Genomic DNA, 71,356 nt, shown 5'->3' with positions numbered 1-71,356 from the left:
CTTTGAGTTTTTCTTTTGACCCACTTCTGCAATTGGGGTTCCCACACCATGTTCACCCTTCGACAGGGATTTTCCTTTTCTACCCAAAAAGGCTTCAGATTTCTTTCCTTTGACTTCATTAATGCCACTGGGGTGCTCATCGTGCATCTTCGTCAAGCTGGAGTCTGCTGATTGCGGCTTCTGTACGTCAAGTTTTGTTTCTGAATCCTGTGGAACATTCATAGCGTGCACTTTGTCAGAAGCCTCAGCATCTGCTCCAGGTGACCGTGCTTTGACTTTTCTGTTCAAGTGATTCTGAGAATTACCTGGTGCTGCACGTAGGGAATTACCTTGTTCCTCAATGGGTTGTTCCGTAGTAAACTGATTGCTTTTCAGGTTATTATCCTTTAAGTACTTATCATTTACAAAACACTCCTTTCCTCCTACCGCTTCCCTTTTAAAAGGTCCTCCTGCAGTCTTCAAATCCTGAGTGACTTCGGTATCACTTAAACGATTATCGCTATCTGTGCCTTTTGACTCGCGCTGGTTTTTGTCCGTGCCACGGTCAGATACTCCATCCTGACCTGTACCTTTTTGTACAGGACCTAATGAATTACAATAATGAGTCTCTTTGTGCTCTGCAGTACCTCTCTTCGCTTTCACATGACTTTCCTGAGTTAATGATGGTGTATGTTCCTCTCTGCCTTCCACAGGTTTATCGTTCTGCGCTCTGGAGCTGTCACCTTCTGCACGAAGGCCATTCAGCATGTTTGTCACTTGCTCTGTTACCGAATCGGCTACACTGTAGCCGACCTCTCCCACAGCGCTGGTCAGATCATCCACAGCACTGCTGAGCGTGTCCACCAGAGAAGACACAGAGGGGAGGCTCAGATTTTGGTGGAGGTGCCTGAAAAACGCCATCTGTCCAACCTGTTCAGCAGCAACTTCGGATCCCGAAAGGTTCTCCGCTTCACAAACGGATCAGCTCCGTTTCTCCAACTTCAGAGCTACGTGCTGCTCCCATCTCAAACTCCACACATTTACCAGAGGAAGCTGCAGCTTTGCTGTTTCCACTCAATATCCATTGAAAATAATAAGAAAGCAGCTAAGTGTCTTGAAATGAACCAGCAAAACCATAATCGCTCATCGACTGCAGCACCAACTAGCCATTACAGAATTCATTACTTTCATAAATAAGACAACTGTGTGAGGTGGAAATATGGGGGTTTAATTCTAACCTGCAAGGAAGAAGTTGTGAGACATTTATATTATGTCCTTTCATCAGTGTCACACTAAAACAAGCTTTTCACATGATAGCTGCCCTAAAACACGCATTATGGAAACTTCTTCACCCCCAAATACCCGTTGTCTTTGGTTAAGGATACATAAGGTAAGATCTTTTGGAACATGAAGACTTCATTTTTTGGGGGGGGGGGGGGGGGGAGGGGAGGGGAACTTCACCTCCAAAAAACCTGAAAATATATAACTGCTCCTTTTAAAGAGGTAAAGGGGAAGAAAACCTCTCCAGTTTTCCAGGAGAGTAAATGCAAGGCCTTCTCCAATAGGTTGCTGAAGGCTTTGAACAGGCTGAGTGAAAAACAAATAATCCCATTCACAAATGTACTCGAGAAGATTTAATTGTACCCCATTAGGGAATGCTTAAAATCCATTCAAGAGCCTTCTCATAGTGCAAGAGAAGTAGCTTCCCATACCTAAATGCCAACTCTTTGGTTATAGAGCCATCGAATTTCTGTGGTTTCTGCCTTTCCCACATACTGCAGTCACAGGAAAAGTCAACATTCCGTGTATTCATCACTTGAGTCAAGTGATTGTGTGTTTCTACACATCCTTGTAATAATGGGTTCTCAGAATTAAGGTTAGTACACTGCATTTCAGATACTTACAAAGTTTCTCTTGTGAATTCTTTCTTGTAGTGTATCCCGAATCAAGATCTGGGAAACCACTGACATTTTCAAAACACATCTTCTTATTGATATATAGAAAAAGCAGCAACATGAGAACAATGAACACCCCGATGGCAGACAGGAATCCGATTGCCTCAGGAGATACTAAAAGAAACAGAAGGAAACACATTTTCAGAAGTCTTGTAAAAGTTACGTTATCAGAATTGATCATTAATAAATACTACTGAGGTTCCAAATATATGTGCAAGACACAACTAAAAACCCCACAGCCCTTAAATTTGAGTTAATGTTTAATCCTCTTTCCAAAGAACAGAAATGTAACTGGTCCTAACCTAAGGGAGGATCCGTAACAAGGCAGGGTCTCTGCAGACGATGGAGGTATTATCACCAGATGCCAAGGCTGGGTTTTGATAGAGCACGCTGGAAAGACGCCAAGAGCATCCTTCTTGGAAGGGGTTGGAGGTTTGGCTACCTCTGGCAACCCAGAAAGGCTTGATGTGAGGTGTTGGAAGGCGACAGAGTTGCAAGTTTGTGTGAGAGGTTAAACTGAAGTGCTATAGATCTATACTTCAACAACACTTGGGTGCAGTTTGTAAGAAAAAGGGACAGAACTCAATATATGGTTGCAATTAACAATAGTGTAAGGCATTACGGAACTGTGATTCATAGTGGTATATTTATTAGGTAATCAATCTGTTATTTGGTTTATTAATAGCGTGCTGATCAATTCATAAACAGTATAGCCTGCTACATCAGACATGTCTCAAACCTGCATTCCAAAGAGGGAGAAGAGGACCTTGAAGTAACAAGACACCTTAATATTAAAGTGGTTTCGGGGGGCCTCAACACACAGACATGCATCTTCCAGGACTGAAAGTGGCTGTATTCCTCTGGATGAAAGCCAGGATTTCACACATCCCTCCTTCCTGCCGTTTTTGCTAGTCTCTACTCGCTATCATAAATCCCATTGTGGGGGTTGAACTTTTTCTATTTACAAAAGATTTATGAAGATTTATCAGATTTATGCATTCCATTTGCCAAGATCTTGGCACTTCACTTTAGGAGCACAATGCTGCGCGACAACATCTTTCACCACGTAAAAAGGAGTGGGATTGAAGAACATTTGGCACAGCTTCTGCATTCTCAGAGCTGCAATACAGATACGAAAGGACGAGAGGCACCAGGCCAAAGTAGCAACAAGGAAAATTCCAGTTGGAGATGAGGGGAAAAATATCCTAGACTAGGAGGGGCTTATCACTGAAACAGATTGCCTAGATCAGTTCTAGAATCCAACTGTAATGTTAGTCCTGCTTTGAACAGAGGGCTGAACTGTGAATTACTGCCCCACGAGCCTTCCCAATGAAATCAGTCTACAGATGCCCTCTGTAAACCTGGACTCGTGCATCTGTGTCGAAGCGCTGGCTGAGACACACAGGCAGCTCCACAACCTCCTCAGTTTGTGCTGTGGGAGGCCAGGAACATTTGCGCTTGTGGTGCTGCCCATAAATAAGCATACAGGTGGGTTTTAAGAACTGGAAAAGAAACCTTCCCCAATCCTTCTACGGAATGGGCCAGATCCACACTTCTATTTCGAGCTGGACGCCCAGACCTACCTGAAACTGAGGATTTGCTTCACTTTTTACCTCTGAGCAGAAGCGATCGCATAACATTGTGCCTAGAAGCCTGACCATTTTCACACAGAAAGGAGCCTTCCGGTATCTCTGAACTACCCATCCTGACAAACCGACTGAGGAAACGCCAGAATAGCAACCGAAGATGTCCCAAAAGGACAAAACTGAGCCTCTACTTAGGCAAAATCAAGCTTTGAGTAAAAGCCTTCCTTCTTTTGTTAGATCCTATCAGGAAACTGGAAAAAGCATAAGCAATTCTCAACAGGGTTAGGCTGGGAACACCGTCTTCTGCAGAACTGGAGGCAAAGCCAGAAATAACTGGAAACCTTCCAAATGTGACCTTTACCTTCCAACCCACTAAAGTCCAAGACAGAACATGAACCATAACACAGTATAACTGCTGAAGAGGGCCAGAACAAACAGTACAGCAGGGAGGAGCACGCCTCCAATACCTTCAATCTCAGACAGTAGAGAAGAAACACAGAACTCCATAGAGAGCTCCTCACCAGTCCTTTAGGATGGAGCTGTCCTGCTGCACCAAGCAGAGCAACACGGGGAGGAAAGTGCAATTCTATTCTGCACCAGAACGGAAAGGAAGCCAAAACTTCTTTACTATTATGAATAAATAGGGGTAGGAAAAATCCCTTTGTTCACAGAAGACGTTGGCTGCACATCCTACTAAGATTACCTGATATTCCCTCCAGGAATCTGCTTGGAGTTGCCCGCAATTTCATTGAAATCACTTGTTACAGCTGAACTTTATGGCAACTGCCTTACCCTTTTTGTTAGGTGCTCTGTTTCAACACAAAATAAGCCATGACCAAGCACGAACTGAAGGAAGAAACCTCACCGCTCTATCGGTGTTCTGTACTTTAGTTCTTCAAAAGCACTAGTGCTCCATGATGAAGAGGGGAACATCTGGCATGTGTCAGGTGCTCATTCATGGAGCCTTCCTAAATACAGGAAAACTCTGTGATGGGCCAAAAGCCTCTGTTTGCATATACTCATTTGTGACCCCAAGGTTTAACAGATGAACTAGATGGAAAAGATGAACTAGGATGGAACTAGATGATATTAAGGTCCTTTCCAACCCTAACGATTCTATGATTCTATGAGGCTATGAAGTCTCCCAAGGTTCTGCTGCCAGTAGGCAGGCTCCTTCCCCTCCCAAGGCTGCATATGGACAACAGGGAATGTCTGGAGCTAGTGGAACAACATCCAGTGTTCTTTGAATTATTGATTCTAACCCAAATGAGCCTAGAGACTGGGCTAAGAGCAGAAAAATCTTCATTCTTCTGCAACGCCTATCAAAGACAGCGGCAGCAGCAGAAAAGGCAGGAGGAAGGAACTGTGAAGACACATGAGGAAGAGCAGGCAGATAAAATGGGATGACAGAAACTGATCTATGAGGACAACTGCTTTATTCTTGGAGCACTGGGCCTGAACTCACTGCTTTGTGAGGAGACTGAACTGAATTCCAGTTGTTCCTTGATGCACAATAAAGGACAGTGAATGCTTTCTTTTAACAGGATACACTAACTGGGCAACAACTTCAACGAAAGGCACACTTTGTGGTATTCAGAGCACCACAGAATCCCAGGCTGGGTTGGGTTGGAAAGGACTGCAAGATCATCCAGTTCCAACCCCCTGCCTCACACGAGACCATGTCACCCAAAGCTCTGTTGAGGCGTGAACACTGCCAGGGATGGAGCATTTATCACTTGTTTTCACGTTTGATCGTTCAAAGCTGTAGGTTTAAGGGGGTTTTATGCTTACACTGTCCAGCAATCAAGGCCGCTTTGACCCATCCCAATGTGGGCTCAAGGAGCTGAACCACAACCTCAAAGTAACTTGAAAACACAATGTTTTGGGGGTTTCTCCGGAGTGCTTCCTGGGTCCTCATTAGTTAAAAAATACACTGTGTGCAAACTGCATAATTCCTTATGGAAACACAGTATCTGATGACATCTTTCTGGAGTGTAAAAAAAAAAAAAGCATTCGCTGGTACCTTACAAAAAGAATGAAACTCTAGCTGCAGCGAGCCTACTTCATTATTTACGCCATTCAGCGTGAACACAGGACTTGAAAATTACATTTCCATATCAATTTGCATCCACGTAAAGACTTCTAGAATGCCTGTTCACAGATTAAGGATATTATTAAGCTAAAATCCTTTAATGTGTTACCATTATAAAGCCAGAAGGAAGAAAAAAAAAATCAAAATAAAACAAATTGGACTTGCATTTTCCACATGTGAATGCGTACGGATTCCCAGCTATGAATAAAGATTTTACGCATCACATTAGGCCTTCCATTAGTTTCTCACAGTTGAAGCACCGAGCAGTTCTGCTTCGCAGGCAGGGAAAAAGGAAGTTCTTTTCTGCATGTAAAATACAACTGTGCCACAGGGAGCACCAGAATTATTTTGATGCAAAACACAGTGTCATAAATTCTGATCAGTTTGAGCACTGATTGCACCATGAAAAGCATTCTGAAAACTCACTCTCAGAGGTTCCCAGTGGTTTCTCCTACAATCATAAACCAGCAGAAAGGCAACAGTTCCTCGAAGTCATATTTCAAATTCAACTGTTCAACTGATAAACTTGATCATTACCCTCAGTTCTTAAGAAAAACGGCAACGAACGTTTGAAATTCGCAATAACATAACCCAGTTTTAGGCATACTAAAAGACCAAATGTCTTCCTGCAAAGTTATTAAGGCTAATTGAATTGCTGGCTATGGAAAAGTTACAGTCATCACAGAGGTATTACATTAACATCACTCTAATTCCCTTCTATCAGCATCGTCGCTAGGATTAGAATTATTAGAACACAGAAACTTACCATCGCCTCATCTCAAGCACCAAATTAGCATCTTCTTTTGGATAATAACTCCCCTGTTATTAAAGAGTTTCTCTTTTCCAAAAGATGTTTCAAACTCGTCAGAAAGTAACGGCATCGTTAAACACGAATCACCAAAATAACACCCCCAGGCACATTAAAAGCATTGGATGTTTCAAACATTAAATATTAATATTAAATTAAAAAGCATTTAATGTTTTTAATATGGATCTAGCCCCCCAATTATACTGACTATCCAGTCAGTTATTTCGGGAGCTCTCACCCTCCACATCACACTGCTGAATTAGGCAGCGATGTCCAAAGCCACACGGTTATCTTAGGGAGGGAGACTTTAATTATTCATTTACAAATGCAACACTATCTCCTCTGTGCACAAATTAAGCGACCAGGGCTATGACCAAAAGAACCTGTTACTTTTAAGAGCTGAGCACAAACCCACTTGAAATGAAAAATGTGACCATGTTTTTATTCATAACCCTTTTGGGGGTTTTTCTTACAACTTGATTTAAGGTATTTTAGACTTTTAAGATCCTTTAAATTGTTTTGGATTTAGCCCTGATGAAGAGTTATTGATTGTTCTTAGTTTTTACCCCATCACATCTTCACACTACGTGACCACAACCCGTGCTGTCCGACTCAGAAACGGTTTCATCCAGACGCCCTTCACTGCTGCTTGTCACTTTGCAAGCTTCCCGGCTTGCCCAAGAGAAGAAGGTGGTTTCAAGACGCTGAACAGGTTAGTGAGCCAAAAAATGAGCTTCACGCCTGGGCTGCCTTTTCTCCATGCTCCAGCTATTTATCTCCTCACAGTACATATTTATTCCTCACAGACAACTCCTGTCACAATGGAAACGAACAAATCAACCCCTCTGATACCTCAGAGTCAGCTCAGAAGTGAAACACTCGGGTCTGACTGATTGCTCATGAGGAATAAGCGCTGTATTTCGCATGCAGCAGTTCAAGTGTAGGACTACTTACAGAGGGTGGTCTCTTCTCTAAGAGCAATTTAAAGGCTACCTAAGATTCAGTGCTCTTTCTAAACAGCTTTTCTGTGACAAGGTAAACTCAATACACCAACTTTCACCATAATTTAGCAGAGAGTTATCTGCCTGTTTGCTGTTGCAGTTGATGTGAACAGAACTTAGTTTACCTGGACAAAGGTACCTACAAGGGGAAATACTTTATCCAGTGTTGTGCCAGAAGACTTAAACTCTTGACCGACTGCACTGTGTTACAAGCAAGATAAACCCTACGTGGCAGCTGACATTACTATTGAGATTCTTTCCCATAGAGAAATTGTCTACCTGATGTTTCTGCAAAAAAAATCAACGACAGTGAACCGAGAAATTCCCTCTAAACATTTTATTAAGCATGGCAAAAGGCAAATTCACAAACGTATTTCCTATCCTTACTGTTTTATTTCGCATTCATCCTTCTTTCTCTCATATACAACAGGCATGCTGCGTAATACCTTCTCACAAATGTACCTGCTGCTTCTCTATTGTGCCAAAAGAAGCCTCAGGCAAAGTGGCTTAGCTCAACTCAAAACGTGTGATTAAATCTCATCTATGAATGTTGTGTATTTTTTAGCTACATTTAGGTAACATCAAAACTGAAACTTTTCTGTCTGAAGATGCTACCCCCTTCAATTCAAACTGCATTCTGCCTTTCTTCTGCAGCACTGACTTCTTAACTTAGCCCACTGCTAATGGCTATATTTGTCAGTGTATTGTGTTAAATATACATTATAGTGCTAGTCTTCTGAAGCTCCTTTCTATGGGTTCCTCCTGCATCTTGCACTGCTACGCAGCAAGATTATGCACTCTCCGGTACAAGCACATGCTCCATGAGCTACCTGGATTTCAGCACTTCCGATATCCACTACGCTGCTCTGAGTGATATACAATTTTCAGTGAACATAAAGTGAAACAGCCACTGAATTCCAAAACAGAACTGAAAAGAGCACTGCGTTTCCTATGTAAGAAAATTAGGAGCCATTTTTAGCAACAGGGACCTTTCACAAGTTGGGAAAGACTGACAGAGTGAAATCAGGCTGGAAGTGTTCGTTTCACTTCCTATTTGGAATAAAGATGCCCTTTCAAAATCCTATTTATAAACCTTTCAAAGGAATACTGGGTAAAACAGAAAACTCACATTCTCTGCAGTGATAAATGATGCCATTTAAAGATGAATTTATTAAAAAAAAGTCATATACCTAACATTAAGTAAAAAAAAAAAAATAAAAAAATGTGTTTTTCCCATGGAAAACCTGACTGGAATTACTGTATCATGACAACTACACTGGTCCAGCTACCATGGCACCTTTGTTCCAGTGGAAAGTCATCAGGAATAAAAGCCATCTGGCCTATGTCCCTTCACACTGGCTGAAGGATAATCTGCCGTGCTACAGAGATAAAGGAAAGCTGCTTTTTCCCCTCATTTTCTTCATATCTAATAACAAGGACTAATAAAAAACCAAAGTGTTTTAACATCTGGATTCCAGGACTTCCTTCACCCAGGAAGAAAGCCTAAATGTATTTTAACTGTAAAAATCCGATTTATTTCATTTTACTAGGAGCAATTCAATTACTTGGCTAAATATTTACATCAAATAGAGTTCAGTATGCTTCATATATTATAGTTTGCATTAAAAAGGGCTGGGTTCAGCAAGTTAACTCGTCACACCCATAACAGCACAAACCCCCTTGCTGCAACGCTAGCACTGCCTCTGCAGATTGCCATTTACAGGATTCCTTTCCATTTCTGGTCAGATACCATGCTGAACCTGTCTTTTGGAGATGGATTTAATTGTAGAGAAAGAGGAGCCCTGAGCTCCAAAACACCCACAGGTCTAAGACAGACTTTAGGAATAACAGGCGCAATAGTCCGAGATGGAGATTGAAATTTGGACAGCAATCTTTTAATTCCCAAATCCTTCTGGGCTGAGGAAGTTGTCAGCCTGCCACCCCTGCTGAGTTACAGTCCCTCAATGCCTTTTCTCTCCAACACAGAATTCATCTCCTACTAAGCAGTATCCCACAACAAAAAACTCTCTGGAAAGAACCAGCGAATGAAGCATCGCGCTGCTACTTGCAATAGACACAGATCACGGAATCATCTTGATTACCTGCAAATCCCAATAATCTGGGGCAACTACACAGCATGTTACACGGCTGTTCTCCACGCAGCGGGTAAGAAAACAGCAGTGATACTAGATTTTTAAAGGCACTCTCAAATAATCCTCCCAGTGCAAAAGTACTGCAGGCCTGCAGGGGTCTAGAGACTTGTGGTTTAAAAGTTGACAGCTATTGCAAAGCAGCTCTCCGTGGAAAACAAAGATCCACGTAATAAAAATCATTTTTCCTATCAACCACGACAATCAACAGCACAGTGTGAGGCAATCCAAGATCCAGAATCCTGAGCAACCAGGTTTCGGTGAGCAGCGGACGGATTGCAGTGAGCACCTCGGATGCACAGCAAAGTACTGAGTAGTGAAAAGTGGTTAGTGAACATCCCAAGGGAAGAAATGCCAGCCTCTGGATGTAGCAAAATTCTTACACGTAAGACTTGCTATGGAAGCGACTACAATAGTTGGAGTTACTGAGCCCAGGAGCTTTCCAGAAGACTCCAGGACACACAGAAATGTAACTTTCCTTCCTGTATGGGCATCAATAATGTCAAAGAAATCCATTTACTTCATACTAAGTTTTTCTCTAGTCTGAAATGTATACACACAGATCAGCTTTCCAACAGAGGGAAATAATTAGTATATATATATTTAGTATATATAAATATATAGTCCCACACTGCCCTTTTAGTCCTCATCGTACTTGTAGGAAGTGCGGGTAAGCCCTTCCCAAATCTTCACCTGCGAAGCCAAGCCAACAATCAATCGATCAATATATAGTATATATATTTAGCATGTATACTTTCAATTTTAACATGTAGCCATGCTTCTATTGTATCTCCCAAATCTGTTCAGTTTGGTGTTCACGGGATAAAGAACACCGTTTCTTCTAGCCTGGGAAGCAAACCACGTATTTGCCTACTTCGAATTAACTAGTGCACACTTCTGAACAAATTCCTGTTTCCTGCCTGTATTACAGAAGTAGCTTTAATTGTGTGTGCTTCTAAATGAAGGTTTTATTCCTCTCTCTGAAAAAGTGTGGTTTCACTTCTTACTGTTCAGCTCTGAACCTATAAATGAGCAGAAACAACATCTATTTATCAAGTTTTACATTACTGTGAGGTTACCTAGTTAAAAGATCCTTGCTACCGTCTGTGGTATTACCTTTCTCCTGATGAACTTCTGCCCACTGAATGACAGGAGAAAGGGGGAAATCTGGTTTGTTTCTTTTTCAGAAGCATTTCCTTAGTGTAGACTAGCATGAAACCAGTAATAGAACTTGCATGTGAGACAGCTGACTTTCAATAAAACAATGTTTCTGCTTATAAAAACTCATGAATAAAGATGACTTTCTTTCCATTAGAACTAAATTCAGTTGGCAACTTCACATTCCAATACATGCAAATGGATGAGGACAGCTGACCAGAACATTAAAGAGGACATAGTCCTACTCAAAATACACCTCTACCAAGACAAAAATTCACACCTTCTTATCTTTTCACAGCTATTATTACTAGCGACATCTTCTGCTGTCAGCCAAAGACATTGTCTTTTTGCACCTTCTTTCTTTTGCATATTGAAGAGCACTTCTGTTCCAGTATTAGGCACACAGGCAGTGTGCTGAATAATTTCCTATGAGAGGCTGTCACGAGAATAGAAAGAGCATCTTGCGAAAGAAAAAAAGGGCTTAATAAATCATTCCTAAAAATCTGGGCAACTCAGACCTTACTCAGCTGCATCTCCATGAATTAAATACCAAACACACTGCTGAGTTGGAAGCATCACATTGCATTGTTTCCAAAACACACAACTATGAAAGGTGAGAGAACCCTAAAAATAATATGGCTATGCATTTTCTGCTTCAGTGCCACTTCCATGCCATACACTGAATACTACAGGGATGAGAATATGCCACAAAAGGGTTTTCTTCAGTTATACCTCAATATTGTAAATGCCCGTCACAAGTCTCTCTTCTCTCTATAAACAGAACCTGAGAACAGCCTGAATTAAAGTACTGGTGCACCTACCAAAAGCCAGCTCCATGGCAGACTGGCACCTAGATACAGAGCACTACACAGACAAAAAGGATGCATCCTCCTGAAGCCTGATCCCAAGTTCACCAAATTCTTTCAAAGTCCATAGCAAATAACCAGAGGAACACCTTAATGGAACTCTCCCGACTCTCTCTAAACCACCTCTGTATTAGGAAAATCGCCAAAAGAGAAGCAAACCTTTAACTGAGTAATCTCAGGAACCCAAAAGGCTTGGCTTTCACAGCACAGCCAAGAGATGGCAAAGAGGCAGATCTCCACACCACAAAACCTTTCAACTTCACCCTGCAGTAAGTTTGAAGTGAGTACCCAGGGGCATTAAGGACAGAGCTGCAACACCTGATCCGACCAGCTCCAGACTGCTGGCAGCCAGGAATTCTCAGCTTGGAAAGGGCTCCCTATTCCGAGAAGTACAATATGGATCTTGCACTTCCATCCTGGCAAACAAGCAGGCAGAGACGACTGGCAAATAAAGTAATCCTCGGGAGCCCAGCCACTGATCAGACAATAAAAACATCTTGAAATGCCTAGCAGGTGACGTAAGGTCTTAGACAGAAGAACCAGAACACTACATGACTGGAAGATTCATAGTACAATGGCAAGCACCTTCTGCTTTATACATATACGTCAAGTAAGGAGAGGGATACACAAACGCACCCGCTCCCACACTACAGGGGGAAATTTGCCAGTAAGATGACTGGACATAGGTTAGAATACACATGGAAACTCGCATGAAGGAAAAAAGGAAACCAACGTATTGCGGGTACAAATGGGGCTAGGGGGATATTCCTCTTTTACTCACTTATCCCTGTGTTAATTTATAACCACCAACGTAAAACACGGGCTTCATGCAACTGTTGTTCAAACAAAACATTCATAATATCGCATCAATGACAAATGGAGCTTAGAATCTGATGTTCAAACATAACACAGAACCTTAAAAAAAAACCCTGTAGAGCTTTCACTGTAGCTTCCCAGCAACAACACTAAAACCCATAGAGCACTGCCACCCAGAACACAGAAAAATGGGTTTTCTTAAGATCACCGAAATGAATAGGAATTAGCAAAATTAACAGATGCTGAGGTTAGGAGACATTAAGCAAATGTTTCCAAAAAGTTACTTTACTAAAACCGAAGTGAATGCAATGGAAACTGAGCTCTATTCAGAGGTCAAACAAAACAACTTCCCACCACGTAGGATGTGGTTTGACAACACTATTGAGCCAGTCTAACAGTTATTGTCAAGAGTTTTGTCTTCCTCCTCTCCAACCACACCTTTTGCAAGCACTGTCACTGACAGTGAGTCAGTTCAAGGAACCAGCCCTCAAAGAACCTTTTCTGGGTTTTGGTTAAGATTAGCTTTCAGAACACAGAGATTCAACAGCAATCATGCAGAAAGGGGGATAGGGCTGGCAAAAGGGACAGAAAACAGAACTGTGTCTAATCACTGTATCAGCAGAGCTGTTCTGCCAAGTCCCAGTTTCAGTCACTGCAGCTCAGCTTCAAACCTGTGAAAGTCCTCTCTTGAGCACAGCTCTGTTTCATGCTCCTGGTTTCATTACTGCTACAGTTGTTTTCAACGAATTTTCAGTCATCAGGATCTCAACTGGAAGCACAGGCAGAGCGTGCCAGTCCATCACAGCAGTCATTTAAACATATATCGACACAACTACTACTTCTAAAATTAAGAATCCTACAGCTATCTGGACAAGGCAAAGATCAAATCGCTGTGGTTTCCTATCGCAGCTGAACAACATTGGAAACTTCCATCCAACTCAATGAATATTTGAAGAGCACGTTTTTCCTGCTTGAGATAAAGCAAATTTTGGAATTTCACATTTCATTTCCTTCTTTTTCTTTGTTTCCTTGACAGTGTCGGGATCAAAAGATTTCGCGACGCCAAGATGCAGAACTAAGATCAAGAAACGTTACGCAGCAGGTTTCTCACCAGTACTACTCACAAGGCCAAGAAGCTTCCTTTCCCAAATCACCGCTTACCTTTCCGGATGCAGATCAGCTCATGTACACCACAAGTTCGTTCTCCACCTGTGTGGAAAGAAATCATGAGAAAATAGTATCAGACTGGCTTCTCAGTAAGTCAGTATTTGGCTTCTTGATAAGGTTTATAAAGAGTAGAAAAGCAAAAGCTGTAAACCCATGCCATTCATTGAAAGGAAGAAGACCGGTTCAACACATTTTCTATTTACACATTCTATCCTTTGGAGAAAACAATAAATGTACCTTTGGCTTAATATTGCTAATGATGGTGCAGGGAGAAGAGTTTTACAGATGAAATCACAAGACAAACAAGTTAATGGAAGCCACACTAGTATTTCCCAAGTATAGAGCAATTTCCTGTTCTATAGCCATCTACAGAAGACGTCTCAAAACAGCACCTATACTGGTACCCAAACAGAATGCCAAAATAATGAGCCTCTTCCACGGTAAAATACTGTTAACATGGTAAAGGCTGGGTCCACCTGCAATTTCTTCTTAAGGGTTTTTTTGGTAATTAAGAAAACAGCTATACACAATTTGAGACATTCATGCGAGAACAATAAAATCGACGCTAGAAAAAGGAAGCTTTACATTTTAATAAAACCCATTTTAATGCTAGCATTACAGCTATCAAACAAACACCAACACATACTGCACCTAGTGAGGACAACGAATGGGTCCACACAGGAAAGAGCCAACCGTGTGGAAAAAGGAAGGTGTGATACAGAAGGGGACATGAAACAAGCTATTGCTAAGCACTGCAGAAGAAAGGAACAGGCACTCAAAGAACTGCTGAGGAGATTCTTTTAATGACACCTAGAAATTATTGGAAGAGTTGCTTTCTTAATTAAGATGACTTTACATTGAATGCATTTAGAGTATTCATGATCCTCTTTTAATGATACATCCCGCGGTCGTACGTTAAAATTCCGTATGTAAGAATCACCAGTAGGCTCCAAACACTTCACAACACCCTAAAACAAGCCTTAGATAACAAAATTCCTTCCACCTCAAAACCATGGAAGTGCATTATATACCTCTTATTCCTCTCCTTCGTTCTGTAATAAGGCAATTGTGCCATATGATAAGGGCTATTATGATATAATATAAACTAGTCCTGAAAACTCATCATCAATAACACTAACAGATAGTGTTGTGGAAGTGTATTTGCAGCCAGATTTATGTTTTAAAGAAGTAAGTGTAGGAAATGAACGTATTAAAGGGAAAAAAAAAAAAGGGCAAAAGGTGTCAGATAAATGGGAGTAAAGCATACTTACTCCAAATGAAATTAAATGTCTGTGAGGTATGAAGTTGAAATACTCCTCATTTTATGACAGCATACCCTTTTTCATATTCAGTCATGTAACATACGAGCCTCAAAGATACTCCTGAATGGGAAACCAAGTCTTAGTGAGACTGAGCATCCTGCGAGGTGTGTATAGTCATCGCCGGTACAACACCCATGTAATAATCCCCTCTTTTCAGTGTGTTCTAGAAGCTGGACAATATCATTTCCATTCAGGAAACATTTTGGAATGAAAACATAACAGAAACTAAGTAAAAATAATAAACCCCCCTGTTTTTACAATGAAGCGTTTTAAATAAACCCCAACCTTTGGGAGGGGATTCCAATCTTCTTTAAAGTCACTGCAATGACCTGCATGTTACAGAAGAGAAACTACAAGTGACTGGAACTTCTCTCCCTATATTTTCTTCCCCCAACAGCCTTAAAATCAGCAGTGAATAAAGAATGAAAATGACTGAAATAGAGGATTTTTTCATTACACAGATGCGAGACAGGCAGTTAAAAATAAAGAATCACCTCGAAATGACCAAGAACAGCAGCAGCATTAGATTTTACTCCACCACCTTGAAATCTCATCTTACATAACTCATTTTAGGGTTAGATTTTACATTGCTCCCTACTGTTCTAAAGAAAGGTATCTTTTTCCAATAGTTTAGATGCTAAAATATTGCGGTGTTCCACTAAATAAAGGCTTTCAATTCATGGTCACGTTACTTTCTGTTGACCACAAGGCTATGCAATATATTTCTGTATACAATTTAACATTCATTCACTCAGGATTTCCATTATGTTTTGTTAGAAAATGCTGAATGAGATCTCTTATTTCATAGGCAATTCATCTCCTACTCTTTTCCCAAATTACTTTGGGATGGAAATCAATGGTTAAATAAAAATCCATCAAGTGACCTATGCGTTTTGAACAGAAAGTTGAATGTCTTTTCTCTTTTAAATCAACCCATTCATGGAACACATGAAATATTATCCTCAAGTGACCTGGGCAGATTCTTCTCTTCCCTAGTGCTTTTCAAAACACACTACTGACACCCTGCTTTTACTCACAGATTAACAAACAAGCCCAAGGTTTTCCATCTTCCCAATTGCCAACAAGTCTCTCAGCTTTGAATAACGTGATCACTGGAAGAAGCTGAACTGAAAACATGAAAGCATTGTGCATGACAGCCAGAGGTCAACTGCTACTTTAACATTTCAGCCTGAAAAGCCTGGTTTTGTGCCATTTAGCCCACAAATCGCAATGGTTCAGTGACACGACCGCCTTGCCTTCTGCAGTCTTGAAATGTTACTTGAAAGTGATTCGACTACAGTGGTAGTTCGCTCTAGAGTTACTTAAAATTTAAGTTTGATTTAGATACGAATTGGAGTTAATTCTACTGCACCTTGACTATGAACATGATCTCCTCTTTAACAGTTTACAGTTCCAGGTGAGTTTGCATATAAAACTACGTAATACTTGTCCAAAATGTAATCGGAGAACACAAAAACCCAGCTGAGGCATTCAGCTCTTCATCATTTCAGACAACAGAAGTAACACGGGATGGAATCATTTCAGAACAGCACACCCAACAAAACTTAGGGGGTTTCCTGAGCAAGAACCACCACCTCGTCACTCTAAAATCAAACTCATTCAAAGGCCTGGCACAATCAGAACAGCCAGCTGTTTTACAGAGGCAGCTGAAACACCCCGAGTTTCACCTTCTCCATTTGAGACAGAGATTGCGCATCCCAAGTCTGTGTTTGCCCAGACGATTGCCACACCAAGAAGGGTAGAAGTTGTACATCAAACAAGGTAAAGTACCACCTGAATCGATTCCATTGTCAAGTTCTGTCTTTCTAAAACTACTACAATTCAAAGTTCTACGTCTTCACTTTAGCTAAGCCTCCACCTCTAGCTGCCAAAAATAACTGGCTAGGAAATCTAACACAGGCATTATCATAGAGTGACTTAGACTGGGAATGAGCTCTGGTGCTCTGAGAGACTTCAGAGCAGGACCACCTTTACAGGAGGTTCCTCTAGGCCTCAACCAAGCAAGTTCTGCAAGGACCAAGACCCCATCACCTCTTGGGGCACCACCAGTTCCTATGGGAAAGCAGGGAAGGTGTCACCCTTCTCACTGAGAGCACTTCTTTACTGCCACTCAGGACTTCCCTTGGTGTACCTGTGCTGGGTTAACACCAGGTGCCCACCAAAGCTGCTCTGTCACTGCCCTCTTCAGCCACACAGGGGAGAGCAAATACACCAGAAGGCTCGTGGGTCAAGACAAGGACAGGGAGAGACACTCACCAGTTACCAGCACAGGCAGAACAGACCCCACTGGGGGACATTGAGTTGTTACCAATCAAACCACAGCAGGGTGATGAGAAATGAACCAAATCTTACAACACCTTCTCCCCACCCCTCCCTTCTTCCCAGGCTCAACTTCACTCCCTGTTTCTCCACCTCCTCTTCCCCAGTAGCACAGGGGATGGGGCTGGTACATCCCACCTTGTCTCTGCTGCTCCTTCATCTTCAGAGGAAGACTCCTCACACTCCTCCCCTGCTCCAGCGTGGGAAACCTCCCACAGGAAACAAGTCCTGCTTGAACTTCTCCCAAATGAATCCTCCAACAGTCACACCCTCCTTTGGGCATGCCCCTGCTCCAGCATGGGGTCTTTCATGGGCTGTAGGTGGAAACCCACCCCCCCATTAACCTCCATGGGCTGCAGGTGGAAATCTGCTCCCCCATTAACTTCCATGGGCTGCAGGTGGAAATCTGCTCCCCCATTAACCTCCACGGGCTGTGGGGCACAGCTGCATCCCCATAGGCTGCACCATGGGCTGCAGGGAAATCTCTGCTGCAGAACCTTCTCCCCTCCTTCTGCACTGACCCTGGTGTCTGCAGAGCTGTTTCTCTGCCATGTTCTCACTCCTCCCTGGCTGCAGCTGTGCAAGGTGTTTTCTCCACCTCCCAGCTACGTTATCCCAAAGGCCCTACCACCATTGCCAGCTGGCTCAGCCTTGCCCAGTGCCCAGTCCATCTTGGAGCCGGCTGCATTGGCTCTGTGGGACACAGGGGAATCTCTTGCAGCTACCAAAACCTCACCACACAAACCAGATACAGTAGCTGACGCCCATTCCGTCACGTGCACCTGAAGAACCCACCTTCGCCTCTTAGACACCCTTACAGAGTGAAAGGCTGCAGCCAGAGTCCCCTTCAGGTCTCCCCAGGCCACACAAAGCCATTTTCCAAGCCTGTCCTCATGTGCCGTGTATTCCAGCCCCCCCCCAAGCAGCGCAGGCAGTGCTCTGCTGGAGTCTCTCCAGTTTGTCAGTCTCTCTCATACTGGGTTAAGACACCTGGATACAGGGCAGAGGCACAGGGCTGGTCCATTTCATCTCCCTGATCACCAGGACCCTCGAGTTCCTTTGTGCAGAGTTCACAGCATCCCAGCACATCAGTGCTGGAAGGGCCCTCTGGAGCTCATCCAGCCCAACCCCTGCCAAAGCAGGGCCACCCAGAGCAGGGCACACAGGAACGTGTCCAGGCAGGTTTGGGATGGCTCCAGAGAGGGAGACTCCACAACCTCGCTGGGCACCACTGAAAAGTCTGTGCCCATTCTCTTGGCACCACCTTTGAGATGCTGACCTGCATTGATGGGATCCCCTCTCAGGCTGCTCTTCTCTGCACTAACCAGGCCCAGCTCCTGCAATCCCTGCTCACAGCAGAGATGCTCCAGACCCCTGAGCATCCTTGTGGCCTCTGCTGGACCCTCTCTGGTAGCTCCTTATCTGTCTTGCACTGAGGAGCCCAGAACAAGAAAGACAGGTTGCTCCTGGCCAGTGTGTCTGCAGCCTGTAGTGCTGCACAGGCTTGGAGTTTTCAGTTGTCCTTCAAGTTCCTGCTGTTCCCTTCCGCCCATTCTTTGAGCCTGCTGAGCACCTACCAGAGATCACCCCTGCCTTCCATCTAATTAATCACCCACAAGCTCAGCAAGGGCCATTCCATCCCATTAACAACCATGTCACACAGCCTTGGCTCCAGTATCGATACTGGGGTGCGAGTTAGGCTACTGTGTGAAAACCACCTTATTCTTCGCTTCAGCAACAAACCCATCTTAGTAGCTGCAGCGGAAAATTACACCGCAGTGATAGAAGTCTTTGTCACCGGGTGTAAGTTTTGGGACATACTTTTTATATGATAAACCTCTTTCCTACTGAGAGCTGTGTTTTAATCAGCATTTGCAGGAGCCTGAACTAATTCAATGAACACTTACTTCGCATTTTATTCAACATTAGACAATTATTGTTTTCCCTTGACAAATCCATGAAATTCCAGTGAATGACAACACCGTGCAGGCTGAGAAGCATGAACAAGGTGAGGGGCACGGTGCTCATTACAGCCCCAGAGAGCCCATCCTGTCAAAGGAGAGGAGTAGCTGCTGCTCACACACACACAGACATGGCCATGGATTCAGCAGAGCTGCTTCACTCCTGCTCCGTGACCCTCCATCAGGCAGTCAGCTTCCAGATCACGGGTCAGGCTGGCCACTGTCTCAAGCATGCAGGATTAGAAGGCCATGTAGTGACAGGACAAGGGGTGATGGTTTCAGACTGAAACAGGGCAAGTTCAGGTTAGATCTAAGGCAGAAGCTCTTCCCTGTGAGGGTGCTGAGGGGCTGGCACAGGGTGCCCAGAGAAGCTGTGGCTGCCCCATCCCTGGCAGTGTTCAAGGCCAGGTTGGACGCAGGGGCTTGGAGCAAGCTGCTCTAGTGTGAGGTGTCCCTGCCCGTGGCAGGGGTTGGAGCTGGATGAGCTTTAAGGTCCCTTCCAACCCAAACCAGGCTGGGGTTCTATGGCTGTTAAACGAGAAGAAAACAGTGCTGTGCAGCAAATGCATAAAATAGAGGTGTTATGGTGCAGAAACATAACAGGGGATGCAAGTGATAAAGCCTAACACACTTAAGGTTAACATGTCTGGAGCATGTGAAACCACTAACGCTTTCGCTGTGAATATAAGCTGCTTAGGAAACCCATTCTTATGCTAGGCTGTTTCAGACAACGTATCACAAATCTGTTCTAAAAGACAACCATAATGAAAGCGTTCTGGCTTACTTATAGCAACAAATATAGTCCTTGAAATACAGCCTCATACCATGAGGTGACTTTGAAGAAGAATCCGGGTTTCAATGAGCAGACAGCTAACTGGAAAGGAAAATAAGCAACAGCTGGAAAGGCTTCCACAGAACAGCATACCCGACATACTCATCAGGCCATCCCCACCCAGGGTGTTAAAACACCTCTGCATGCCTTTAGTACCCTCTTTACAATTCATTCTGCAAGTAATACTGCATACATACAAAATGACATGGCTGAAGTTGAACGCTCAGAAGTAGTCAAAAAAGCAAATTAAAAAGCAAACCGTGTTGGAATTCCCTAGGAAAGAACAAGTTAAAAAAATCAAATTTGCCATTTTACGTATTCATTATGTGCCCACATCTTGTCTGTTTTGTGCAGTTCTGTCCCACCACACAAGTCACAGAGAAAGGCAAAACCAGAAGTCAATAAAAATGGTTAAAAACACACACGGGTTCCACATGACGAGTGCTTTAATAGAACAAGACCCTTGGAAACATAGATGCAACAGATGGTGGGTGTAAGCAGGTGAATAAAGAACAGTTACTTACTTGTCTAACCCACTAATAACAGAAATAGGCACCAAATTAAATTAGCGGCAGACGTGCTCAAGACCAGAAGTTTTCAAGAGTAAAAGTCAGCAATCAGCTCTCAGCAAAACTCCTCCTGTGAAGACTGCCTTCCTGCTAGCACCATTGGAAATGACTGCTATCCAGTAATGTCTTACCCTAAAGTCATCCACCTGCCCTCACTTAAGCTGGGAATATTTTGTTCGTTTTCCGACCACAGAAGTCGCAACAAACATTAACTTTTCATTTTCACCTGGAAAATGTTTCATTTTAGTTATACTTGTCATCAACAGAACCAGCAGTACTCATCAGTGCCTCAGCAATCAGTGGCAATCAAGCACAGCATAGGTACTGCTGTTTCTCAAACAGGTTTTGCATCTGATCCTACCCTCCCTGAAACGGAGGCAAGCGCATCCCTGGCTTTACAGAAGCCAAAAAGCAATGGAGATAGGGCAGATTTTCCAAGCTATGGCACAAAGTAGAGACGTTGAAAACAGCATCACAAAAACAGTATCATCTCAGCTTCCTTTCTAGCCAGAATGACCAGAACAACACCCCCCCAACCAGAGCAGCAGGTCGAGGGAAATGGTTCTCCTCCTCTAATCAGTCCTCGGGAGATCCCACCTGCAGTACTCTGGAGCCCCCAACACAAGAGTTATTAGGTCACAAACTCACTTGCTGGCTCACAATGAACTTGCAAGAGCATCTCCAAGTTTCTCTATGTCACTCTAGAGGCAGATTTACATAGCAATCAGAGAACACCTCCCACCTCCAGCCGTTAAACACTCAAAAATTAGGAAGCACAAGGACTTGAAACCCACTTCAGTCCCCAGGTGCACGTTTGGTTTTCTACTCAGTACAGGACCTTTGCCTTCTGCAATTCAAAACCCGACAATACGCAAGGAAAAGTGTGAGTGTGCCAGCTGCGGATCCCTCACAGCACTCATTACAAAAGCTGGAAGAACTGTAGTTGAATTAGGCTGTGAGTAAGGTGAAGAGAAAACATGCCCCAATGGTTAAAGCAGCTCAAAGTTCTCCACAAGACAGTAAGAGTCCTCCCTCTCTTACAGATCCCCTACACTTCGATGGGGATCTGTATTTTCAATCAGCTAGTGACTGTGTGTTTGCGTTCCTCATGCCCATCCTAAACCCCAAGAGTTCCAATCTGCAAAAGCACTCAGCATTAAACATGAGCAGAATTCAGGAAGGATTTCACTCCGAACACGTCAACTGTTCTTCAATCAAGTATGATAGCTCCATCTCAGCCCACAGGTTGCTCCTCAAAACGAAGTCTCTAAAGCATTAGAGGTTAGATTACTGTATTTTCTTTTGAGAGGTAGCCTACTCTGTTTTCTAGAAGGAAACACAGACCTGACAGCTTCCTGCGTAGGATCATGGAACAGTTAGGGCTGGAAGGGACCTTGAAGATCATCTAGTTTCCTTTATTTCGGTAGATCTACAGCACAAGAGTGATGGCGGTGTAACACAAATCCCATCAGAAAACTGGTGGGTTTGCATATGGCACAGGGTTTTACTCTCATCAGCAAATGATGCAGGGAATCATCCTCACGATGACAATTCATACCAGGTACTGAACAGTTTTCACTACAGACAGCGAATGAGCATAAGGCAGCATTAAACAGATTCTGCGTGGCTGATCAAATCTGATATCCTGACATTTGATCCACCCCCTATTCAACAAATGTGTTTAAAAGTGGGCATAAGTATGAAAGACAGCTTCTTATGTTCAGGCTTTATTTCATACTGCTGCTGCTGCTGCTGCTGCTCAACCCTTATCAACTTGCATTCAGAAGCACTACTGACAATTCAGGTCAGTGCTAACTTGAGGACCTCTGTATTACCTTACACCCTTCTAGTACCTGCGCCAGTGACACCTGAACATCCCAGGTAACTTGGGAGTCAGGCTAAAACTGCTCCCCAGCTTGGATTCAACAGATGAGCCGCACATACGACACCCAGGCACTGTACACAGCTCAGTGCTCTTCAGCTTCCTTTTCTGGATTCTGGCAATTTGCAGTTAGACACAGTTTTCACATAACCTGTATGAAGCAGCATTCTAAATCCTCCCTCTTCTTATGCCCGTAAACAAGACGCAGGTTCATTCAGTAATTTCTGTCTTTGTTTCCCAAGGAAATGAGTGTTACATAATTAAACAGCTCATTTTCTGCCCCAGCCTTCCGTCGCTACCAATTCACTGGCTAATTTAAGCCCAAATTGTCAGGAAGCTTTAAGATCTTAATACTATCAGGATTCCATGTTTCATAAAAAGCACAGCAGTCAAATACAACACAAACACAGCCAACCAGCCCGTAAATCCCTGCACAGCACATGCAGCCGCAGCTCCCTGCTCCCAGCCAAGCAGCTGGAAAATGAGGAGAAGGAGGAAAACCTTGTTAGAGAGCTCAGGACCAAAAAGAATTGACTCAGCTCACAAAGGTTCATCTCTAAATGTACGTACACGTCTCTATAGTCAACATCACACTAAACCACGCTCAAGTGCGGCCCAAGAACCTGGTAAAAACAGATTCATGAGGATAGGCAAAATGTGCAACCCTGCCTCAGAGAAAGCATGCACTTAACCTCAGATTGCCCACCAGTATGGTCTTACTACTGCTTCCAGTGTGGCCTTACTCTCCACCACATTTCCCATCCTTCCCATGCTCAAGCTGCCTGTATTACATGAATTTAACCTTTCCCTGCGAAGAAGTGGAAGTATTAAACAATAAATAACCTCGCAACTTAAAACATTATGGTTTGGAAGACAACCATACAGAAACAAGAACTGGAAGCACAATTCTTTAATCTCCTTTGAGCCAGAACTTTCCCAGTTGGGCTGCTCTCTGCTGGTCCCTCACAAATCTCAGATTGCCTGACCTGCGCATGCTATAGACTTGATGTCTCCCTAAAGAAGGAGGGCTGAGGAGCTGGCACAGGGTGCCCAGAGAAGCTGTGGCTGCCCCATCCCTGGCAGTGCTCAAGGCCAGGTTGGACACAGGGGCTTGGAGCAAGCTGCTCTAGTGGAAGGTATCCCTGCCCGTGGCAGGGGGTTGGAACTGGATGAGCTTTAAGGTCTTTTCCAACTCAAACCAGTCTGGGATTGTATGAAAAGTAAGAAAGCACGGACCAGAATGACAGCCCTCAGTGGCCATGGCCAATGGCTCCTGCTTCTCCATAACCCCTGCTAAAAACCCCTCACTTTGGCAAAACCTTGGGGGCTTAGTGATAGAACCCATGCAAACTGGTATGCTGTCAAAATGACACTGGAAATGGTACTTACAGACTTTCTGTGTAAGAACAGCCCAAAGCACTTGATTCCTTGCAGCTAACAAATCCTATTGTAATTTGAGCTCTTTCAGTTTTGTGCACTCTTCAAATATAACTGAGTGTGTCCTGCTTTGAAGGAATCATAGAAATACAGAATCAGCTACAGTGGAAAAGACCTTTAAGATTATCAAGTCCAACCATTACTCCAGGACGGTGAAGACCGCCACTAAACCATGTCACTGAGGGGGGTTTCAGACTTCATAGCTATTCTGCAATCAGAAGTTTTCACTCTTGCTCATTTCCCATTAAATTTACCCCCAAAAAAGCAACTAAAAAATAATGTGGACAACCGCAGGGTCTTTAAAAACTTAGCAGAGTATTTCCTGCTTACTTAAATACGTTTACAAGTGTACTTGGACACCATGTAAATGCTGTATTTTGACACTTTATGAGTCCTCTGGTTTGATCCTGACTTCAAGAGTCAGTATTCACCCAAATGAAACTCGTAGCTTTAAACACTGCTGGCCAGGAAACAGTACTGCTAAAGAGTACAATCAAGGCAGGCACAAACGGGAGGGAGAGAACACTGGGATACGGAAGGAAACCCGTAACACCTACTAACAAACCTACGACAATTAGCTGAAAGCAACGAGGATGCTGCACACCTGCTACAGCCCACAGCAGCAAACCCACTGCATTTTCTGTCTTCAGGAAGAGCACTAAACCAAGACCTAGCAGCTCACTTTCACAACTGGATCCTGCTTCTCAATCCCACTCCACATCTCACTGTGTAAACTACGCACTTCTCAAGAGCTTAAGTGCCATTTTGGCAATTTCACATAAGTGTCTACAAAGGCAGCTGGGCGGTTTCTGAAGGGCTGCATCAGTTGCCAAGGCTAGACTGCGAAATCCTCCGAACAACTGGAACAACCTGGGATGATGCCACCTGAAGTGAAAACAGAGGCAGATTTTGAAGCACTGGGTTTCGTGGGGGTTTTCTGAGCTTGCGTTACGTACGAAGCCAAGACCCAGGAGAGATTTCTGCCACCTTCCTGATAACAGCAAGAGGGTTTTTCGGCAGAACAGAACCTAACCAACTTAAAGCTGGCCAACTCAAGGCTGCTGGCGTGCACAGCCTCCAAGGCTTTGCTTGCGCAGTGCACCTTCTCCTTACAGAGGCCTGAATTACTAATTCAAGGCTACTGACAGCACGGGAGCATCCCACATGCAAAACAAACAAGCGCAGTTGGATCCTTTCCCCCTGTTCTCCTTCATTCCTCAGGTTACGACAGCAGATGCTTTCGGAAGAACCCAAGTCGAGGAAGCAGCACGCTTTAGGACCTTCTCTGGCTGGAAATAAAGTTCTGGGATTTTATTTTTGTTTTAAGAAAAGGATTTCTAACGAGGTGTAAAATCCCTCCCAGAGTCGAGAGGGAAGGCTGCAAAACAAAGCTCAGAAACCAGCCCGTGCGTTGTGCAAGGGCTGGAACCCGATGATCTGAAGGTCCTTTCCAACCCCAACCCTCCTCGGATTCTAACCCTGCCTACGAAGACGATCACCTCCGAACCAACCCAACAAGTGTGTGGCACATCCCACCGCCGCTTTGTTGCTGCGAAGTGATGACTAGGAAGATCGGCGGACGCGAGCTGCTGTACAGCCCGTTAGCTCCCAGGAGCCTGCCTCGCCCGGGGCATCCGCGCTCCCAGGGACGCTCAGTTTCAGAGCGGCTCCAAAGTCTCTCTCCGGGTTACACGGCTGGAAATCGCTGCGCACCTTCTGCCCTCTGCACCCGAACCAAGGGGTGCTCCGGACACCCCCGAGCCGCATCAGCCCCCGCCGACCCCCGACCCAGGGCGACCCGCAGCGGCTCCGGGCTCCTCCAGTCCCCACCGCGGCGCCCACGGCCCGGCCCGGCCCGGCCCCTCCGCGGTGCGGCGGGAGCGGAGGAGGCGCCGCTGCCGCTCCCCTCAGCCCGGCTCCGGGGGAGCCGCTGGGCTCTGGCGCGCCCCCCCCTCCCGGCGCGGTGGGAGCCCGCCCCCGCCACCCGTGCCCGGGGGAGGAGAGGGAGAAGGAGAGGGAGAGGAAGGGGGCGACCGGGGGCGAGGGGAGCCCGTTATTGGCCTACTTACCGTCAATCGCCATGATCCGCGGTGGGCCGGACCTGGCGCCGCGCACGCAGCTCCCCGGGCGGCGCGGCCCCGAGACGGGAGCGCTGGGCGGAGGCGGCGGGGAGGGGCCGGGCCCGTGACTCCTCCCGCAGCCCTCGGGGAGCCGCGGGGCCGAGCGGGCGGGGGAGCGGCCTCCGCCGCGCCGGCACCGGCTCCGGCCGTGCCCCGGAGCTGCCCAGGCCACCGCAGCCCCATGGCACTGAGGCCTCGTCTCCACGCTGTGCGAACGCTTGCAGGGACAGGGACTGCAGGCCTGCCCTGGGCAGCCTGTTCCAATGCCTGAGCACCCTCTGGGACAGGAATTGTTCCTCAGCTCCATCTAAACCTGCCCTGGTGCAGCTTGAGGCCGTTTCCTCTTGTCCCATCCCTTGTTCCTTGGGAGCAGAGCCCAGCCCCTCCTGGCTCCATCCTCCTGGCAGGCACTTGTAGGCAGCCATCAGGTCCCCCCTGAGCCTTCTCTTCTCCAGACTGAACCCCCCAGGTCCCTCAGCCGTTCCCCATCACACTTGGGCTCCAGGCCCTGCTCCAGCTCCGGTGCCCTTCTCTGGCCCCTCTCCAACAGCTCCGTGTCCTTCTCATGCTGAGGACACCAGCACTGCACACAGTGCTGCGAGCGGGCTCTCACCAGAGCAGAGCAGAGGGGCAGCATCACCTCCCTCAACCTCTGGTCACGCCCTGGGGATGCAGCCCAGGACAGGTCTCACTTTTGCTAAGTAAAGCAGCAGGAAGACGGGAATTGTCAGCATTAAAATTACCCGTGTAGCCTTCGCTTGCTCCTCAGCACGGGGGGGACACGTCACAACACGATGCTGCTGCATGCTCACACGCTCTTTTTCTTCCTCCCATCGTACATCTGACTCTTGCACAAGACAGATGGCATTCGAGAGTGAATCAGGATGCTGTGGTGAATAAAGACACCATAAATCTCAGCTCTGGTGGCCTCCATTCCTCACCGTAACATTCTGCAACCGTAGCAGCCGGTTTCCCTATGGTTTTGGGGCTGCAAAACTGAGATAACCTGGAGCCACATACACAAGCACTCCATGTACCTCCAAAACTGGTTTAACACCTCCGAATTCACAGCAGCCTCACACTCAGAGCAGCCTCCCTTCCCCTGGCAGTCTGGGGCGCAGTCTCCAGTACTCTCCTCCTCACCTCCCAGAAGCTCCATGCAAAACCAGCAGCACACCGAGCAAAGAGGATGGATGTGAAATTCTTTTGCTGTGTACAAAAGTCCAGGCAGCGTTTGAAGCTATAGGGAAACCGAACCTGTTAGTACTTGCAAATAGGTTTGTTTGGACTGCCAAACCCAGGAACAGTCTCACAAGGCCTCTGGTACCAGTATAATCCTTCTGCCCAATGTTAAGTCACTCATCAGATCCCAGAAGCATTCCTCTCCGTTAGTCTCGCAGCCTTCAGGAATGCTGTCTCGCATGGAAAAATCAACGCCTTGTCTCGGTTTCATTGCTCACCTCAGTCAGAAGAAGGGAGGAGTTTAAAAGCCAAGGCCGCTTGAGCGAAACGGCCACCTTGGAAAACACAGGTCCCCCGTGACAGACGTTTGTCCAAGCAAGAAGCAACTGTGAAAAGGGTCTTCAAAGAGAAAATGTCAGCAGAACTTAAGGGCAAACACATTTCTCTGTGCCAGCACTGACACTTACCTCAGACGCCCCGATGATTTTCCAGCCGTTCCTAGAAAGTGTTTCAGCCCTGGAGTTTTCCGTTTGGATTGTCTTGATAGCCGTCTTTCTGATGATATTACTGTATAAAGGCTCCTGGGGGATCAAGTACGCAGTTAGAGTTGTTATTCTTCTCTTTATTATTACTTTTATTCCCTTTTCCCCCTGCTTTTGGCAGCATCCCCATACGAAGGGACTACAAGGCACTAATGCGAGCAAAACTTGCTGGGGCACAGGCGTCCCCCCATACAGAACCCGGGACTCAGTCTGTGAGGTGTTTAAAGAGTCCCCTCGAATCTTTGCAGAGTCTCCCATGTACCACATCTCTGTGATTCACAGATGCAATTCACAGAGTGGGGTGCAGAAGTCTGGATCATTGGACAGGCTCTTTTTGAGGGTGAGGGGCAGATACATTGGTGAATTAGTGACATTACGATGGGCACTCTTTGTCCAGGCTGTTCGTTTTCTCAACACAAAAGCAGTGATTTTCTACCGAAGCAGTGCTTTGCTCAGTTTGGAAAACCAGGTCCAGGAGCAAACACGGTTCCATGTCGATAAAGAAACAGCATGAAAAATATGTATGAGGAACCAAAACACGACTTTGCAGAGCTGTGCTGAATCAGATCAGTTCTATTTGTGCTTTAGTTTCACAAGCACATGTTTAAAATGTCTAAGCTTTATTCAAGCATCAGATACTCCTGCCCACCACCACCAGAAGAGCCTCACTTTTCACCGTTACCAGGAGGGATAAATCTTGAGCAAACTTCCAAATCTTGACTATTTTTGTTTTGTTCCCATGGCATAATTGTGACAGTGTGAGCTATAGCTTCATCCTTCCCCTGCATAAAAGGAGTGCAGCTGATCCGTTTGGCTGTGTCATAGGCTCCCTACTAAATCCAACGGGCAATTCATTCTGCTGATAGCACTTACATGTGATGCTACGAGTCTGCCATTTGCAGACAGCTGCGCACAAACGTGACTGCAGCTGAACACGAGAGCTTAAGTAGAACTGGTAAGTCACTAATAGACAAACTAGGCACAGGACCTTAAGATCATCTCTTTCCAAACCCCCTGCCATTGCCAGGGACACCTGATGCTAGACCACGTGGCCCAAGGCTCTGTTCAACATGGTCTTGAGCACTGCCAGGGATGGAACATGTACTGCTTTTTTATGTGGGTATATATATATATATATGAAAAATGGGAAATCATTCCATTTTAAGACCAAGTCTGTTTAATATCCCTCAGTGCCACTGTTGATGCGCATTTTTGTGTGCGTATGTTTGTTCTATAGAATTACTTCTTTTTCTGCGCAGAACTCTGCACTGATTTCTCTCCAAAGCAGCAAATATTTTCTGTGAGGTTACCTCACAGTTCTGAGTTCTCTGAGCCTTGCTGTAAATGGATTCTTTGCACATTTAAGGCACGATCCGTGCCAAACCTGTTTGGATTTTCTCTTCCACCTTAGCCATAATCTTAGTATTGACGTTTAAGTGAGCCGCCTTGATTTTATCCATAGAAAGCCTTTCAGTTTGAATATTTGGTCCTTTCACTTAATGGCATGTTCCAAGGTGGGTGGGGGTGTGTGTCTGTGCACGCACCCACACCAACCTGTGTGTGCGTGTGGCTTTCCTCTGGGTGTATTGCAGGCTGGAATGGAAACAGAACAGCTCAACACTCCCACAGACCTGAAGTTCTGCGTGTGTTTGGTTCTGGCTTATTTTGATTGGTGTTCTAGCCAGGAGCCTTGCAAAAGTCCCAGAAGGAAGCAGTGCGATGTGCGGTCCTATTCTACCCTTGTGGGTCATTTATAGGAAAGCAAAGCATCAGGTGTGGCGATGCTGAAACAAAGAGGCAAGGAGACAAACTCAAAAGCTCTAACCCATAATGTTGACATCAAAACATCTCCCATGACCTCTGAAACATCTCCCAAAGCCCTATCTCCCAAAGATGTTACTGCTCCAGCAGATGGAAAGATGGCTAAGAACTGTAATGAGGTTTTGTGCCTTAACTGATTCGGGATATCAGTTTACAACTTACCCCAGGAACTTTTGGCAGCAGTTTTATGAACACTGCCAATCAGATTTGCCACTGAACGTCCATTCCAATTAGTCTCTCACGCAAAGCGCTCTTTGTTAGGGCACTAAAAACCTGACCTTTCAACATCAAGGTTTGCATTAGCAAGTTGTTGGCACTTGTGTAAATAATCTGCGACTGTTATTTAGCTCCTCATAGGTTTTGAAAGCTAGGAAAGACAGCCTGGGCCCTCTGACAGAAACTGCAGAGCTGCAGCTGGGAAGAGCGATCTACCAGATACCCTCAAGTCTGCAGCTGTTGGAACAGGATCATAAACCTGACTCTTGAAGCAAACAATTTGGCCAAATACCACTCAGTGTGTAACTCTGCATTGAGGAATAAATGACTGAGAAACTGGAAAACATTATTTCCAGCAGCACTTTCCTTCTGCTGACTTTGGGCCTCCACAGAGTCAGATTTCCAACTAGGATATGGTTGGAAAAGCTCCTGTGAGCTAAGGCGAAGAGCAAAGGCTTTTGTTCAGATCCTCAATCCGTTTTCATTGTTGCCCAACCCATGTTTTCTCACTGTTAATCTATGGGCAATGCATCTGAACAGAAACAACAACTGAAAACCGAAATAACAACATGATTTTTAGTGCCTAAATAACAACGTGATTTTACTCCAGCCACGAGTCACACGCGGACTGCCGAGATGGACAAATTAGATATACTGAGTCTTACTGGTACACTCATAAAAAGCTTCACTGGATTGAGCTCCTACAGTAAACATGATTCCGCTGCGTTGCCTCGCACTGTTCCAAAACAAAAGCATCATGAAGATACAGCTAGCACCGGTAAGCGCAGTTCCAAGGAAATGTGCCTGTCAATGAGCGTGTGTGCTCAGACAAACCACAGAAATCATAAACCAAAACTGTGCCAAAAAGCCCTGTGCTGGATGCATCCAGAATCCAGGCAGATATGCCAGGTTGTCCATGAGAAGCTGAACTAATGAAGCGGGCTTCCTGCAGATGTAGTTCTGCGCTAATTGTCTCCATCCCTCCTAGTGGGACATCCCTAGCTCACCCCCATCACATCCTCTGTTATATCCCCAGCGATAATAGAACGTGTTGCAATTATTCCAGAGCATTGCCCTTGCTGTTTGAGCAGCCAAGGAGCTGCAGAACAAAAAGCATAAATGACGAACTGTCGTTACTGATTAATTCTGGCCTTTTCTTCAATGGGGGCGATAATTTCACACTCTTTTCTCTATGCAGAAGTGACTTTCCGTGAACAGAGAAGGAACCTAATTATTTCTGGGATCCTGATGAACTTGACCAACCGATCCAAAGCTGAAGCTTCCTTCAGCTTGGGCAGGTAGAAGCATTTGACAGAGAGAGCATGTTCACATAAGCCTCATTTGCTTAGGAAATCAGGCTAAAAACCGCAAAGCTCCACAAATAGCCCACACAGCTCCAGCTGAGGATGCAAAACGAGCCCCTCGGCTACAAAACAACAACATAAAAATGAACAACAAAACCCCCCTTGCTTTTCCAAGGACAGGTATCACACGGGAGCCTCCCACCATACAAGCGGATTGGAATTACTGTAGTTTCCTACAGAACAGTTACATGGACTTCTAATTAGAGAAACCATAGCATGTAATAATGAGATGGAAACAGGCAAATACGTTGTATGAAGAAACGGCCGTCCAGAAAGCCATGCCTATTTTTTTAATGGAACAAATCTCCATCAAAAAGCTATCAAAAGTAATAAAATGGAACAAAACCAAATCCAATCTCCGTTATTCATACTTAAAATATTAAAAGGCGATGGGAGGATACGACCCAGCTCTCCTGGAGGGCTATTTTTAGAAAGAACAGCATCCAGGATGCTAACAGAGCCTACGGGTCTGGTTCATGCCAGCACAAAAATAATGACCTTGCTCTCACGCCCTGATCTGACAGAGATGAGAGGCTGCAAATGGCTTGAATGGAGACCGAGCTGCATATGTAGCATACACAGCATTGGTTACTAAAACATTTCAATCTCAAACTGCTCGAACAGTACAAAGGTTTTCCTGTCAGAGTGCTAAAGCAGATTTCTCACCAGCTGGCCCTGAGGATACGCGAGTGGGAAGGAGAGATTCACCTCTCTGAGGCCCAGGTAGCTCATAAAAGCAGTACACGCATAGGCAGTGGCAGTAGCACAGGGAGTTAAAAGTCCTCCCGAGGAAAGGGAAATGACAACTGATCTGCACAGTGGTTTACGGTGTTAGTTACATACAGCGTGTGTGCCAGGCCTGTTTTATTGACTAGCCCTGGCCAAATCTACCCCCAGCCGCTGCTCTTGGCTAACCTTGACAAAGTCATTCCCGTTGCCATGAAACAGCTTCCTTTGCTCGCACTCTTCATCTCCCTCTAATTGCCCTTAGTGCTCTCTCTGATCCTCTGCTTTTGTTTCTCTGCCCTCCCACCTGTAACCTGGTGAGCTTGAAGCTGTCACATCGGGATTGCACAGAGTACTTTTGTATAGCTGCTCTGCATGTAAAGGAGGAGAAACTGGTCTCGGTAGAGAAGGCAGACAGTCTCTAGTCACAAAAGAGAGTGCTTGACAAACACTGTCCCCTTAGCAACTGGATAAGGCTGTAGCCACAGCCAGACCTCTTAGGGTCTCTCTCTGGAATGAATGGCTATCCTTAACCGTTCCTACTGGGAGGCTTGTGCAGAGTATATATAATCTGTGTTTCATTTCGCTCTAATTGCAGTGGCTTATTTTGTGTATGCTCCCGCACAGCCGAGAGCTCAAGCCTGTGGAGCACTCAGCACTTTCCCATTGGATTTAGTCCCTAGGAGCAGTATTGTAAAAATTGTTTCGAAAGTAACAAGGGTTCCAAAGGCTGCATCCATCTAATTTCGTGCTTCTTTTTACTGGGAAAAGGTTTAGCATGCCTTGTAATTACCGCAAATACTCCAAAGGTATGCAGCACCATATGATCTACTCTGATTTTTGGACTTAGCAGAGCTGTTCTTAATGCTCTTTCTGACCATATGTTCCGTTCTTACTTTTAAAATATCTACCAGAACATGTAATTTGTTCTGATAGCACCACAAATATTCTGCTGATGCATTAATGACACTACTGAACCTAGGGAAAAAAAAGGCAGAATTGTTAAAATCACTGTTGAATGCAGGAACCTGTTTAAATACATGGTTTTGATTAACATTTTATTGCCTATTCAAAGAGTTCCTTCTGTGAAAGAAAAAACAACCCAACTAACCCACATTATATGTAAACGGGAAGCACAGCCCTGCTTCTTTGAAAGATGACTCCTTTATACAATTACAGCAAGATTAAGAATCCCACAGAAGAGCAGAGCTGTAGAATCACAGAATTCAAGCATTATTTGCATGCAGTACTCAGGCTTTATCTACATCTTTTGAGGTAATTAATGAAAAGCTACAGAATGAGTTCATTAAAACCATTTTGGATTTGCTACCTGAAGCAGGGGATTTTGAAGATTACCCCCGTTTCCAGCCTGGCTGTTACTTAGCAGCGTTTTCTGAAATGCAAATACCCATTTCTGCCTTCACACAGGCACAAATGAGAAAAGAGCCTCGCAGTAACAACTAGTCTGAGGTTAGTTTGCAACCGAAGGATGTAAACCAAGCCTCTTAAGAGCCATGAAACTAGCCTGCTTTTTCCTTTCCCAAGACCCAGCCTCTTCCATTAGAAGAACCAAGGCCATACATATTCTAGTCAGACCTCCTTGATTCCCTTCCAGCCTGAATTACCCTCTGCTCCTACTGATCCCCCATGGTAATAAGGAATCCAAATACTGCAAACTTACATTAAACTGAGGAGGATTTCCATAGAGACATGGCTCCAACCCTAGAACAGTAGGTAAGTAAACATGATGCCCCCAGGGATGCTGGCACCAGGCAGAGCTGCCAGGGCATAGTAACACTAGAGCAGGACTGGTTTGGTAGGGGAATGGATGAGGTGTGTTTGTAATGTGTGGAAACACGGGCAGCAATGCATTAGCCATATTGCTTTAAAACCTTTCCTTCTGCTCGATGGGAGTTTGACTTTGGCATAAATGCACTTTGGCCGTCTAAACGTCTTCCACAAAAAGACATACCATGATTTGCCTGCTTTTCAAACAGCTTACAGTGGACATAAGTGAAATAAAACAGTGTTTCACTTCAGATGCATGACATGCCCATCGAGTACCCACATACTTTCTGAGAGGGATAGATACACAAGTAACTTTGGGAAACAAATGCAATGGAAAACTCAAAGGAAACATGAGAAATACCCACAAATCTGTGAAACTAAAAAAAAAATCCAAATATCCTAAAAACCCAAGTTACAGTTCCAAGCTTGTTTTTATTACAATACTGTTAAAACTGTGAGGCACAGCTGTCTAAAATGGTGCTTCCTAAATTTCTGCCTTCTTTGTCCCTTTTCAGTATGAAACTTTTCATTCTTTCCAGCTACATCTTACCCTGCATCTCGAACCTCTCCACTACTGATCTCAATCTGCAATTACTTTGCCTTGGCAAGTCTTGCTGGCTCCCAAAATCGTTTTCAGTCCAAGAGGGGGTCCAAGTGAAAGCTGTATTTCTGCAGCACTATTTTCTTTGCCAGTTCTCCCAAAGTCACTGGGCCTTGCTGCTGGTTATCATTTGTGTCCTCCGTTCCTGCTCCTCCACACACACTTAGTGCCCTTGGTAGGTCAGTCTTTGGCCCTGCATTTCATGTGAACCTGCTTCCAAGCCTTGTCTTTGATACCCTTCTAACTGCAGACTGTGTGGCTCTCCAAAAGAGAGAAGTACTCTACTGGAATTAAACCCCTATAGTTTAGGGCAGGGTCTGGCCCTCCTTTAAATTATTTAATGAGATTCATCATTTTTTGCATAATAGGATATTTTAGTCCAAGTTCCTTTGGTTACACCTCCATTGCACTGATCCCCACAATACTGCTGCAAGATGAGGAAATGAGGTTTCCTTCATTTCACATAAATAATGGTGATATAGAAGCTGTAACCACCTTGCTCAATGGAACAGGACCGGGGACATGCTGTGGCTCTGGGGTCAGCCAGCAGAGCCCGAGTATCTCCACACCGTGCATGACCCTGGTTTCTGTTTTGGTCTCATGAAATGCCTCTGTGGTCCTAAGCCGCTATTGTTGTGTACATGACCTTTTCCTATTCAGAATGTCTCATATAAGAGCAACATGCAGTCCATCAGAGTGCATTTCATAGCATTTACTGATACACTGCATGCCATCGGGCATGTTACAGTGGTACAAAGAGATAGCTAAGGGTGAAAGGTCTGCTGGGAAAGTGCTGGGAACTATGCAGCGTACAGGGACCCGGTACTGGGTTTTCTGTACCACCCAGGGCACTAGAACTTAGGTGTGATAGGTGGCTTAAAAGCTTCTTATGGGCCTAAGGAGCAGTGTTCCCTGAAGCAGGGCTCTGTATCCCTAAAGATAAATGTACTAGGTGGCCTAGATGTACTAAGGTCACTTTGCCCAGCCACGAAAATCCAATGGAGCAGATTTTTCTTACGCGAATTAAACGCAAGGCACATCTCTAGGATGCATTTCATGGTATGGATAATACAGTGACACTGATACCAGGCAATTCATAACATGGAAGATGACACCACTGTAAAACAGTTCAGCTTTGTTCATTCTCTCCATGGAAAAGCTGCTTCCACAAGCCATTAGGGGAGTTATTTTCAAACAGATCTCATCTTCAGCAATGTTCCTCTGGTGGCTGAGTTCCCCTGGGTTAGTAGTTTTTTCTATGGAAAGTGCACTGGGATTCCTGTTACATCTCTATGGTTTGAAACAGAAACAAGTACTCACTCATTTAGCTACTAAAGTTGGTAAGATTCACAATTGATGAGCTGTGAATTAATATGCAAACCGAATTAATGAACTTGCACAAATTCACAGACTTATGGTAAATGAATTAATACACAAACTGTGAGAGGAGATAACATACGGGGCCTGATGCTGCACGGAAACACTCTGCCACTCAGCTATATGTTAACACTGCCCTCAGACAAGTGGAAACCCAGCATACTCAGCCTAGCAGACCAGCACCAGCGTTTACTCCATGCGAACGACTAGTGCTACTCGACCTTTTCCTTGGCACAGAGCACAGCTCTCTCAGGCAAGGCAATCTAAGTCTAGGAAGCCAGTATCCAAGTGGGAGCTTTCTGCTACCATGATAGCGCAGCAAACAGAGCTTAGAGCTTACATTCTAACAACGTGATGGGCTATAGATCACAGAGTGTTCTTGCTATGTATATATATACATGTAAATACTGTGTATTTACATATATACATATGTATATATGTAAATACCATGTAGCTTCGGCACCTGATTATTACTGAAGCGTAAGCAGTGGGGTTCGGTGGTTTTTCTGCCTTTTTATCCTTCCTTAGGTTTAAAACATGCCCATTAGGATTATTTCTTCCCATTGATCACCAGCTTTATAAATCTACCCTGCTGCTTCTTACCAGCATACTAAAACTGCAGCTCACTGGAGTAAATGCTTTTAGTCCAAATGACAGAAAACTAATTGCCTGCTGCAAAAACGACATAATAGGGGCCAACTGGTCACAACAAAATCACGACATAACTCTCCTGCCACTCATAATTAACTTTTCCTCAGGATGAGAAGAACATGCTGTCCTGTTGCAAAAATAACAGTATGCTTGGTTGTGAGCCAGAGGCGGTGATAAATACATTTCTGATTAAGCCAGCAACTTCATTTACAAGCATCTGATCTAAAACCCCTACAAAACCCCCACAAACGTAAAAAACCAAAACCACCTTTCAGAAAATACAATGATAGAAACCAGACAACTGGGATCTAGTGCACAAGGTTGGAATCATAACTCGGTATCCCCACTGCTGCCACCAACCCGCTGTACTACCGTGACCAAGTCATTGGATGTCTCTGTCTCAGTTTCCATACTTTTGGGGAGAGATTTACAGGTTCAAGAATTGAAAGTCCTTAACTGAACTACAGCCCGTCTGCAGGTATTTATGCTGGGGAATTTTATCAGAGTTCCGTGCCCACGTGGTATGATTAAGGCCAGAGGAGGAGAGATAATCCAGCTTTATGCAAAGTAAGACGCATGCTGTGCAAGCCCCACTCACAGGTTTTGCCACAAAACCTATCAGTCTTCTAGAAGTCTGTGCTTGGTCATGGCACCATGTCCCAACTGCATCAGACCAGTCAGAGCAGCAAAGTGAGCATCATTCCCAGTTAATGACCAGACATTTGTTTTTAAAGATGACATCCTGCTCTGTGTCCTGCATGAGCCTGAAACAGGTGACTGAACAGAAGGTACGCAATTACGTGCTGATGTGCAGGGGGCAGAGTGACCCCAGGGAGACATGGATAAAAAATGGATAGAAAGCTGGTCTGAGCCACAACATCAAAGTGAAATGCCAACCCTCTGAAACTTCCTGCTTTGGGAAAAGCGAGCATCTGTCAGCGCTGCTTGAGAATGACCACAGAGCTTTTCTGTCTGTTGGGGTGAGCCTTTTAAGGCTCCATGGGTTTGGTTGCCCAACTTGACATATCGTATTTTGTTTCTGATTGCCTATAGGTTTGCCACATGTAAAACATCTGCCCAGTGTTTTCCATCCTTGGTCTCATTTTGCAAAGTTCAGACAAGGTTTTTTACTGTTTGGGAGAGTGAGCTTACAGGAAAAGCCTCTTTCAACAGTGGTAATCTATGACCACTTACCTCTCCCCTGTCTACTGGCTCTGTTACTTCCCTGGTTCAGTACAGGGAGATGCAACAAGTCAAAATCTAAATCCAACAGACCTTTATGGTCCCCTGCGGAAGCTGCAGTGAACCACCCCTTGCACAGGAGCAGCACAGCCTGGAAGTCTGCTTTGAAACTGTCAGTGCCTTTCACTAAACAGGCAAAGTTTATTTTGGAAAAGTTTATATTGGAAAAGTTTATTGATCTGTGGGAATCAAAAGCACCAAAACACGTGGGGAATGGATCTTTGCTTTCCCAGTATGTGCTTGTTTTCACTGGAGTTTTCTCTGATTCAGAGCACAGCCTAAACAGGGTTCTTAAGTCAGGACCACGCCTGCTCTGTAAAACTCATGTCCTTTATTTGAAGGACTGCAAGATGTGTACTCTAATAGGTGAGGAGCTGAAGGGAGAGAAAGAATAGTTTTCTCAGTGAAGAACTAGGCAGGCACTGCAGAGCTGTGATTTTGTTGCCAGCTCTACCACACGTTGCTCATGCTGCGTTAGACAAATCAACAGTTTTTAAGCAGATAGTCCTTATACAGCTGATAAGGGGAAAAATTAGCTCATGATTTGTTATAAAATTGCTGGAACGGTTTTTCATGGGTTAACACCCCCCCCCCCCCCCCCCATCCCCCTTTTAAAAATATTATTGGAAAAGATGAAGGGTTTTTGTGATGCTTTGGGGAGGAAAAAGACCGGGAGAGAAAGAAAAAAAGCCCCATTTCCCTTTCCTATGTGCATAAATTACGATCCTAAAGCCAAAAAAGAAAAATCGAAGGATCTGAGTTTGAAGCTTTCAGACGCGTTACTCCACCTGGCTTGCATTTTGCTCGAAGAAATAGGTTCTGCCTGTCTCCGGGCGGGGAGAGAACGCCGCTTCGGAAGCGTGCTCAGCAGAGGCTAACCGGGCTGCGACCTGCGAAGCGGCGCTGCCCCGCTGCTCCATGGCGACCGTACAAAAGGGTGCGTGGGAAGCGAGAGGAGGCGTGCGGCTGCTGAATCCGTACCAGTGCTGTTCCACCGGCAAAATCCCCCCTCGGGGAAGGGAAGCTGCTGCTGCTGCTGCTGAAGCTCCTGCGCGCGGCAGGCTGCAGCTGTGTGCATGCAGTACTTATGCAACCCGGGGAGGGATCGGGGGTGGTTTGATCACCAACACACGATGCCTCTGCTAAACACCCTCCTTGCTCCTCGGGGCGGTGAACAGAATTAAGCTGCGAGAACAGAATCTGTTGATCTGAATGGAGAGAAATACTCCGTTTATTTGCTACCAGGCAGCCTGGAGGTACCAGAGTCTTCCCACTCTGTTTTAAGGCCCTGTTGCCGTAGTAGGCAGAAGAGTTCAGAGCAGTGAGCTGCTGTTCATGGAAGGGACTGGCTCTGAGGAGCTACGGAAAAGAGGTTCAAGAAAGGACACAAATGCATTTACAGAAGCTGCAGGGAAATGAAATAACTTTTCTTTTAGCCCAGTGTTTGCAGTTCCTGCTTTGACACCGAGGGAATAAATGACAAGAAAAGAAATTTCATCTGCCCTCAAAGCAACGTGATTTTAAAAAGATCAAACCATACTCTCGATATATGGTGACAGTGCTCAGAAACCAAGGCCTGCTCCATGTAAAAATACTCCTGGATTAGACCTACCTCCTGAATTTCACTACGTCATTAGGTACTGCTTTCTTTTGACTCAGCTGCTCTATAGTTTTCTACAGTTAATTTCAATGCCTGGCATAAGGGGCCCTTTTACAGCCTTGGGAGGTCAAAGTTAACAAACTTAGAACTTCCAAGTACTTACACAAGCAGCCCATTTGCAAAAGACTTACATGATGCTACATTTAATTGCAGTTATTCTTAATGACATGCATTCTTACAGGCCGTGGTGCACTTCTGGAGCCCAGGATAAAAGCTCTTGTTCATTCAGTGCTCATTAAAATGTTGAATCTTTAATAGGAGCAGGATGGGATCGTTACTATAGAACGATGTGAAAATGTTCAGAGCTTTGATTCTGGGCATATTCCACTTTGCATCACTGAAAGTAAATCTGTTCTGCAAACGCAGACTGAATATGCCTTTATATTTGTGCCAACACCCACCCTGGCCTCTCCAGTAGCAGCAGTAAACTACCACAAACACAGGGGCTTGTAATATAAGGACAAAAACCTCTCGGGTCTCACTGGTGAGGAACTACAGTAACAATTATCAGCTCCGCGTCTGTGTTCTCCTGGCCTGATGCAGTGACATACATTTGCATTTGTCTTATAGCAAATGATAGGGCACGCTAATAGCTATTTAATAGTTGAGCAATTATTTAAATTCAGGTTAACCCTAATTACATTTTCTGTTAAATCCAGGGAGTGATTCCAGCACCTCCAATGGAAAGAATCACATGGAGAGGCTTACATACAAAGAAGGGTCTCTAAAGCTTTTCTCGGGTGGGTTCCTAGGGGAGAAGACCCAGGGAAGCTGTGGCTTTTGAGTTCTTGCCTCTTTTCCCAGTCTTAATAAGCTGAAGGATCAGCAAGCATCAGGATAGAAACTGTCCTAAAGCAAAAATATTTAGCTTTGCTGATCCTCTTTGGCCTGATAGCTATTATCCCTCCAATGGCATGGGGAAGCAAACAGACCCAGAGGACCTCTTTGGAATAATCTTTTCACAGGTGGGGGGGGGGGGGGAGGAATTTGCTCTTCAGACTCCCTTGCTTAGCTCTGTTCAGCAAAGAAGCAGCAAGAGCATAGAAGCTGAATCAAATTCTCCCTGTATCCCCCCAAAAGATTAACTAATTCCCTCACAACTTGTGGACTGTAAATCCTGGTTCTTCGTTACACTCTAATTAGTTTGTTACTGATGGATAGTTACTGAAACACAGGTGGCCCACCCCTGTAATGTAAGTGAAGGTTTTATTTGGGAAGCCTTGAGGCAGTGAAATCAGAAACCAGGCCATTGTTCCTTCTCACTGTTGGCTGGTTTAATCTAGCTTTAAGCATGTGATTAATTTTAATACTATGGGAAATTAATTATATTTGTGTGCTAATGATCAGTATTAACCTAATTAGTGACCATAAAAATTCCCAAGCAGAGCACTTAATCGCATTAGAATTAAGATTGTAAATATTTTCCTAATGGAAAGCTGCCAGTAAAATGCTGGTGCTCTCAAAGGCTACAGCCACAATAAAACATGCAGCATTTCTAACAGGACTTCCATAATGAACTTCTTATTGCTAACTCTGCTACACAAGTTGACGGTGTCTGTAATGTGTCAGAAAGATTTCCATACACCACAAGTAAGCTGTGCCATACTTAAACTGATGCTCTTAAGCTTCGCTTCACCAGATACACCCACAAACCTTTTCAAGACTCTCGAATTCCCAGGCAGAAGTGGTGCCCTCTCCCTATCCCCATGGCCACTGAAAACTGTTCTGGAGACAGGAACAAAGGCTTCCCTCAACCTAACTTGTCCTTCACGTGCATCATTTTCCTGCTGTTAACGCCTAGGTGTCCACTTCCAGCCCCACTCCCATTTACTCCTCTCATTTCCACTCTTCATGTTGTCTTTAGACTCCAAAAGGAAGACACAAGCCAGAGAAGCACATTCGATGGGTACCACAGAGAATGCCACTGCCAAGACACAAGACAACTCTTGCAAATGAAAGGAGGATCCCCCCCAAAAGCAGCACTGCTCTCTGTCTTCCAGGAGGCATATGGCCTCCTGAGCTAAGCACAGGTCTATGGCAAAGAGCCTGCAACACACAGCTCCCCCAGAAAACATCTTAAGCCCACTTCTATTTTGTTGTTAAAAAAGATAGGCTCTGCTATGTTATTCTACACAGCCTGCCTTGTAATTAAATTGCACCAAATAACCAAAAGGATCCCTACAGTTCCCCCCGGGTAATGCAGTCGTTCAACCCTGAATCTGACCCTCCTCTACACTTTGGTATAAAAAGCTTTCTTTCATGTTACTCGTTGCAAGCACTGTCCCAGGTTTAAGCCGCTTTTTAATACAGGGAACCAAAGGGTCAGTGTGATTCCCAGAGGCCACCGATCATTCCCAGGCGCTGGGATGATTGCAATTGAAGTATTTATCTAAGATAAAGCCTTTGTATTGAATTAGAAATTGATCTTCTGCTTGAGCAGACGGTATTGCTTGATGGACTTATATACAGGTCTCTTTGGAAAGCTCTTTCGTGTGCGTGCTGCTCGGAGTGATTGAGTCTTCCCCAGACGTGCGGAAATAAGATTCGGAAATGTAATTGCCAGCCTTTGTGGGGCTCAGGGTGACAGGTACTAATTCTCTTGTCACCTCTTGGCTAAACACTTTAGCTCAGTTACCAACCGCATGCAAAGGGTGCCAGAAATGTATCGAGTCACTGTTATACCTTATCAATTATGCACTGCCTCCAAACACCATGCAGCTCATGAAGCCTAAAGCACAAACCAGAAAACCGGAGAATGCGTTCCTCCAGAGCTGCATCATACCCTTTATGCACAAGATAAGGATTTTTCACTCTAAATTCCTCTCTTTCCTCGCAACTTTCCCCCTTTTCATCTTATCCTAGAGTTCTTAATCCAAGTTACATATTAAAAACATAGAGAGAACTGATCAATTAAAGAATGAGTGGAGGGGAGATCCTGAGGAGATGTTGGCTCCAGTAAACTGCTGCTTTATCCTATGAAAGAACTGGTGACTAACGACACTTAGCTTCCTGTTTCTTTACATCTGTATCAGCATTTGTGCCTGCCCTCCCCTCCCAGGTAATAAAACCACCAGTGTTACTGAAGGTGTTTGCATATGTGGAGCCATTAACGGATGGCTGTGCTCCAGCACATGCCACAGGCTGTTTATTATGTTGTCTTTCACTCCAGTACCTCGTGACAGCTTATCATTGAGGATAACATTAATGACAGAACGCTCCCAGGCTGAAAAGCTCCTCAGTAAATACTTTGCAGAGAGCAAAAAATAAACAAGTCATAAATAATAAGCCAGTACTGGTTTGGGGGGACAATTGTCTTAAAAACCTGGATCAGTTTTCAATATCCCAAAGCATCCTGCAAATATACCTGTTTCCAAAGACTCGTATCGCACTAACCTGCCCATACATGGAGGGCTTTTTCCATCACCTTCAGGTACTAGTGGTTGAAATCCATGCTTTGGGAATCAGCCTGCTCTGAGATGGGAAGCCTGGTTGTTTTCAAACATGCAGAACACAGGAAGCTGCAGGTGTTTTGGAGGGGAGGCGTTCATGCAGGAGCCGTGTTTGCTCTCTCAGCTGTTCGAAAATCAAGAGGATTGGTCATTAGTAATTTTTATAACTCATTACCATGACGAGAACTAAACCAAGGCCAACTTGTTTGATTGATGGGGATTTATTAACTGAAAGCTTTTACTGCTATCTATCTACTTCATTTTGAAGCTGCTGCCGTGAAATAGGTGCAGTATATGATTGACCTACAATTTCACTTCAGACGGTGCCAACCCCTAAAACCTCAGTGGGTCTCCTTCAATCGCATTCTGCAAGTACAAGCAGCAGTTTGGCACCAGCACAGCGTTTGTATCAAGCTCACACGCGCAGGGTCTAAAAACCCCAAATGAATCCTCAGGCTCCTGTAGGAAAAGGGCTTCCTGCTTGCAGACAATAAATGTACAACACTGAGTAAGACCGCACTGATGGTATCAGTAATAATCTCATCATTACACCCGGCTTGGACATTTTAAACTCAATTTGTACGTCCAAAACTGCATGTGTAGCACATGAGCAATTAAACGCACAAACAGAAAATGGGAGGGCTAAAGGCTTGACAGAGCAATGCAAACCCCAAGTACAGCTGTGACGAGGGACCTGACCTGCTGCTGGCTTTCTTCAAGCAAGTTTTCCAGAGGAAAACAGGGTTAATGCAATAAATCCAGTACAGCCTCAAAGGAGAGTGCCCTTCCTCTGGGCATCAGTGATCTCCTCTGGTAGACTGAAATAAACCTCTCCTTGCTAACAGAACACAAAATTGAGCAGAAACGTGCAAAGGAAGCCTTGTGTTCCCCTGCTATCAGAGAGGAAGGGAAGGGAGACACGTTCAGGGACGCAGCTGGGACATTTTGGGGCCCCACCAAACCAACCACTTGTTTTCCTTTTCAAGGCCATTTGCAACGAGAGTAACTTAGAACCTCTCTGAATTATTCAGGGAGTCTAGACCTGCCCACTGCTGGCAAACAGCTAGGGAGCGTTAGGTTTATATTTGGAAGCTTCCCATAGCTATCCAGTGGGGTGTCCAGCAGGATGGGAGCACAGGGGCAATCAGACTGCTCCTCTTCTCATGAAAGCCATGGGCAAGTTCAGAGAGGAAGCTGAGTATTTCCCTGCATAGCAAGAGTTCTGTGCTGCACAAATTAAAGCACCAGGAAATTTCCTATTTCTAAGTGGAGAAAATGAGTATTTGGCAACGCCAAAGGAAGGCAAGAAGTTGAAGATGGGGTTTGGATGCTTTTGTGCTTTCCTGCAGATAGAAGAAGCAGCTTTTCAAATTCATTCCACCATCATTTGGAACCAACCCAAGCAAATATAATGGGGTAGATATAAATTCACCTTTGAGTCAGCGTCTCGTGTTTCAGCACTTCTAGTCACAGCATCTTGCAGAGCAGTACATCAGCCATATGCTTCCTGCACATCTTTTACCTTCTCAGTAAAGCATCAGAAGATGGATGCTAAGATCCAGAACGCAACCTTAAACATTCTCTTGGGGTTTTTAGCAGGTTTTATTGGTACTGCTGGTAGAGCTGGTAGCAACCTCTGCTTCAGAATTCAAACAGCTAATGGAAAGAAGAAAGAGGTTATCAAACAAGGAACTCTTGCAGTGGCTGAACAGCCACTAATGGGGAAAACCAAACTATATGCAGATATAATAAAGGAGAATAAACTCTTTTTCACTATAATTGGTGTGAAGCATGAGAAAGAGGCATAAAAGCCTCAAAAAGATGCTTTTGTCATAAGGCAAAGGGGTGAGCTCGGGTAGGGGGTGGTTTATGGGTTCTTTGAATCAGGACTTTTGCCACTGGGAAATAATCTCAAGATCAGGTTTACTAGATCAGTAGTCAGAAGAAAATGGAGACCAGACATGAATCACTAGGGATGTATCAGTGATGGTCTCTTTGTGAGCTTTTTAATCAATCTCACCCTTTGAGTCTCTCCTCAGATTAAATCCTTCAGGTTAAAGGAGCGTAACTGACAAAGTTTACTGAATGACACGTGGTGCATGATCAAACCCCTCTGTGCCACTGCCATTTTACCTATGTGGACTGCGATCCACACGTATGAATAACATATAGTAACTGCTTTACTGCATGTCTCAGGGGTCCCTCAAACCAAGTGCTGACGTTCAGTCCTAACCCACCCTCACATCCCACTAACGTGATGACCCCTCACTTTGGTTATAAGAACGTAGTTAGTGATGAAGCAAAATGAAGAGAATGAGGGCACAGAGTCAGTTACATCTGGAGCTTGGTCAGAACGTTGTGCAGGTGATTCTGTCTGCTTGGTTAGGGTTTTGATGCAAACTGCAATGAGCATCCCCAGCTGCAGTAGCATGCTGATCATGCCACTGCTCCCACTGACTTTCAACTGCATTTGAGTACCCACAGCCCTCCCAGACCTTCAGAATCACAGCTTAGTGCCATAAACGTACTTTTCCAACTGCACTCTTACAAATCATCTGCTTTTTACTCACAGCTTGTCCTCTTCACTATCTGCAAATAAGCACCCTGGTATGAACCTGACCGTTTCTCTTAATGTTTTCTAGCTAGTGAATGCTTTATACTTGGCACTTTCGGGCCTTCCAGAGGTCAAGAAGGAAGAAGAACTTGCTGTATTTTCAAACAACCCCTCTGATGACAGCTGTAGATGTTAGTAACTAGATGAAAAGATGTATCTGTTCTTGCTGAGGATTCTGAATGCAGTTTGACTTCTTCCTTCCATTACACTAGGGAGAAAATGAATCCTGTAACTCAGCTGGTCCAGTTCTGAAATCACAGAAGTATAGAACGGTTTGGGTTGAAATGGGCCTTAAGATCCTCCAGCTCCAAACCCTGTCCCAGGCCAGGGACACCTTCCACTAGAGCAGGTTGCTCCAAGCCCCTGTGTCTAACCTGGCCTTGAACACTGCCAGGGATGGGGCAGCCACAGCTTCTCTGGGCACCCTGTGCCAGCGCCTCAGCACCCTTTTAGCTTTAGACAAATGCAGCAGGGAGAACATGCATCCTCTCGAGCTGCTCCAGAAGCATCACTGCTCCTCCTTCCCAGCATCAGCTACCTTAGCAGAGGCCAGGAGCTGCCTCCCCCCGTCAATTTTGCCGTGACTGCTCCCAAACATAAACTTCCAATCCTCACCTTCAGCAGTGCCAGCAGCAGGGAAGCATTCATTTCATATCGAAACAAGAAAATGGGATTTACCAGCTTTGTGGGACTCTTCCTGGACACTGTAAGACACTAGAGCGGCAGCACTGGGGACATCCGGAAGACTGCACTGGAGAGAGCACTAACACAGAGTAGCAGGTAACTTCTCTCATGTCTTTCCTTTGCATTCCTAGTGAGGTACAACACATCTGAAGCCTCAGACACTGAGCCTGCGAGGTACCATGGCAACTTCTCCCCTACACCCTGGCCAGTGTTTACCTAGCAGCCAACGCTCTTTTTCTAATCAGCGCCGATGCTTTACAAGATAATGATTTCTAAGTGGGACAACTCTCTTGGTTTTATTCCCAGAAAGTCCCCTAAACCCCAGAATAGATAACAGGTCTTGGAGAGGAGGATGAGTAATCCGCTGGGTTGTATTTGGTTAGTGAACAATGATATCCTTGCTGAGAGAAGCATGTTTTCTCTGTTTCTCCCTCGGTTGACAGCAAACTGCCTGGAATTACTGTTATTGAAAAACACAAGAGCAGGGGGACAGGAAGCAGTGGAATCGATATGATGAACTGATTACGTTGCTGGTGGACACATAAACAAGCTGCGAAGGCAAAGAGCTATTCAGATGGCCACAGTGACCGAAAACCAGCCTGCAGTCCTGCTAGTCCTCATTGCCCTGGCTTCCTGAGATCATCTGTTTTGGTCTCAACCCTGATGCGTGCCATGCAGTCAGCAATAACTGCTTGAGTAGATGCTACACTGGGTGCGAGGGGTTGCCTGGCAACTTCAATTCATTTAGCAAAATTTCATTTCCTTTCTATTATGACTTTTATTCTAGAACATGCCAGGCCGAGAGGATTGAATTCCCGTTCGAACTTCCCTTTGGAGTGAACATAAAAGCAACCAGAAGACAGAAAGGAAGGAGGGAGGGAGGGAGGTGTAATCCAGCCCCGTATTTTGACCCAGCTTTAAGTTACAGTGAAGCAATAGAATGTCACAGTATGCTAATTATTTAATCAACCCACATCTCCTCTGCTGTTCATGTATTATTCTGACTATCAAGCGAACACCATCTGCCCTCACAGAAATATGTTCCTGTAACATACAGAATAGTTAGCTGGCAAGGAACCAGCACCACGTTCACACTCCAAAGTCATGAACCCCAGAAAGCACGAGGAGCTGTGGCACATCCAAAACATCCCTGCCTCTCCCTTGGCCTTCCTCTGGAGAAAGGGATGATTTCCATTTCCATTGCCAATACCAGGATAGGTTCATTAATGGCTCTGAATGCAAACAGGAAGCTTTGGAATCCAGCGTTCCTTGTAATGAAAGGTTTCTGTCACTTGGGGAAGCGTGGGAAGCAGCAGCAGGGAGACTGAGGCAGCTCCGGCTCCTTATCCCCACGCCGCTGGGAGAAGGAGCCTCTTGCTCTATTAATGCACATTACTGGCCTGGACAGCAAGTATAACGATGCACTCTATAAGGAGAAGAGATAACTCCTGTCTCCAACAGAAGAACAACTTTGCCAGTGAGATCCTGGTAAAGTGCTCCAGGGAAAAGGATTTGGAAAGGTTGTTTGGGAAGTATAGGTTATAAGGGGATGCTCACCTCAAACAGACAAAATAAAGTATAAACCCTCCTCACTGGCAGGAGAGACTGAAAAGCCCTTGATTTAGACCAGGCAGTACTTAGCAACAACTAAACCATCCGTGTGTTCTCAGGGTTATTCTCAGACTAGAGCCAAAACCACAGCAGTGCACCAGCCACTGGGCAGAAAACTATCCCAGCCAAAGCCAGGCCAATGGACATTTGTGCAACTTCATCCTAAATTGCTCAAGTTGGAAGCACAGCATCTTCATCATTTCCTAATCAAGCACTGCCTGTTAAGGAACCCCAACCAGCTCTCCAAATAAACAGGTACAAGGACTGCATGTGCAATAGAAATACCAAGTGCAGATGCAGCCACCTTAGAAACAGGTTTTGGAAACTCAGTATCTGTAGTTAATATATCAGTTAGCAGGCTAGCTACAAGATGTTGAGTTGCTCCTTTGTATCCTCCTGTCTCACAGCCTGGCATGGAGCACCTCAGTCCACACTTCACCCGCCAGAACAGCCAACAGCTTAAAGCAACATCCCCTGTACCAGTGAAGAGCTGTCAACAGGGCATGGATGGATCCACCCACCAAAACCATAGAATCACAGGGTGGTTTGGCTTGGACCTTAAAGCTCATCCAGTTCCGATCCCTGCTCCGGGCAGGGGTACCTTCCACTAGAGCAGCTTGCTCCAAGCCCCTGTGTCCAGCCTGGCCTCGAACACTGCCAGGGATGGGGCAGCCACAGCTTCTCCGGGCGCCCTGTGCCAGCGCCTCAGCACCCTCCTCACAGGGAAGAGCTTCTGCCTTAGATCTGACCTGAACTTGCCCTGTTTCAGTCTGAACCCATCACCCCTTGTCCTATGGCTGCAGTCCCTGATGAAGAGTCCCTCCCCAGCATCCCTGTAGCCCCCTTCAGACACTGGAAGCTGCTCTGAGGTCTCCACGCAGCTTCTCTTCTCCAGGCTGAACAGCCCCAATGTTCTCAGCCTGTCTCCATATGGGAGAATAAAAACACTGGGCCCCAACGTCTCTGTTGTCCATATCCTGGATTCCTTGGAGCAGGACCAGGGATTTCCAGTGGGACTGGAATTTAGCCCAGTGTGCCACAATCCCATAAAACACAACTGTCTATTGGTTAAACAATGCCAAGCTCATCTCAGCCAGATGCCTGTTTACTGACTACTGAGGGAGAGAAAAAAGGCTCTCAGATGCTATTGCTTGGGTTTGCAGGATGTAGGACATATTAATTACGAACAAATTAAATGAGCACAAAGCAGAGCTGAGCCATGGTACTTGGTTTGGCTGCAATTCTCAGCATATGAAGGGAAATGACAGCACAGGCCTTGATGAACATAAATTCTGCATTCAAAATAAATCATTCTGTTATCTCATGTCTATCTGCTTAAGGTACTTGTTCGCTTTCTTCTGCTCTATGGGATAATGGAGCATAAAATTGGTGAAATTACTGCCCATTTAGCACAAACGCTTTCTACACTAAAGGAAGAATCCTGGTTCATTTGGCCAACAAAAAGCTGTTCTGCTAAAAATCCCTGTTCCCCAACGACATGAGCTGGTATTCCCTTGGGAAACACTGATGAGGCAACCCAGCAGGGCAGTGGCTTGGTGAGCACCTAAGAGTGGCCTTCCCTGGGACTGAACCTCACCTCCCTGGGCAATTGGTTCCTGTGCCTTCATACCCTCTCCAGTAAGATACTCCTCCTGGTTTTGAACCTTCATTTCCTCGTTGTGGACCCTGTCCCCCATAAAGAGCAGATGTTCCTGCTCTCTCCAGTAAGATTTCCCCCTTTCAGTGCCCTCTCTTGTTTTCCAGGCTCCTCTGGACTGACTGGCCCACAGCTGCTCTGAATGCAGTGTCCCACATTAGATGGATACTCCAGGCCAGACAAGGCCTGACGGTTTGTAGTTGATGGGATGGATTACATCAAAAGTCCTGAGGATTACACTCCTAGGAAGGTAAAGAACTCTGAATTATCTCTCCTTTTATCAGTATCATCATGCTGTGGACTCCTGTTTAATCCGGGCTCCACAATACCACCGTGATGTGGCTTTGCAGATCTCGTTTGTTAAGCAGCATTTTTTACTGCTTTATATTGTGCATTTGGTTATTCCAGGACCAAGATCTTGATCTCGTCCTAGTCAAATTTCTTTGGATTTCCTATCTGCTGGGCCATTTTTCATACTTGTTGACAACATCTTTAATTCAAATCCTGCCCTTTAAAGACCTTGAAGCTTCTTATCCTTTGCAAATGTGAAAAGCAGAGGCCTTTGTCCAGCAGTTGCTAACAAACCCTCCTAAAGACCATTTGCAAACCCTCACCAGAGCCCGCTTCAAGGCAAACCATTTCTTGAACTCTTCAGCTCGAGAAGGCAGCATCGAGAGATGAACAGAGCAAGGGAAGAGCGAGGAACTCAAACCCTGAGCACCTCCTTCTCCCACCAAGAGCATGTGAGAGGTGAGGCGCTCAGTGCAGCCGTTTCCCTGCTCCCAAGATGCTGACCAGAGGCCAGGACACAGAGCCTGAGCCACAGGAGAACATGCAAGGAAGAGACTGATTTAAAGATGGTGGAAGTAGGGAGGAACCTCGCAGCCCCCCCTTTCTTGACCTTTCCTTAGTGACAGTGAGATGCTTCTCTCCCGGCAAAGCTGCTCTTGACAGGCGGCTGTCAGCTGGAGGAGCAGATGGCTCCACGGCTCATCCCGAGCCCTTCCTCAGCCAAGCAGCACAAACTGCAACAACTGCCTCGCAGCACGAACAGGATCCGCACTTGACAGGTCAGCCGGGAGCGTGCCCACGTGCTGGGATGGGGAGGGAGCACAAGGAGACTACTCCTTTGGGTCCGAGTGCTCTAAACCTCACCTGATCTAGTGGATCTACTGGATGCTCCATACCCTGTTGGAAAGTCCTGGCACCTCCTCACCCCTTGCAAATGGAAGGTGGGAGCATTCTGCTCACTGAAGACACCAAGTCTTTTGACCAAAAATCAGCAAATTACCACGTAAGGCCAGGAGTTTAAGGATACAGCTTTCCAGATACTGTGACCACCGATGCTGCCCTGTTATCTATCTACTGAACGGGTTTTCTGTGTTTCAAGAACTTTTGTAAAATACAATACTGGGAAAACACTAACCTCAGTCTCCTACAGGCTGTTGAGATTCCTGCTGCTCTTCCCTTCTCTGCCTTAGCAGACTGACACCATCTCACTCCATCCTCCTGTCAGGCAGCTGTAGAGGGCGATAAGGTCCCCTCTGAGCCTTCCTCGATCACTCACCTCAGGTCTCACATGCTTCTAGAGAGGGGCCTCTCACTGGTTTCCTCTCTTAAGCCAAAGTCAGCAGCAGGGAGAAGATACCTGATTGTGTCTGACAGAAAAAGCAGCATTTCAGGGCTCTACTCGTGTGAAAGCTACTTCGCACCGTTTGCCTCCCACACATTTGCTTCACTCATACTGTCTTACTCACTCTGCTTTTGCCCCACCGTGCTGACCCAGCCCCAGAAGAGCTGCACAGCCAGATATGCTCCCAGTGCTTTCCCAACTCCTTTTCCAAAGGAGTGCTAATTATGTGATTAGGCTGATGAAGAGGGGGAAGTGCCCACGCCAACACACACTAAGATTGGAGAGGGAAATCTAACAGTTTGTGCTATAAAGACGGTCAGGAGATGGTCAGAGGAGATGGCACTGAAGTTACTTAGAGCCTTTTGCTCGGATGAGGTGCTATGATCCTTTCAGCCACACCAAACACTAACTTTAGAAGCCCCCAATGAAGGAACTTCTCAAAGACCCTGTAGAAGTCTAAATAAATTGTACTAACTGGTTCCCATTTATCCATTTGAAGTTTATGCTCATGACTTAGTACAAAACCGATTCACGTTTTCCTGCTTGGATTAAAACTATGCGTGATTAAAGCTAAGTATTCATTCTTTACTATTAGTTAAATGCCAATGAGGGCTTTTCAAACCTGACACCTAGGAGCATATACCACAGAGATTGCTGCTCTTTAGCTAGTAGTAACAAAGCACTGGCAATGTTTTTTTAGTTATGGCCCCTGCCACCAGGCTCCCCTCTTGTCAGAGCATAAAGGGCTGATCAGAGACCTTGCTAAACCTGGCATCATTATGCTCCAGCCACTCCACAGTTACCATCCTATTTTTGTCCTGTGCCTTGTTATTGCTCTGTATCTTACCTTGATCTTGCTCATGTCCTTTACTGCATCTCTCTAAACATAATGAAATGTTTATCTCTTGAGTACCACTCAATGCTATGGCCATTCAGCATCTCAGCTAAGTGGTTCCCATTACCAGCTCACGCCTGTGAGCTGTTTATGCATCCCAGAGCTGGTGGTCTCAGCCCAACTCACAGTCCCCCTGGTACAACAAGCAATCCCCCAAGCACAGCTGAAGCAAATGCTTAATTAAAATGTAACCAGCCCTGTGCTAATTAATTACCCTTTACTGTCAGGCTGAGCACGGAACATGAAATTTAAAGCCACAGGGACTGAACTACGTCTTGGATCTAGTGTGGGCAGAAGCATCCTGTTGACCAGGACAAGAGCTGGCTACAGTAATACACGTTGTAAACTCCGTGCAGTGTTTTGCAGTCAGGCTTCTGGCTTTGTCCTGGGCTGCTGCATGGCACAACTCAGCCACTGTGGGTGCCTGTCTGTACCAGCAGCACCTTCACCTTCTCTATGGGATCAGTGGTCACCCAGCATCCCTGGGAGGATGTCCTCAGCCCTCCATTTGTTCTGACCCCTCTCCCTTTTGCACAGACCCTATGTACATCCACACAGGCTTTTGTGGATGTGTTTCTGATGCCCCTACCCCTGCAAAGCAAACTGCTTCATCAGACACACCAAGTCCAAACCAGCCCCAAACCCTGGGGTAACTCCATGGGCTGAGGCCAGGGGAGCACGAGTAACGCAGAGCTGAGAAACCCCACAGCCTGTGACAGCACAGCTGTAAGGGAATTGTTAACTCTGCTGTCATTAACAGGAATGCTCCAATTTCTCCTTCACGTGATTAATCCCATGTCTCCCAATGACTGCTGCAAAACTAACAGCCTCCTTACCAGAGCAGCTCCCCAGCACTGGAGCCAGACTGTCCCCAGGTCACCTTTCCCTCTCTTCCACTCTAATACAGCAGCAGGCTGGCTCCTGCCTTATGAACACATTGCCAGGGGAAAGAAAAGAGAAAAAATTGCCTTTTTGTCATCTTTGACAGGAGCAACAGAACATAACAACCCTATTATCCTGATTAGGTTTTCCTGGTGAAAAAAGGAGCTGTTACAACATGCTCTCATTAGCTGGAAGAACAATCTTCCTACAGAGACAAGTGTGTATTTCTCTTGGTCATCAATTAGTAGGATTTCCTGAGAAGCAGGAGATGCTGAACAGAAATAAATCTTGTTTAACATCTTAATCCCAGTTTATTTTGACCCTGGGGTTTGAATTCCCCAAAGCTGTTAGTGCTTCAGCACTATGGCACGTTAGCAGCTGGTGCCTGGAAAGCTGCTGGCCTGATGGCAGCAGAGCACTCTCACTGGCATTCCAGCAGCTAAAATACAGGATTCATTTTCAGTACCCTGAGAGTCTCTTGAAACATCAACAAGAAAGGATTCTTAAGAGACCCCCTTCATCATCACCCCCCTTGAAAGTATAGTACCTATGCCAACATGAACAGGATTTCATTTGAGATTTCTCTCTTCAAGATGAGCAGTTCCTCATCATCGGTGCACTGCTGTGAAGAAGTTGCCTGGACAGCATGCTGTCAGGTAAAGAAACAGATAAATGTTGTATTTGCTAACATAGGATCACAGAATCACAGCTGTGTTTGGGTTGGAAAGGACCTTAAAGCTCATACAGTTTCAACCCCCTGCCACGGCCAGGGACCCCTTCCACTGGAGCAGCTTGCTCCAAGCCCCTGTGTCCAACCTGGCCTTGAACACTGCCAGGGATGGGGCAGCCACAGCTTCTCTGGGCACCCTGAGCCAGCGCCTCAGCACCCTCACAGGGAAGAGCTTCTGCCTAAGAGCTCATCTCAGTCTCCCCTCTGGCAGGTTAGAGCCGCTCCTCTTGGCCTGTCCCTACAGGCCCTTGTCCAAAGCCCCTTTCCAGGTTTCCTGCAGCCCCTTTAGGCACTGGAGCTGCTCTCAGGTCTCCCCTTCAGGAGCCTTCTCTTCTCCAGGCTGACCCAGCCCAGCTCTCTCAGCCTGGCTCCAGAGCAGAGCTGCTCCAGCCCTTACAGCATCTCTGTGGCCTCCCCTGAGCTCACTCCAACAGCTCCACGTCCCTTCTGATGCAGCCCAGCATATGATTGGCTTTCTGGGCTGCAAGTGCACAGCGCCAGGTCGTCTCTCCTTATTCCATCCTCATCTCTATTCTAACATCTTTTCTCATTCCATTTGTGTCAAAACTTGCACATCTTTTAAAGGAGGAGCGGGAACATCACAGCACTGGGGTAGGAGGAAGCATTGGCAATAGAAACTCCTTCGTACTGATATGGAGAAGGCACCAAACCTGCCCGAGGCACTTGGCTATCGGGAAGGGCAGAAAAACCCTTGCATAGTTAAAGCTCTGGCACTAACCTCTTGCTCCTTCTTCACAGTGGCTGCACTGCATAGTATTACCTCGCTAAGGAGCTATCCCACTTTAGCTTCCTCAGAGGTCAGATATTCACCTCTGCGCTAAGTCCATCCGGCGAAGAAAGACAATTCCTTAATCCTATTTTGTGTGCTCGTTTCCATATCCACAGTTCTCTCACGTCAAGCCTAGGCCATACATGAAAACTCCTTGTTTGCTGCTCCTGCTGTCTCTGCTGTCCAGCAGAGAGATGTTCACGAGGAGAACTTTGCCATGGCTGGCTCTTCATTCTCATGTGCTACAGCAGAGGTACATAAAATTAACATAAAGCATTACCTCGAAATGCAAAGCAGGAAACTGCAGGGACTCACATGATTGCAGGACCTCAGGAACTCCCTGAGAGCACAGCCTCTGAGAAATACAGGAATCCAAATTAGGATAAATACCAGCTAAAATTACGTGTCTCATAGAATGGTTTGGGTCAAAGCTCATCCAGTTCCCACCCCCAGCCGTGGGCAGGGACGCCTTCCACCAGAGCAGGTTGCTCCAAGCCTGATCCAACCTCCTTTACTCAAGTGGTTTATTCCACTTTGGTAGATTTACTTAAGCCTCACAGGCAAGAACTCCCTCAAAGCTCATCACAGGATGGATGTTCCCTTCTTGCATTTGGGCTCACCTGCCCCTCCGCAGAACAGTCTCTCCCACGGTCCTAGCACATGCCTACAAAAACTACTCTACTTGTAGCTCCTTTTAAATTAGGCTTAGCTTCCCGGAAGGAAAAGGGGCACCACACTCTTTTCCATCTTTGTGAGATAGGAGACCACAGGTACTTGCAACTGCCACACTGTTTTTTGTACCCCACAATGCTGCTTTGGTGATCCTAGTGGGGCCAGGCAGGCTCATGTTTCTCTCCTGCCAAGTTCAACCTTGTTTCCCTTTGGAAAACACTTATCTCTGGTGAAACAGGGGCTCCTGTAAATAGGAGGCAGAGATATTTAGGTCACTCACGGAAAAATACAAAACCACAGCTCCAACCCAAGCACACTCATGGATTCTCACAACTCAAGTGTGAAGCAAGTTCAATTCTCATTCAACAATGCGCCTGCGGTGAAGAGGCTGCTCCTGCACCTCCCTTACATATGCTGCATTGAATACCTGGGCACATTTCTTCCCGTAGATTAAAGGAAAAAGTTGTTTTTGATATAAGAAGATGAGTTTGCTACACCTGAAAATAGAGTGATTCTTAAATTAAAACATTTAGCACAGCATCAATCTTGGTTGACCAGGGAGTTTTTCCATATACAAGAAGAACAGATCTACACTGACCTTGTTTCTATACAGAAGATAACCCCCAAATCCTGCTGTCTGGAATGACATCCTCCGTTTGTTGTCAGAGGACTGAAACACAAAATGCTGTATGAACAATTTCAACAGAATATTTAATAAAAGGGAGTAAGAAGTTTAACACTTTCTTAACAAACACCATCAGCAAGTGCACGAAGAGTAGAATGCAGGTCCATTCAATGTCACTTATTCACTTTCTCCTGTAACAAAGAGGTGCACGTTCTTCTTGGACTGTAGCATTTGAGCTGCGCGCTCTATGCCAACCACTGCAGCCAGCTTCTGAGCATCATACTTGGAGTAGAGCACAGTACAGGTCCATGTGGCATCCCCTCCATTGCCTGTGGCCTTCATCATATTGCAAATCTCACTGTAGAAGTGGGAGTATGTTGGCAACTCGTAGAAAATGAGGTTCCTGATGCCTTTTATTGTATACCTGTAGTAGGAAAACAAAAACCAAAAGTAAGTTTACTACTAATTTTTACAAAATGTGCGCGCTGAACATCAGTCCTGCATCAGTTCTTCCGTCAACTTCAATGCACAGCAGCTGGAGCTCAACTCCACAAACCCTGTTTAGGCTAAACTTAACACAAAGGTGGAATTTAAGGGGTGGATATGTAATACTGCCAGGCACAACGACTTCCTCCAGAGTACAGACCACCACCAATTTCTGCAGATTTCAGCCTCTTTAGCTTGGATTTTAAGACACAGAAGCCTGATCAGACCAAGTTTCATGAAACGTTTTCTGCTGATAGAAAAAGAAACGTTCCATTAGGAACTTCTAACCAGCCCCAGTCAGGATGTAGCAAATTTTCCAGGTGGCCTCAGCTTGCTGTACTGCGTTATCAAACCCATGACATATCCTCTTCCAGAATCTTATGTAATTACTGTGGCGCAGATGAACACAACGAAAGGGACAACGATTCCATTTTGTACGCTATATGATCCTGGCCTGACATCAGTGGAACTTGGCAGCACGCACCTTCCTGAACAAAGCCCTGTGCATACCAAAGTATGAGAGTCTCTGCAAAGGACTGCTGACAATACGCACAGATTTTCAACTGAAAAGCTCTTAACTTCAGTCAAAGAAGTCCTTAGAGATTATTATATACGAATCCACCAGTTTCATAGAGCAATACAGCCCATCTACGATTAAGGTCAGACTCTACATCCAAAACTCGGAGGAAAGCTTGACCCACAACTCACCTTTTGTAGAAGTGGAAGCGCTCAGTGAACAATAAGAACTGCTTCTCTCCCTTGAGGAAGAAGCGCCTCGCTCTGCAGACACCAGCCTTTTTGGTGTATTCACAAATGTGGGTAAAATTCAGCTCCTCTTTCTTGAAGTAGTTTCGAAGACGCACGTAGTCAAAATACGACGGGACGTAGATGAGAGTGTGTGACATGATGGCGTCGCGGTACTCAGGCAACACCTTGTCGATGAAGAACTGGAACCTCAGATAAGAAAACAAGCATGTTATGAGCACAGTTAACATTTAGCTTTCCAATACTGATATAACCTCAAACAGGAGTATCATGGGAAAAGAGACTATAGAAGATTTTGACTATAGCTTGCTGCCTTTAACTTCATGGGATTCCTACACGTGTAGAATATAAAAGGCAAAGGCTTTATCAGTACTACACAGTTATGGTAGAGCCTGGTATTCCTCTCCTAAGCCCTATGCTCCAGTGCTTTTGGCAAGGAGAAGATCAGTCTTCCCTGGGCAGGACCTTGCCTGCATCTGAACACTAATGAAGGCATACTTCTATGCTGCAATCACACTGTGCCCTGCAGGAAACAGTATGCCCAACTAAATCTGAAATTGCAGTCATTAGGGCACAGCAACATAGTCTGGAACACAGAGTACCTTGTATCTATGACAGAAGTCAAACTTTCAGCTTCTAGCCTCCGAAAAACATGAGGAAGCTGGACCACAACGCGGCTAATGGAGCCGCTGAGCGGTACATTGCGGACGGCCACCTGTGGATAGGAAGCAGGATGGATGATTAGGGAAGCAGCATTTCAAAGGCAGCCACGTTCCAGCCAGCTTTCTGCTTGCCACTCTTGTCTGCAGCAGTGCACAGGCTGTTCTTTAAGAGAGCTCCAGTACAAACTACATTCCATATAGAATCACAGAATGGTTTGGGCTGCAAAGGACCTTAAGATCATCCAGTTCCAGCCCCCAGCCACGGGCAGGGGCACCTTCCACTGGAGGAGCTTGCTCCAAGCCCCTGTGTCCAACCTGGCCTTGAACACTGCCAGGGATGGGGCAGCCACAGCTTCTCTGGGCACCCTGTGCCAGCGCCTCAGCACCCTCACAGGGAAGAGCTTCTGCCTTAGATCTAACCTGAACTTGCCCTGTTCCAGTCTGAACCCATCACCACTTGTCCTATGGCTGCAGTCCCTGATGAAGAGTCCCTCCCCAGCATCCCTGTAGCCCCCTTCAGACACTAGAAAGCTGCTATACACAGACCAGATATATACATACCAGACCTGTTAAGTATACAGGACCACCACTTCTGCCCTGACACCCATATACTTGAGATGGACAATGAAGGGTCTCACTTTCTTTGTTTCTTTCAAAGTAATAATGCTTTATGCTTCTTATACAACAGCAGAAAAGAAAAAGGAAGAAGGCAAACCCTCCATTGCACAGCAAAAGAAATCAAATAAATAAATAAACCCAGACAACTGGTGTGTGCCAAATTAAGAATAAAACAGAATCTGGTTTCTGACATGAAATCTACCGATGAAATAAGAAAGGATCAAGTCAGTATCCCTGCAAGAGAGTATTCTTCATGCTTTTGGCCCAGCATTAGAAATTGTTGTGCAGCATCATGGACATTCAGAGACAGAAGTACTTGGGTAACAGAAACGATTGGCACATAGACAGTCTTTCTGCAACTGAGTTATGGAATTTTTCCCTGCGTTGGGTTTTGTGTTCCTCTCCCCTCCCTTAGGCCAGCATTTAAAAGGAAGCATTCAGCTCCCCTGGGAACTCACCTGCCCCGTGTAATTGAAGCAGTGTTTGTTGAAGACAGAGTTAACCTGGGGGTCCTGCAGGGCGCTGAACAGCAGTGTCTGGCGGTAGTACCTGCACCAGTTATTGAGGTTCAGCATCCGCACCCGGGAGAAGTCTACCCCGTGGGAGTCCAGAGGCAGCAGGTTTACGTGCTTCATCAGGTGCTGCGCAGAGAGATGGGAACACAGCTTCTGACTGACAGCCTCACAACCAGCCTGTAAGAGCCTCAGCAGCAGTGAGAAAGTGGGCAGGGATGAGCCAGACAACACAGAATACATAAACCAGCGCTGATCTCCCAAGACATGGCTGAATGGAACTGATCGACTACAGCAAGAATAAATGACTTGATTTCCCACCACAGAACTGAAAGCCACCATCTCTTTAGTCATCAGTAACAGTGATTTTTGCTCCCAGCCTTCTCCTATGGGACAAGTATAATGGATTTGGGTTTGGTATTAAAGTCAATGGGCCCAAAGTTTCTGAGCTAAAAGAACCCCAAATGCAGTTCCCATCGCATCCACGGAGAGTTTGGGTGCAAGTGAAGGAACTGTCCTCACTGAATGCTGCCTCAGACTGGCATTGCTGCTGCTGCAGGGAAGGCAGCTGCACCCAAAGGAAAAAACCTCAACAAACCAGAAACAAACCAACAGGAAACAGGCTCCAGGATTCATCCCTTGGATACCGTGCAGGCTCACGGGACACCTCCACACTGTTTAAGTTTGGACATAACTAGTGCTTAGTATCTATGTGGTGAGTGGAGACAAGCCCCAGCTCCTATTGCTTTCTGGAAGAACCTGAATGAGGATGTACAGAATCCTCACACCGAGGCACTGGGCATATTTTCTCCCAGATGTGATTAAAGGAATCATCATTATACTGTTCTGCAAGATAATTAAACCCATAAAAAACAGTCTCAGATGAAATATGCCACTAAAGCACCAAATACTAAGATTTCCAGAGAACAGGTGCTGAATGCTACCAAAATCTGTAGAAAGAATATTCTTAGTACAAGGCAAATATCACGGTGGAGGGAGGAAAAAGAACAAGCATCCATGTCTGGCATCAAGTCAGTAAATTTAGCAACACTGCTCACCGCCAAAACTAAGTCCCATCAGACTAACAAGACACAGTGCAACACTGAAATCCACAGGGACAACGCACCAGAACATGTTCCCAGTTCTGCATCAGGTAAATATCTGCTTGGTCGATTACGAGAATTTCTATTGATGACAGAAAATCAAAATCCCTCTTCTTCTCCCCGTCTGCCCCAATGACAGTCCTCATTCCCAGGGGAGAGGCGATGATGATATCCGAGGAGTAGAACGGTGCATAGAGCCTCATGCTCTTCTGGAGGATGGCAATCCCTGTCCAACGACAACCAACAGCAGTTTCTTAGTTAAGGTCAATCACCAACCATATTCTTCCAGCAGGTTCTAACTGCAACTCCCTACACTCCCTCTCCCTTAACACCCACTAATGATTAGAGCTGGACAAAGCCAATCTGTTCCAAACCCTTCTTTGCCTAAAGATGCTTACCCACCCCACACCCAAACTAACAAGCATCTGGCACATTCTCACGGAGCTCAGCAAACTCTTTCAGTAGCACTTTTTTTCCCCAGATTTTTCATGGCCTGGACATTTTTTATCTGAAACACCTTTTTTTTTTTTTTTTTGTGATTTTCTGCTATAAAGGGAGATGAAGCGGTTAAGAAAGGTAAGAAAAAAGAAGGATACAAAAGGGCACAAATGATTAACTACTCCTTTCTCCCTAAATCCTAAACTTTGGCGTCTGCCATTAGGTACTAGAGTAACTGTTACCTTCATCTGTCACGAAAGATTCAGTGTGGACCTCTTGACTATAAACTGTCTTTATCCACAAGGCCACAGGAGTGGCTACTAAAACTCAAAGGAAAAGCTTCTTCATGTTATGACAACTGAAAGCATAAGCTGGAGCACCTCCATACGGAGACAGGCTGAGAACACTGGGGCTGTTCAGCCTGGAGAAGAGAAGCTGCCTGGAGACCTCAGAGCAGCTTCCAGTATCTGAAGGGGGCTACAAGGATGCTGGAGAGGGACTCTTCATCAGGGACTGCAGCCATAGCACAAGGGGTGATGGGTTCAGACTGAAAGAGGGCAAGTTCAGGTTAGATCTAAGGCAGAAGCTCTTCCCTGTGAGGGTGCTGAGGCGCTGGCACAGGGTGCCCAGAGAAGCTGTGGCTGCCCCATCCCTGGCAGTGTTCAAGGCCAGGCTGGACACAGGGGCTTGGAGCACCCTGGTCTGGTGGGAAGTGTCCCTGCCCGTGGCAGGGGTTTGGAACTGGATGATCTTAAGGTCTTTTCCAACCCAAACCAGTCTAGGTGATTGATTCCCTTGCACTGCTTCTCATACCCCATGTTGCAGTGCACATGCCAAAGTACCTTATGCATCACCTCTGATGCTAAACAAAGGAAAAGCAAAGGAATCAAAGGAGTTTTTTTCCTGTGTGGCAACACTGCTAGGATCCAGTTTTCTGATTTAAAAATCCAGGTAGTCTGGCCCATGTTCAAACCACCCACTACAGTCTGCCCAACAAAGGTGTCAAAGGTGTCAAAGGTCTTCAGCTTCTCCCGTGTGAAGCCAACTACCATGGGCACGGGTGGAGGCTGTCACACAGACAGCACCAGGGACCTCTCCTGTGATCTGTTTTAACCCAATGATAAAAATGGTCCAAAAAACCCAAAAATTGGTTGAATTTCCAGAGAGATCTCACTTCTCACAGTTTAACAACAGCACATCTTTTCTTTCTGATTAAAAATGTGAAAGGCTGGTTTTGGTAAAGCCTAACAAATGTGTCTTAAATGAGATCTTTGTGCAGAAGTAACAGGGTGTGAGGCACAGTAAGAAAGAATAACTATTCTGCAAGTAACAGCACTGAAAGGTTCTCCAAGCGTTTCTTCACATCTAGGAAGTGGATCAAGCAGACTCTGGTAAGAGAGAGGGCTGAAAGGAAATTTGTTATGCTGCTGAAAGTCAGAAGCTCTCAGCCAGAGATACTCACTGGGGGAAGGAAGAAAGACTGAGTGGGACCTGCTGCCATCTTCCACTCTATCATGGAATTTCTTGGGATGTCAATTTACCTCTTAAGAAACAGTAATTTCAAAAGCCTCTGATCTGCCAAGTTAGAAAAACTGCCTACTCATCATGGCAGCTCCAGGAAGCAAGCACTAGCTGATCCTCTGCATGCTGAGTTACTCCAGCAGCATGAGATTATAATATTATGAAATAGCCTCAGAGTTGCTGCTTGTCCAACAGTCTTGTTGGCTACTCCTTTGCCTTCATGAAAACCATGGGCAGCACAGTAGAAAACCGCTTTGCTCAATACTGAGCTTTACGTTTGTTCTAATCATTATCCATTACAAGAAACACTGTGAACTGGATGATTAAACCCCAAAGATTTGTTGGTTTCCTTTCCCAGCACGGAAGACTTTGCAGCATAATCAAGGTTATACTCTTTAAAATGTAGTGTGGGCAATCTTGCTACAATCAAACAATGACTGCATTTTAAGCAATACTGAACTTGATGTGAAAATCATTACTTTTGGAGTTCCACTTCATTTTTAAGTTCAGATTTTCAGAAACATCCAAGTTGCCAGTGCAAAACCAGCATGAATACCACAGAGCCTTAACAGAATGCCCAGCCCTGAGCTAGACATTTAGGTAGAACTTGTTACTTCTCAGTTCTTTAGAAGGTAAAAATCATCTGCTGAGTACATCATTACCAATTCTGAAGTGGTCATCAATGTTGCCAGCAAAGACAGCTTCGTAATCTTCCGGTCTTTTCAGGTTAGGGGGCTTCTCTTCTGGGTCAGAACCAAACTCCCCTTTGAAGCGTTTTTTATTACTTACATCTATTTTTCTTTTGTCATTCACTTCAAGCAGACTGATGAAAATATGCACAATTCTCAAAGCACACTCCCTGAAGGGCACTATCATCAGTACCTGTGTAGATCAAAAGTTACAACAGAATAACCCATAAAACATACACTCACAGTTAACCCTGAGGTAAGTAATGGTTTTAACCTACATCTGCCTCTCTGGGGCACCCCAGCAATCGAAACAGAACGACTCTGACATGCAGTAAGGAGGCAGCATGCTCTGGGACACAGCGTGCTCAAGAACAGGTACTGGCCAGCAGCAATATCTGGTTCCCCATCTTGCACCCAGGATGCCATTACAGCAGAACTGAAAACAAAGCACGTTCTCCTGTTCTCCCTAACCCCCAAGCAAGTAACAGCTCCCACCATACACAGCCACAGTCAGTGGCTGGCTCCTGGATGGGTGGCAAGAGTCTCTGCACAGCATTCTGAAATGTTAAGTATCTAACTGGGGAGTCCACACCACAACCCAACCTGTTCAACAGGTAGCTGGTACCACCAGTGACAAGCTAGCTGCTGTTGAATCCACCTGGTTACCAAATACAGGATGCTGTGAACCCAGGGAGCACTGTTTTAAGGCCCGCTCCACCAACTATGACGGGCAGCCTTGACAATGGGACTGGGATTCCCTGAGGTCTCCCACCTACAGAAAGATCCTTCCACACAGGCGAGTGCCTAAGGACAAAAAATTTCCTGGGACATCCCACACTGCGTGACAGCCTACACTACCTGCACTAATACTGAAGATTAATGCGGAGGCACCTTTCTGTACTGAGAGATTTAGAAACAGAAGCAGGAAAAGGTGACATGTCAGCCTGCAGTGACAGGGGGACAAAGGAAGAGGTAAGTCAAACTCATGGCTCTGAGCACAGAAACAGGCTGACCAACAACCCTGTGCTCACTGCTTCTTGCAGGGCCATGGCAGGTGAGTTCCAGGCACGATAAATGCATGTGGAAAACCCCATGCCCAAGAACAGATCACCTGAGAGAGCAGCAAGAGAAACAGCTCTGGATAAACCCCAAGGATGTTTATAGAGCCTGACCAGAAAGCCAGGGTGGGCACGGGGGGGGAAAATCACATTCATGAAGCTCCCTTACCTTAGGTCTAGTGAGCCCTTGATCTCTGTGGTCATCATTGTCAGCCCCTGGCTTTTGGTTTCTTTTTTTGGCATTGTTGCTGAGCACCTGGGAATTTGCCTTCAGAACGTGGTTCAAGGCATGCAAGCAGTAAGCATGCCGGATTTCTTCTCCATTGGTTAAAGCATTTCTTTCTGGGTAGAACAAGTCCCGGTATGTGTTCATGATACAGAAGAGCTCTCTTTGTAATGGGGTAAAAAAGGCATCACTCGGTTTATTCACTGAGGACAGAAATTGCTTATTCACTTTTGGCCAAGTGGATTCTAAAGGTTTGTGAAGATAAAGCTGCTTCACATCAACTTCTTTGTCTGCTTTCAAAGCTTTGGGTTTCTCCAAAGTGGAAGAAAACGTCACTTGGCCCAGCCTTGGCCACTGAAAAAAAAGAACACAAGCAAACTAAACCAAAGCAGTCAGATGTACCAAACTCATGCACTCTCAGCACCACAGCTGGCACCTTCACCAAGTTCATGAACTTTGAGGAATTATCTTTCCATAAGACAAATCAAAACCTTTTTTTTTTTCAATATGCAATCTCTTTTCAAGCCTGGCAGGGTAAATAACAAGACACCTGAGCTCAGCAGATCTGCGTGTATTTTGCAGTGATGTGTCTACAACCATCCTCATTTTACAGATGAGAAACCTGAACAAGAGGAAGGATGACCTTTCTGCCTAACCCACCCAGCACATCAGTGGCACACACCAGGGGCAAGATGAGAGTCTGACCAGACTTACAGATGAGCCACACTGAGGTATGTAGTTTGTTTAAAGATGAGACCAGAACCCCATCAGGGAATAAATGCAGAAGTCGTGATTCAGTTGCTATATGCAGTCTGAGTCTGTCTGATTTTGAGAACAAAACTATCAGTGTAGTAGGGGAAAATTAAACTTTAAGCCTTCTGCCATGCAAGTTGTCCCTACCTATCTCTGTAACATAGCTACACCAAGTTAGGCAAAGACATATCACACATTGCTTCAGGTGGCACTGGTATTTTTGGCCTCCATATTCCAAAAATGAAAGAAAAAAAAAAAGAGTTAAACAAATCACAGCTTTCTCTCTGACTGACTAACCGTTGGATATCTTCCAGGGACTGTCACCCAGCATATGGCTGACCAGAATGCAAGGCAACTCTCCAAAACAGAATCAGATGTGAAAAAAGTTTGGAAGCAAAGGTTTGTCTGAAAATGAGTAGTTTGAAAACCAATATTCTCTCTCAAGCAACGAGGTGCTTTTCTGGTGCTAATATTGTTAATACTGGAAATAACGGGTGAAGTAAAGTGTTAAATTGCCCTTTATGGGCTTGTCAATGCATACGGAGATGCAGTCATCCCAAAGAACATGGAAGCGCACCACAGGTACTTATAAGACTGTAGATGGTCACCTCACAAGTTCAGTTACAGAGCACAACCTGGCAGTGTTCAGTTAACACTCAGAAACCAGTCTTGTCCTACCTGGAGTCAAGAGCACTAAAACTGGGGGTTTGAGACCACAGCTCAAACTCTAAAGCGATGTTTCTCAGCTCTGTTGCCTTATGCCTACATAACAGCAGATTTCAGATTTCAGCTCTTGCCCAGCACTAAATGAAGAGGAGAACACTTCAGCAACAAGACAGTGACAAAACCTTGACAATTACAATGCCAACAGCTAATACTAACAATTATGAATTAACTCGTACAAAAAAGAACGATTTTAATCCCGGATTTAGGAGCTCTGGATGGCTACAGAACACTGTTACCTGGCTTTGACTTGAAGTTTTAGGAAGAGTAGACATTTTTTCTACATCTTTTTCTTCGAGTTCCTTGTCCATGTGTTGTTTAAATGGATCTATTTGTAACAACAACAACAGAAAAATGTCCTGAGAACCATGCAGCTAATACTAGAAGCAAGTTTCAGAATCGATTTGCAAATGAGACAAACAGTTTCCATGCTGGCCAGCACCACAGTTAAAACCAGTTATTTTGAAGCACTTGGAGATGAGCGAAAGGATGTCAAATTCTCTTTATAAGAACAGAGAGAACAGATTTGACAGATTGCTTAGAAGAAAAAAAAAACAAAAAAGGCAGCACTTATGGAAGTACTAGAACTTTCAATCACAAAACAAAGGTTGGACAGGAAAGCAATATATAGCAGAAAACATTGTGGCAACTTTCTGCCTTAAGCTCTGACACATCCATCCCTTGCAGGTGAAACAGGCTATCAACAGTAAAGACTTCAAGTGAACTTACTGCCCTTCTTAATTTATAAGCAGTTTTGCCCAGGGCTTTGCATCTTTGGCCAGTGATATGAGTACAGTATGTGATAAAACACAGAAAGATTAAGTGGATTTTGGGAAGGGAGACAAAAAATGCCAGAAGTGAGCAAAAGTCTGATTTATCTAATCAGCATTTCTTTCTGGAAAGGAAAGGAAGGGCAGGGAAGTGTAAAATCATGCTGTATTCAAAGATATTGGCATGCACAGAGTCACATGCAAAGCTTCTTTTGAAACCCAAGCCCTGTATACTGCTTGCAGCACAACAGCACTCACTGCATAAAGCAAACCAACTAGAGAACACTACTGCCTGCCAACAGATCAGCAGCCCATGTGCAAGTTACCCAGGCCAAAGTCAAGACAGTTGCTCATCATGACACTGTTAGGAAAGTCTTCCCAGAAACACAAGTGAACAGGGTGCCATTTAATTGTAATACAGGCTCTCTCTTCAGTTGACTTTCATGGATTGCAGCATTGGTCAGATAAAGTACAGATAACAGAGTGAAGCATTTATAGGAATTCTAGTGACCTCAGGACCAGAGGAGAAATCTGTCCCCTCTCTGCTGTGTTACATGACTCATTTTCTGTAATGAATTATAAAGCCACCTCCAAGCTGCAGGAACCCACTGAAAAGTAGTGCATCATTTATAGGTTGAACAAAGCTGTTAGGATACTTAGCATGCAGTCGGAGAGCTACAGTTCTCATTAAAATGCAATGCCAACAGCCTAAGTAATATTCTCATGGTAACAAGAACGAGCTGTTTTTTCTATCACATGGCCCTTTGATGCTTCCACACATTTCATGTATCAGCTAGGCTGCCTCCCAGATCCAATGGCAGCTGCTGCTCCAAGATGACAAGCCAGCATCACTAGGGATGCTACAAGACGTATTTCTCTCTCTCAAACTATGCCAGCTGATATTAAAACCAGAGAGCATGAAAAACGAAGAGAAGCTCTGCAGGTGCCAACATGTGGTGTATCCCCGAACGATCACCACGTGTACACACAGGTGTTTGTATCACACATGGTGGGATGGCTCCAACACTGGAGCTCTGATTGTACCCATCGGCACACTGCAGCACTGAGGTTCCGGGCTACGCCTTTAGAAGGTACCACATAGGCTCCACTGATGCCTTATGCCTTCCTGATCCTGGTGCAGCTGGACTCCTCTGTATCACCTTAAAACCTGACAGAGAGCCTCAGCATTTGTCTCAATTACTGTGGCTGCCCCAAGCTTCTGAAAACTCACCTCTACCTCCACTGAGTTGTGAAGGATGCCCTCACAGGTCAGCTTTGTGATTATCTCCTGTGCTCTCTGTGCCAAGAATATCTTCCAAAGTCAAGCGCAAACTTGCAGGGCCCTTCGTATTACGCTAGCTTTTTACACTTCTATTAAAGCAACAGAACACATCAACACCCTCCATGCACATTTCTAGCTCCTGATACTTCAAGCTTTACTGATCGTAACAGAAACTACACAAAAATCCCAGCCCACAGGGGCTGCAGAAACAAATGGTTCAGCTACACATCTGCATTAGCGTCAAGCAATCCCTGTGGAATCAGCTCACACGTGGGCACCACAATGAATAATGTAGCAGAAAAACTCAGAAGCTATATAGCGTATCATTAGGCATCTGATAATTTACACATGTTTACAGATCCTCCTCTAGAGGCAGATCACTAAAGACAAACATACTGCGTTTTACCTTCTGAAAAAGCTTGTGAAGAACTGCCATCTCTCTTATCTGCATTGCAATCTCCACTCTCCTCTTCCATGAAATTGGTTTCCAAGCTAAATTCAGATTCATGTTTCACATCAGTAAACTCCTCAACTACTCCATGACCAGGGTCACAAGAGGTATCTATGCCATCAGCCTGCTGCTGGCTAGGCGTCTGCTCTGCCGTGTCTGTAGCTGTGAAGGGATAGAGAGAGAAATGGGTTATATCCTCCTGGAAAAGTTACTGTGTGTAGCTAACCTCTCCCTGGCTAGGTTATTCCTTTTTCTTCCAATGCTCTATCCAAAGAAATAAAAGCAGGCTTTGTATTCCACGGTAAAGATGACTTTTGACTAGCATGCCAAATGTTACATAATACACAATGTGTTTCTCCAGAGAAAATGAGAGACAGAACCTATTTAGGGAATACAAGTTTCAGTTTCCAAAGACCTCAAAAAACTGAAAATAATAAAAAGTTTTCTCCCCTCTCCCAGAACTTCTTAGCAGTTTTTATGAATAAAGATACTTCATCATAAAGGAGGAGGTTTCCTTCCAATTTCCATGTTTTTTCCTCTGCTATGAGGCAAACCTTTCCCTCCTCTTGGCGGCAGCAGCCGAGGCAGATGCTGTGTGAGAGAACAGCTTGCATCTCCCCCGAGTGGGTGAGAACCCCTGGTGTGCTGCTCCATGTGGATTTCCTCTGCGCTGCCGCCCAAACAACATCTGAGGAAGCAGCAGCAGGCTGTCAGCTGGGAAATAAGCACAGCTACCCTCTCCCTGCTGAATCCTTCGGCAGCCACACAGAGGCAATGGAGTAGCAGCAGCTCCACGCCAGAAGAGCGCCCAGCCAACAAGTCAGCCTACACCAGGCTCCTGGCTAAAAACATATGTTATTCAAACTTCCTAACTGCAAGAACGTTTACCAAAGCATGCGAAAAGACAAACTACCTTCTTCCTGCTCTGGTACATCATTCTGATCTTCTCCACCGCCATCTGCTTCTCTGCTCTCCTGGGACCCTTCGCTGTCCATTTCTGTCTCACTTTCCTCAGCTTCTGGTTCACTTTCATCTTCCTCCTCCTCCTCCTCACTCTCAGACTCAGGAGAGGTCTTCAGGGTAGCCAGGAGCTTATGATATACAGAGACCTGCTCCACTTCAGTCTCTGAATCGCTTTCCGCACTCGATTTATCAGAACTGTCAGACTGGAAGGGAAAACACCAGCGTAGCAGCAACGCTCCATTAGCCACAAGGCAAATACCCTCACTTCTAGTTCCAGCGTTACGTTTTGCCTGTCCCATCCCTCCCTTATGCAGATGGATTTTTTTCAAAAATCACCATTTTATGCAAATAGTTATGCTGGGCACCTCCATTTGGATTTTGAAAGCATCTTTGTAGCTCTAGGCTGAAGAGCCTCGTTCTGCGCTGATTTAAGAGCATCACAAAATGTGGTTCTTTCGGTCTCATCTGAGCAAGTACGATCGCTCTCCACTGACAAGGCATTTACTGAACTGGCCCTGGGTTTTCCTAAGAAAACCACACACAGAACAAAACCAGGGCACACATACTAGGGACAGAGTGCACCGAAAACGCTTCTGGCTTTCAAGGAGGTGACATGCCTCTTGGTTGACAACAGTTCACTGGCGAGTCGGTCAGGTCTGGCTCAGCTGTAAAGCTCTAACCTTCAAAAAACCAGTTCTTTCCTGGGCCAGTTCTGTCCTGGGCTAGCACAGACCAGCAAGTACACCAGGTTATAGGCAGAATTAGCGTGAAACCAGGAGTACAGCCACAGCACCATTTACTCCTTTCTTAATTCCTTTCAGCCCCAAAAGGCAAAACCAGTAGATAAGATATTGATGCACAAAATTGCTAAGGAAACAAATGAACCAGAATAAGTAATTTTTCCACACTGAAACTTTGAAGTCTTTTAATAAACTGAAGATAAAGGAGGTTACCAAACCCCCAAAAAAAAGCACTGGCAATCTGAGGCAGAGGAAAGAGCATGTTTCTTTGTTCAATAAAGAATGAAACACCTCCTAACCCATGCAACACTAAAGTTACTAATATAATTAAAACAACTCACAGAATGATTTACTTTCCAATGTGGCTAAGTAAAATGCAAAATCCCCAAGAACAGCTGTGGTATTTCCTGCTGCTTCTGCCCTCTCATGGTATTAGTTTTGAGTCTACACACACTAGAGAGAACAATTCAGAGCCACACAAAAAAGACATTCAGTTTTTACTCCTGAACAGAGGTTTTCTAAAGGGAACAACTTAATCAGCTTGCGTAGCTTGGTAAGATAAAATGCCAAGTGTTCCACTTGTTCCACTTCACTGGACAACACAAAGACTGAAGTAAGGAAGAAATAAAAATCAATTACCAGTTCACAGACTTGAGTTGCCTCTGGTCTTCCTGGAACCCTGAAGAGAAAGCACTGAAATACCTTACTCTGTCATGGATGTTATACACAGGATGAAAGGGATGAAGGGGAGAAGGAATTCATGCACTACACGAGTCTTATAAAACGTAAAAGAGAGCATAAAATCAAAGCATCACACAATTAAGAAAACAGACTTGGCACTTACCCTGAGAGGTTACCCTCTGAGGTGATGCTACGCTCTACATGAAGCCTAAGTGCTCAGGCATTATAACTGATCAAGAAATGCAATGTTTCAAAGCAGACCCTGATGTGAATCGGAAGATGGGCCATTAAAAGGAATCCAAGGAATCTAACTACAAAGGTAGTTCATACAACAAAGTTAAGCAGAGCAAGAGCCTGCCTCTAGCTCTTAACTATTGATCTGCGAAGTGGGAAAACAGGCACGTACCGCTGGGAAAACAGCACTGGGAAACCAGCGTGGGGACTGTGATTCTGCAGACAAGACACTACGAGCTGGGCCTGAACTAACCTCAACTCTTTCCTTAGCACTATTTCCCTACTACTAAAGACATGCAGTATTAAACTGAATACAGGACTGGGCAGCAGCATCCTCGCAGGCTTTCAGACTTTACAGCAGCACCACATCACATAGTACTTGCACTGAACAGATCATTCCTCTCAAGTTTACGTGGCGGGTCAGAAGCGTGGTGCCCTTTTTGACAGACAGGCATCCCGCTGAGGCAGATCTTACCACACGAGCCCCACGATGCTCTGGTTTACGAGATCAGAACGGGATGCGGTACCAGCGGGGGGCAAGCCGGAGCTCTGGCCAGCCAAGGGACCGCCCCAGGGTCAGAGCAGGAGTCCCGCTTCCCAGGGCAGGCTGCGGGCTGCACAAGAACACTTCACCACGTTCGCTGCCTCCCCTTCTCCTTGCGGGGCCGCAGACGCCCCTCACCTCTCCTCCTCCCCTCAGGGGAGAGGCCGCCGGCCCGGCCGGACTGGAGGGGCCTGGAGCCGCACGCAGCCGCTGCCCGGCGCACCCCGCGGCAAGGGAGCAGCGAGCCCCCCGCACTCACTTGTCATGGAAGGGGTGCTCCTCCCCGAACTCCCTCAGGTGCTTCCTCTGCTTCTTGCTCAGCCCGCGCAGCAGCTCCCGCCCGCCGCGCCGCTTACCCATGCCGGCCCGCCACCGCGCTTTACGGCAACGCGCCTGGCGCGCCGCTGTCGCGCTGCCGTACGGCACGCCCGGGAGCGGCGGGAACCGTGGCCGTTGCGGTGGGGCCGGAAGTGGCTCTGTGGCTGCCGGGCCGCTGCTCGGGGCCGGGAGCCAGGGAAGCGTAGGGCAAGGAGCGCAGGGCGGGGTGGCACAAGAGATGGGGAAGAGCCGCCGCTTGTCTCCGCTGCAGCCGGAGGTCGGTCCCTCAGCACCGCATCCACTGCAGCCGGAGGTCTGGCCCTCTGTACCATACCCACTGCAGCCGGAGGTCCGGCCCTCTGTACC

General features: G+C 45.5%; 2 protein-coding genes and 1 long non-coding RNA gene across 11 annotated transcripts in view; all 3 read right to left on the bottom strand.

Moving 5' to 3' along the window:
• SYT14 (synaptotagmin 14) overlaps window positions 1-26,084 on the bottom strand; it is a 75,938-nt gene extending 49,854 nt beyond the window's left edge. For 3 of the 7 annotated variants that reach the window (XM_061478801.1, XM_061478803.1, XM_061478805.1), the window contains exons 1-3: window positions 17,379-17,454; window positions 13,573-13,620; window positions 1,884-2,048 (exon numbers count right to left, since the gene is read on the bottom strand). In XM_061478801.1, the coding sequence (XP_061334785.1) occupies window positions 1,884-2,048; window positions 13,573-13,620; window positions 17,379-17,400 (235 nt within the window). In that variant the 5' untranslated portion in view covers window positions 17,401-17,454. Of the gene's footprint in view, window positions 1,218-1,883; window positions 2,049-13,572; window positions 13,621-17,378; window positions 17,455-25,990 lie in introns of those variants that run through there. The other 4 variants (XM_061478800.1, XM_061478804.1, XM_061478802.1 and 1 more) reach the window with 3 other exon arrangements.
• A 16,620-nt stretch (window positions 26,085-42,704) lies between these two features.
• Window positions 42,705-52,601, bottom strand: LOC133282670 (uncharacterized). 2 transcript variants are annotated; one of them, XR_009747689.1, is made up of 4 exons: window positions 51,707-52,601; window positions 50,794-50,884; window positions 44,093-44,271; window positions 42,705-43,866 (listed from the first exon to the last, which is right to left on the bottom strand). It is a non-coding gene; the product is annotated as an uncharacterized LOC133282670 (long non-coding RNA). The 2 variants fall into 2 exon arrangements; XR_009747688.1 differs by having other exon boundaries at window positions 42,705-44,271.
• Window positions 52,602-55,520: 2,919 nt separating this feature from the next.
• On the bottom strand, window positions 55,521-71,074 carry UTP25 (UTP25 small subunit processome component). Of its 2 annotated transcripts, XM_061478806.1 has the most exons (12): window positions 70,932-71,073; window positions 69,853-69,892; window positions 68,424-68,676; window positions 67,466-67,672; window positions 65,247-65,335; window positions 63,475-63,885; window positions 62,221-62,440; window positions 59,623-59,825; window positions 58,443-58,625; window positions 57,307-57,419; window positions 56,648-56,893; window positions 55,521-55,877 (listed from the first exon to the last, which is right to left on the bottom strand). In XM_061478806.1, exons 1-12 carry the CDS (start codon window positions 71,030-71,032, stop codon window positions 55,631-55,633), a joined length of 2,313 nt encoding a protein of 770 aa, XP_061334790.1. In that variant the 5' UTR covers window positions 71,033-71,073; the 3' UTR covers window positions 55,521-55,630. The 2 variants fall into 2 exon arrangements, with proteins under 2 accessions (XP_061334790.1, XP_061334791.1); XM_061478807.1 differs by lacking the exons at window positions 59,623-59,825; window positions 62,221-62,440 and having other exon boundaries at window positions 70,932-71,074.
• Window positions 71,075-71,356: the final 282 nt, after the last annotated feature.

Source organism: Pezoporus flaviventris, unplaced genomic scaffold (genome assembly GCF_033815535.1).
Source record: "Pezoporus flaviventris isolate CSIRO_AGI_PZ_B2104156 unplaced genomic scaffold, CSIRO_AGI_Pfla_v1 ptg000132l, whole genome shotgun sequence".
NCBI lineage: Eukaryota > Metazoa > Chordata > Aves > Psittaciformes > Psittacidae > Pezoporus > Pezoporus flaviventris.
This window is presented reverse-complemented; position numbering and strand designations above follow the sequence as displayed.

Excerpts from the sequence above, each read along its gene's own strand:
- UTP25 (XM_061478806.1), bottom strand. The coding sequence starts at position 71,032 with ATGGGTAAGCGGCGCGGCGGGCGGGAGCTGCTGCGCGGGCTGAGCAAG. Across the intron at positions 68,677-69,852 it reads CAACTCAAGTCTGTGAACTG|TCTGACAGTTCTGATAAATC; the intron begins GTAATTGATTTT and ends TTTCCCTTCCAG. Across the intron at positions 62,441-63,474 it reads AAGGGCTCACTAGACCTAAG|GTACTGATGATAGTGCCCTT; the intron begins GTAAGGGAGCTT and ends TGATCTACACAG.